Source organism: Gastrolobium bilobum, unplaced genomic scaffold (genome assembly GCF_033153095.1).
Source record: "Gastrolobium bilobum isolate Gb01-03AN ecotype WA unplaced genomic scaffold, APGP_CSIRO_Gbil_v1 utg50999, whole genome shotgun sequence".
NCBI lineage: Eukaryota > Viridiplantae > Streptophyta > Magnoliopsida > Fabales > Fabaceae > Gastrolobium > Gastrolobium bilobum.
The window spans coordinates 12,541-84,629 of NW_026899911.1; the positions used below are offsets into that span (position 1 = coordinate 12,541).

The 72,089-nt window shown below is 33.1% G+C and overlaps 4 protein-coding genes across 5 annotated transcripts; 2 read left to right on the forward strand and 2 right to left on the reverse strand.

Moving 5' to 3' along the window:
- The first annotated feature begins 7,656 nt into the window (after positions 1-7,656).
- LOC133294162 (uncharacterized RNA-binding protein C1827.05c) lies at positions 7,657-11,012 on the forward strand. Its single transcript, XM_061492810.1, has 10 exons — positions 7,657-7,826; positions 7,970-8,068; positions 8,194-8,308; positions 8,392-8,447; positions 9,072-9,119; positions 9,220-9,317; positions 10,041-10,110; positions 10,209-10,319; positions 10,427-10,478; positions 10,681-11,012. The coding sequence occupies exons 2-9, from the start codon at positions 7,985-7,987 to the stop codon at positions 10,472-10,474; spliced, it is 630 nt and encodes a 209-aa protein (XP_061348794.1). The 5' UTR covers positions 7,657-7,826; positions 7,970-7,984; the 3' UTR covers positions 10,475-10,478; positions 10,681-11,012.
- Positions 11,013-21,818: 10,806 nt separating this feature from the next.
- On the forward strand, positions 21,819-24,013 carry LOC133294168 (uncharacterized). 2 transcript variants are annotated; one of them, XM_061492816.1, is made up of 2 exons: positions 21,819-22,201; positions 23,748-24,013. In XM_061492816.1, exons 1-2 carry the CDS (start codon positions 21,912-21,914, stop codon positions 23,809-23,811), a joined length of 354 nt encoding a protein of 117 aa, XP_061348800.1. In that variant the 5' UTR covers positions 21,819-21,911; the 3' UTR covers positions 23,812-24,013. The 2 variants fall into 2 exon arrangements, with proteins under 2 accessions (XP_061348800.1, XP_061348801.1); XM_061492817.1 differs by having other exon boundaries at positions 23,754-24,009.
- Positions 24,014-29,242: 5,229 nt separating this feature from the next.
- LOC133294163 (organic cation/carnitine transporter 4-like) lies at positions 29,243-32,586 on the reverse strand. The gene is made up of 2 exons (XM_061492811.1): positions 32,190-32,586; positions 29,243-30,402 (listed from the first exon to the last, which is right to left on the reverse strand). The coding sequence occupies exons 1-2, from the start codon at positions 32,584-32,586 to the stop codon at positions 29,243-29,245; spliced, it is 1,557 nt and encodes a 518-aa protein (XP_061348795.1).
- A 29,495-nt stretch (positions 32,587-62,081) lies between these two features.
- Positions 62,082-63,155, reverse strand: LOC133294164 (uncharacterized). The gene has a single exon (XM_061492812.1). The coding sequence runs from the start codon at positions 63,153-63,155 to the stop codon at positions 62,082-62,084; it is 1,074 nt and encodes a 357-aa protein (XP_061348796.1).
- Positions 63,156-72,089: the final 8,934 nt, after the last annotated feature.

Consider the following 72,089-nt stretch of genomic DNA (forward strand, 5'->3'; position numbering starts at 1 on the left):
ACCTTATACATCACACTAAACACGCCTAATCGAAGTAAGATGTGAACTAAACGATGGCTGATAGGACACGAAACGAAAGTCACACAGATGATTGATAGAATTAAAACTTGATGGTAACTCTTGTTTAGCTATATCCGTGTGAGAGAGAAAGACGTACGTGGGTGTATATATATATATATATATATATATGAAGTAAGATCCTTTGATACCAGTGTCAAATTTGAAATTTGACACCACATCTGAGAGTAATTATATTAAAAAACACCCACGACTCTGATTTGTAAACATGTAGCACCATTGATCTTTTTTGATCTAATGACTCTCATATGAGGTGTCAAATTTCAAATTTGACACTAATGTCAAATGATCCTATCTATATATATATATATGAGGCAGGATCCTTTGACACCGGTGTCAAAGGAAAAGTTTGACACCTCATCTGAGAGCCGTTAGATTAAAAAAAATCATTGGTGTCACATGCTTACAAATCAGAATCGTTGATTTTTTTTAATCTAACGGCTCTCAGATGAGGTGTCAAACTTTTTCTTTGACCCCGGTGTCAAAGGATCCTCTATATATATATATATATATATATATATATATATATATATATATATATATATATTCTTAATTAAATTTTAGACAGATATTTTATAATATTCATTCCAAGTGATGAGCGGTACTGGTCATATATCGAACGCCATAAGGTACTATTTGAAATTATGAATGTATGATAATTGATAACGGTACCTAACGTAATACTATAATTATTTAATGAAGCACAATAACAAATCCCCAAGTTTCGAGTTAATTCTTACAACTCTTTACATTACATCCTTGTGAACGTACATCTCTAAAGCAATATATTCAATGCAAAAGGCCTCGCCATCTTTGAAGTTAAATTAATGAAATCTAAATTATTTCTGTATGATTAAATTAAACAAGCCTAATAACAAAGTAAAGCTAAATTTTGAAGTACTCTAATTATAATAAAGTAATATCTTATATACTTTAAATACCAGTACTAAGCAACAATAAAAATAATTGTAACATTAAAACATAAATAAAGTGCACATTATGGTAGACCTTATACTTGGTGGAGGGGGTTTGATCTGCCCCAGATACACTCTGCCACTTTCTTTCTCCCCTCGTCCATTTCTCTCTTCACACATTTACCGATCATATGACTTAATGCCACACTTATTTTGTATGAGTTTTACATGATTACTTTGACTCAATCACAATTGGGAATGGCTTGAGTTTTTGGATAGGATGTTGTGACATGCTAGTTATGAAAAACAAAATTTGTTTGTTTTAACACATTTTGTTTAATGGTGAAAAAAAAATAAAAAATCTTAGGCTCTTTTGTTTTTTTGAAGGGGTGGAGGCATGCAGTTTTATATAATCAATGCTGTGTCATGTTTCAGCACAACATTGCACCAGTTCCAAAGAGTAACTTAATATTATTGGTTATTCTTTTTCATATTTTCCCCTGCCGACCAAAACATTTATACATATATGTCAGCATTGTGCCATTTTTTCATCAGCGCAATACACCACCATATCATTGTCAGCATTGAGCATGCTTTCCCAACTATAAAAATATCAGTAGTAGCAATAGTTTTTATTATCCTCTTCACAGATTTATAGAAAGGAATTTGTGCCTAATATTTTCCTCACATGAAGCAACTAGACAAGACTGTTTCCATTGCACTGAAAGCTACAGAAATCTAACAACAAATATAATAAACTAGCTATTTTTTAGGAACCAATAAGACATTGATTTTCACAATCGAATATACAAAGCGTAAGCATATGTTTATAGGTGAATAAGACAAAACCACCACTACCCATCACTTATGAGCCTCATATTACTCCCTTTGTCTCCTATATTTCAGGACCACTAGGCAACTGAAACAGAACATTTTCAAAAAGTATCATCTCGTTGCTTGTAACAAGTAACAACTAATATAACTTGTTTTATAGAACTTGCGGTTTGACAGTTACTTGAACTAATCCCTAGGGACCATATAGTGATAATGATTTTGCATTAAAAGGAGAGACTGTTCAAATAAAAGGCTATGGCATAATGTTTATGATTTCTTCCATAGTGCTTATGTTCCTGTGAATGCAGGTTATTGTGATTAATGACAACAGCAGAAGCAGTATGAAGCATAATCGCTGAGTTTGAGGCAACCTTCTATTCTATTGCAACCTTTGAGGTTCCACCTACTCTACCTAACCCCAGATTTATATTTGTTAAGGACCAAAGAGAAATCAAAAGAATAAAGCATGACACCAATAACAATTGCCCAGTGTCACCACCTTGCTTCATCTGAAATGGTAGCTTTTAGGACCAATAAACTCAAAAGGGTTCTTAAATATTTAAAAGGCTTAAAGCTACTATTAATCCCATAATCTCATTTGGTCACGGTTACTTGTCCATTGATTACCTTGACTTTTGTGTCACCCTAGAATACCACCAAGTGATAATATATATAATCAATCCAAGAGGATGGTGAATGTACGAGCGAAGGTCAAATATCGAAATGGGCAAAAAATCTACTATATTACGGGCGCAGGTAGATTGTGCCAATTGAAGTGTGTCACGTCAATGTATATTGTATTGGAGAGAGAAAAATAAAAGTAATTAACTTTTATATTTTACCTTTATGTCTTAATGTAAGACATAATATGATATATTGGATTTCAGTGCATCCGGTGCACCGTAAATGCTCTCTCATATAGAATCTATATGCTCGCGGTCGCGGTGGTATATGAAAGAGACGATACAAACTACAAAGGATGGCAGATTATTGTGGGATGTGCATACGGTGAATGTTAAGAGACTACGAGTTAGAAGATGCGTACATATTAAACTTAACCTATTATTTATAAATGAAATTACTTGTAGGTGTAAAGTCTTTAATAGTAGTCAAATTGTTGGGGATGGGATGTAGGCCTTATTCCTTGGTATTTGAGTTGCTTCCTTATCCTGGTCTCTTACTAGGTTGTTATTAGATGATGACGTGCGATTCATGGGTTGGGTCGAGAACAATCTCCAATCTTGTATATGCTATTGTTTTACTATTTAGTTTGCATTTTTTTTTTTTTAAATTTAAGAACGTAGGCACATAGCATTCTTTCTATATATTATTTTTCTTCTCATTGCTTCTCCAGTTCTATAGTCAAATTATAATAGAGTAGACCAGATACATTCTTACACATGCATTAATTGAAAATAGGCAGTCAGTGGGTGACGCAGATTTATGTTCCTTCCTCCCATTGGGTTTCATTAAAATTGTTTGTTTTTAAAGATTATAGTGCTTTCAATGCTTCATACTCATCAATGGAGCAACTTGGTCCTGGTCGACCTAACTGCATTTAAAATAATGATTTTTAAAAACTAGTTTATGAACCTAATTGATTTTTAAAGAACCAATTCATGAACTGAACTGATTTTTAAAACGAGTTCAAGAACTGAATTGTTTTCGAACAAAATCAAATCATTTTTGAACCGAACCGAATTAGTTTTTATTACTTTATTTTTTTAATTTTTTTTCAGAATAAGATCGACCCAAACTGGTTCCAAATCAAACCAAACCGTTTTCAACCAAGCCAAACCGTTTTCGAACCGAATCAAACCATTTAAATCAATTTCGTTCGGTTCTTTAAAAAATTCAGTTCAATTCGATCCATCCACACCCTATGTAAAGCTTTTGTTATTCACATGGTTATTAGGTTCATATTAGACGGTATTACCTTGCATTCACAAGAGGCTAATTAAATGATTCGGGCACTGTGTTAGGGCTCTCTTACATCGTGATATTGCAGAAAATTTATGATTCAATTTATGCTAGTCATGGAGGCATGTTCTGTAGACACGAACGTAAACCCTCTTAAATATATATTAGATTAGATCATTGGATTATTAAGCTAAATTGCATTTGAAATTTAAGATTTCATTTAATATGTAAATATAATGATGCTTATAAATTATAATTGTTCTAATTGATAGAACGTTTCTTTCAAAGTCCTCTAGACAACTGAAACTGGAAAATATTGTCAAGCAACCGAATTTCTCTCCTCCACGCTAATAGTTCCGTCTTCAAAAGGACAAGACACATGAAGAATAACTACCAGATACATTGATGCTTAGGATAAAGTATCTTATATATGAAAACTTCTTACAAAATTTTGTCAACTGAGACATAAAAATCTTTCATCACGTACCTAACAGAACCCTCAGGAATATTCAGGACGCCTTATAATATTTTTCTTAATTCCCTACCACAATCATCCAAATGTTTTTCTAGCAGGACATACTGAACTGGTTGGATTATGGAGACATAGTTGATTAGCTCAATAAATTTTCCCAGTATCTTGCCTTCTGTCTGAAAAGCATTTAGGCCTAGGGGTGTACATGAAGCCGTTCATAGTTGGTTTTGACAAAAATCGAATCGAACTGATTTTAAACGATTTGGTTTTAAAACCGAACCATTTTTTTTTTCAAAACCGGTTTTTATTTATCTAAACCAGTTTAAAACCAGTTCTAAAACCGGTTTATGATTAAAAACCGGTTTTGATTTAAAATCAATCAAAACCGGTTTTAATTGTAACGATTCAAAAAGAAAAACGATAAAATGTAATGGGAGGAGATAGGAATGTTTACTCCTTTTTAAATTCAAAACGAAAAATCGGTTTTGATTGTAATGATTCAAAACCAAAACCGGTTTTAAAATCAATCACCACGTTACTGCATCGAAACAAAGCAAGTAAATTTTTACTTTTCCAGCATCAGATTCAGATTTTTCTTTCCTGTTCCAAATCAAAAAACATGATCTATGCTCTTTTTCCATTCAAGAGTTACTGCAAATCCATTAAAATTGGGAATTTGAGAGTTAGGATTCATAGGCTCAAAAAGAGATTCTGAATATTGAAGATAGAGTTAAAAAGTAAAAATAAAAAATTACTAAAAAAATATATATAGTTTAGTTATGTTGGATATCCAAACTGTTGTGGAAATGGATAATCGAACCTAAATCAAAATTAAAAAACTGGATTGATTTTTTAAACTGTTTTATAAAAAACAGTTTTTGGAACGGGTTTGGTTCAGTTTATGTATTGGTTTGGATCATTTGGTTTTTTTCAACACCCCTATTTAGGCTTATTTGTTCTCTTACCCACCTTTCACTGCATCAAATTAAGCAAGTCTTATTTGGTGATGATGACTATATTGATTGTATAATGTAGTTATGGTGTACACGGCACTTTGCACATTTGGGTTTTTGGAATACAAACAAGAAGTTAAATTAGAGGAAAATACAGTCATTTAAATATTTCCTATTATATAAATTGTATGCATTTATCTATGACTCAAAAGACCGGTAAATATATGGGCCTTACATGCCTAGGACTTGTGAATGAATACTTTTTCTTTGTGTATAGCCTGTTATTGATGAAAAAAATAAATAAAGGTTTCTATGAAATGGTAAATATAGGAAAATTGACAATTTGACATGATTTATCATATCAAATTTATAATATGATGATAAAATTTTATTTTACAATATGACGAGTTACAATAGGTGTTGCTGAGATCGGGGAATTGGGCTACATATGAAGAAAATACTATTTGCGGGCCTCTAAATAGTCATATTAGCCCATTGCCATAGACCCTCAAATGGTGCCTTTGGGAAGCTTTCAAGATGAAGGACGAAAAGTTGCTTCCTGAAAAGCCCCACTATGTCCACACAGAAATAGAATGGCATGAATAATGATTTGACTGGTTTCTTTGATTTTATAATGATATTTTTCTGTCTCATTGGGGACTTAGATTAGATGTGTGCGAAGGAGAGATAGAAAGAGAGTTGAAAACACATTAACTTGGTAAGGGTTAAGGGAACAAGGATGGTAGAATGAGAATAGAGTAACCACCATTTACATTCTATTTTTTTTTTTTTTTTGGTGGAGACATTCTATTCTTTGTGAATATTTCATTCCAAATTTAGCTGAAGAATGCAACATTAACATCTCTCTCTCTCTCTCTCTCTCTCTTTCTCAATACATCTTTCTATATTTTGATTAAATTCCACAAGGACTGCATCGATGCCATTTTATTTGTCAGGAAGTTCTGCTTAACTTATGTTTAAAATTATTGGGCCATTTTCTAAAATAAAATAAAATTATTGGGCCAAAATATGTGCAAACTTATTCTGTAGAAGTGTTTCATATGGCCTGGGTAAACCCACCAAAAGCCCAAATTTTGAGTGCATTTTTTTTTATTAGAAGAAAATTTTAGAGTGCTTGAATTTTGTTTTTCATAATTTTTTTGCACAGTTCAACTTCATATCAGAGAAAGACGAGGAGAGAAACCCTACACACTTAAAAATTGGTACGCTTTTTTTTTTTTTTTTGGTGATTGAAAATTGGTACGCTTAAATTATGAGAAATAATTGTTAAAAATTAAACCTCTCTTACAAAACTATTAAAAATAAATTAATTCAACCATATAAGAAATATAATTAAAATAAATTAAACTATAATTAAAATATACCTATTTTTTTTGTTAAACAATAAATCTAATTCTTTTATTATTTTGAATAATATATTATTATACATATTAATCACTATTTAATATTACAATACATGCTTGTCACTTGTCAGCAACGTTTAACACAACTAGTAAAAATAAACTGATCAACAAAGTTAGTCACGGTTTCGAATCCCGTCAAGTTTTGCTGTTTGTGAGTTATTTTGTTAGTATCTTTAAGCAAAAATAAAATAAAATCAAACTAGGTAATGTTTGGTTGAAAGTTTATTTTGAGATTGATAGAAAAGTGTAAGTGGATATTGGAAAATATCATGTTTGGTTCAGGTTTTTTCAAGAAATATCAGGCAAATAGGATAGATGGGAAAATGACTTTTGTGTTGATTTTTGGATGAAATTCACTGTTACAGAATACCACTTGAGATGTGGTATTTTGAGATAACTTGGGAAGTGAAAAAACAGGTGCAAAGTTTCTCCCGAACATAGATTTTGCATATTTAAATAAATTTCTCTGGTAATATTTGAGTCAATCAAACAACTTTTTTTTACATTTTCCTACTAAACTCACTTTCCAACTATTTTTCCCTATCAATTATATTTTCCTAGTAAAAATTTTTTTCTCACAAACCAAACACTACCTAGAAGTTTGAATCACGAAGTCGGTTCTTAAAAATTAATAAAATAACTTAATTGTTATCCTTGGTCCGAAAATTACATAAATAATTGCTTTCAAAGGGAATAAAAATTAAGTTTCTATAATATTACTAATTTTTCAAAACAAAAATATTTTTGCTGCAGAAATTTCTTCTGTGCTACACTATTATAAAAATGAGTGAATCTTATTATAAAAAAAAAAAATCAATGGAACTTACTCATTTATACATGAGAACGTTAAACTCTTTTTTAAATATGTTTTAATAATTTAAAATTTTAAACAGATTTTTTATATTATAAAAAATCTTACTTGTCAATATTTTTAGAAGATTTTGAATAAAAAGGTTTCATTTTCCGAAAAAATTAAATAAAAAGGTTTCATTAAATTATATTTTGGAAAGCTTGTTAGGGTTTAGACGGAACGATGCGTTTAAACTCGACTGAGGCCAAAAGTTGTTATCTTGCACAGTTGCACCTCCATAGTGCTAGGGTTTTTCAGACTTAGCAGCTTAACCAATTTCTTCACTCTCACAACTCCCAACGGAGCGATCCATCACAATATCACTATCCCTCAATTGCTTTGTCTCGCCATCTCGCGAAATCGAAAGCGTGACACCGTAAGGTACGATATCTCGCTTGTCGTTCAGATTATTCCCATTCTCGCTTCTTTTGTATATTTCTGCACAGAGGAAGTTGAAGAATATGGTTAAGTTTCTATTTGGTTCGGTAATTTTTACCAACAGTGTCGAAACATTTTATTCTTAGGGTTTACTTAGTGAGATGGGGACCAAGGCAAAGAAAGCTTTGAAGAAGAATTTGAAAAGGGCTCATGCTAATAAGCCATCTGCGGGTGCTGATTTTTTGGTATGTGGATGTTGATAAACTGTGCTCTTAATTTTCAATTTTTCCTTTTTTATTTTATTTTATTTTTGGTTTGATATTATCAATAGTGTGTTTATTTGCTTAATTTTCTTTCTCAATTGGTGAAGCCCTTGGAAGGTGGTCCTGGTCGCAAAATTCCCGAACAGAAACTGCCGGAGAATACTTCCTCGGTTTTGTATGTTGGCCGGATTCCCCATGGATTCTATGAGAAGGAGATGGAAGGTGCACCTGGGTTTTTGTTATTTTTCAAATTTTAGATTATTTACCTGGAATATGTGTTTATAAATTATAATTTCTTATTGTAGGTTATTTTGGACAATTTGGAACCATCAAGAGATTGAGAATTGCAAGGAATAAAAGGGTTTGAGTCCTAAACTTGTTATCGCATATATATCTTTGTTTTTTTTTTTTTCTACACTTGTTTCAACTTGATCATAATTTGTGGCATGCTTTGTTTATACTGATCAATTTACTCTTGTTTGATTGATTTTAGTTATAAATTGGTTGATTGCTTTTGTTGAATGTTTTGTTTGGTATCTATGATTGTATATTTTCTTAATTTAAACAACTTTTGGTATTAAGTGACCCAGAGGTCACTGGTTTGATTTGTGCATTCAACCTCTTGCAAATGCAAGGTAAGGCTGCCTTCTATATAGACCGTTCTTTGAACCTGTGCATATCGGAAGCTTTATAGCACTAGGTTGCCCACTTTTTAAATGTAAAATCAAAATGCTAACTTAGTTCCTCACCTTTAGAACTCATTGCCTGGAAGATAAAGCTGGCATGTATCAATATTTCAATCATTTTTCTTTTGGTTGGTTCTTGTCTTTTTGAAGGACGTATGGCTTTTGAGCCATCAAATTACTTGTTTCATTAAATACACGGATTCAACAATATTTGTTGTTTAATTACCTTTTTTTAGTGATAATTGATATTGGCTTTAGTTGATTGATATTTACCATATCTGTTTCTTTATGTTTATCAGACAGGAAAATCAAGACATTTTGGGTTCATGGAATTTGAATCTCCCGAGGTAGTTGTTTTTTCATCTGACCGATTTCTGCGTTGTGACTTTTGGCAATTATCTTTGCTATAAACTCCTTTTTCTCTGATAATATTTCCTTGCTCTGTAGGTTGCAAAAATTGTAGCTGATACTATGCACAATTATCTGCTATTTGAACACCTTCTCCAGGTTTATTTGGTACCTCCAGAGCATGTTCATCCAAAATTGTAAGTTATTAATTAATTCTTTCTCAATATCTATTATCTTTTAAGGTTTTATAAGGTTTCTTAGTGTTAGACTGTTAATGTATATATTTATTTATTTGTGTAGAGAAGAAATAATTTAGTAAGAGAAAAGAAGGAAATAGTGTAGGAGGATCACCCCCTATAATGAGAGAGAGAGAGAGAGAGAGAGAGAAGGAAGGGGGGGGGGGGGAGGGGGGGAATTGACAAGAATTGAAGAAAAAGAAAGATAAGTCAGAGTACAATACCTTTCCAGTCCCTCTGGATATCAGATAAATAGGTTTATTATTACTTCTGTTCTATATAAAGATTGGACTATCAAGGTGAAGGATTGCAGGCCCACTTATGTACAAGATGTTATGCTGTGCCCCCTAAAAAAATGAGACTTCTTGAAAAGATACCATGAACAGAAATCGAAATAGGAGCTAGGAAAACTACCATATTCCAAAATGTACTGTAATCAATGGCTGAATGAAAAGTCTGGCGTCGCACTTCAAACAAATACCCCACATGCCTGAAAAAAAAGCAGCATAACTTCCAGTCATCTTTCTCTCCTTTCTTAAACCAAAGCCTGTACAATAGTGTACCTGGTCACATTAGGCTGAACTAATGTCGTATTATATGTCATGACTTAGGTAAAATAATTAGTTCCTTATCCTGAATTTCATCAGAGGATTATATGAAGACGTGTTATTTTTCATTATATAGGTGGAGAGGATTCAATTACCGTTTCAAGCCACTGGACTCAGTTCAAATTGAACGGGAGCGACATGACAAGGTATCCAATTCAAAGAAGAAAGTATATCTTTTGGTTTTTCAGTCTGATACCCAGTATAAAATAAAATCTGTTATGTTCGTTGGTGGTTGTCATTTCAGGAACGAACATTGGAAGAGCACAAGAAGTTGGTGGAAAATATTATGAAGCGTGACAAGAGTCGCCGTAAAAGGATAGAGGCTGCTGGCATTGATTATGAATGCCCTGAGATTGTGAGCATTTTGCCTTTATCAATCTGTGGTTGCTTAGTTGTTTTTATTAAAATTGAAAGTCAACGCCTTGAATTTTGCATTCGTGTTATGTGTAATTGCTGTTGCAGGTGGGTAACATCCAGCCTGCTTCAAAGAAAATAAAGTTTGAAGACTGAATAGGTAACCTGTCTTGTCTTCTTTAAAAGTAGGGGAATACACCTCGGTATATGTTGGCCTTGTACCAGATATATGCCTGCTATTATCTGATGTTCGTCTGGATGTATTTTTGATATACTACTTATCATGAAAATAGATGATTTTGCTGAATATCTCAGTTAATAGAGAGCACATTGAACTGAGGTGGTTTTGTTTCTTCCCTTAGATGTGTTAAGAAGAAGACTGCTGATCTAATATGTCATGCGGGTTGACAAAGAGAGATTGCTGTTTTAGGATTTAAAGTATTAGTACTGAACTATCATCTTTGCAAGGGCAAATACCTCAATTTTGAAACTTCCTTAACCTTGTATTCTCAACAATATTTGTAGAAGCATTATCCATTTCATATATTCACGAGCTTTTGTTGCCCTTGATCGTCTTAAACCCTAGCTGTTATACACATGTATATTTGTTATCCCAATCTCAGTAGTTAATTTTTCAATTTTCAGTCATCTGTTATAACTTTCTATTTATCTTTTCAATGGGATACTCTTTACTTTACAGGGCGGGATTTTCACTTTTTTTAACCGCAATGTGTGGCTAACGAACTCACAATCATGTATGTAGACTTGTAATGTATGATTTCAAAATCCATCAAAAGTATATTGTGAGGTCTAGTTGACGTACTGGGAATAGTCACGCACTCAAGGGTGAAGGGAAGTCTAGTGATCATGTTTCTTTCAGTGTGGGGGGAGAAAAAACAACGAAGTGAAGTGAGAATTTCTTTCGTTGCTGTACTCGAAATTTTCAAAATACCAATGGTTTAAGTAGTCAAACATAAGCAAGATATAGTCTTAATTTGACAAAAGAGACGTTACGACCACAAAATGGTTTTGGTTCGATATTTTGAAGCTAACGCTAGTTCGTTTTAACCATCAATTTTAAATTTATGCTATAATTCTTAATAGATGTTATAAAAAATTTATCCGTAATTAATTTAAAGAGTTTGTAATTGGATCCTGTAAATTTGATTTTAAAAACATTATCATGATTGCATTGGTAAAATTAATGTGGATACTCTAAACCAATGCGACTTTAAGGTTGCTCCTAGTCTGGACTCAATTCGAGTTGGGTGTATTTTCTCTGGGTCAAAGACACACCTTAAAAATTAACTTCATTAATCCTTTGTTGATTCGGTACATTATAGTATGCAGGCCATTGCAATCAGTTTATTATTTTGAACTTGGAAAACAAATATATTTGCCTAATAAAGCACTTAGTAGATACTGTTTGCTAGTATGTAACATTGCTACATTCCTTTGAAAACGATAGGTAATTGTAACCAAAAAAAAAGAAAAAAAAAAGATAGGTAATAATTACAACACCTTGAATATTTTTAAAAATAAAGAATTGGAGTGAAAATTTTAATAAGGACAAAAAATTAAATATTGAAAAGATGTTGGGCTAAAACTAAATAAAATAAGGGACTGTAATTTAATATCACAAAACTTAATACACTAGGTATTTTTAGGTCGTGCACCAGTGAACCACTTCATTGGTGGTCTACTTTATGCAACTGCAACATATGTACAATGTTGTGGTAGAAAATCTTTAAATAATTGAATTAACATAACGTTTCTAAAAGTTATTTTTATTAATATTATTAATGGATTAATTTAATCTAATTCTTATGTTGCATGATTAATGTTTTGCTATCTAAGGTGATGACACTTACAGAGTTAACTTTCAAGAAGACGTAAAGGGTTAGTCTTTAAGAAATATCATGTTAATTTAATGACTTAAATAGCTAGGACAGAAGTTAATTAAAGAACGGAATTGAAAATAAAAAAGAAAAAGAAATTAAGGACACACACACACACACATATATGATTAAGGACACACACATATACATATATATAACACACACATATACATATATATATATATATATATATATATATATATATATATATATATATATATTTGCTAAAATAATTTTATTCAAAACTTTAATAGAAAAATACTCAAAGTAACTAAGATTGAGTCAGAAAATTATATTTAAAAAGACAATAAATATTTTTTTAAATATTTTTATGTTTTTTATTTTTTTGTTTTTTAAATATTAGCTTAACATGTCAAAATAAATATAATAATTTTTACGTATAAAATTTCAAAAGTAGATCTAAATATTATTACAAATATATATACAAAATGGGAAAGGTTATACTTACAATCTTTTTTATTTACAACCATATATCTTAACCGTTGATTTTCATCAATCAAAGGTTAAGATTTTTGCAAATTAAATTTATTAAATAATTATTAAATCACAATAAATGATAACCGTTGATTGGCGGAAATCAACGGTTAAGATATATGGTTGTAAGAGGTTGTAAAGAAAATAGGTTGTAAGTATAACCTTCCCCACACAAAATTGTCATATAATTATTAAACTTTAAATTTGAATTTTTCTATTGTATTTTATAAGATTGTAAATATATTTTTAGGAGAGGTTATAGTTACAACTTTTTTTTTACAACCTCTTACAACCATATATCATAACCATTGATTTCTGCCAATCAACGGTTATGATTTTCACAAATTAAACTTATTAATTAATTATTTAATTCATAATAAATGACAACCGTTGATTGGCGGAAATCAACGGTTATGATATATGGTTGTAAGAGGTTGTAGAAAAAAAAAGGTTGTAAGTATAATCTTCCTTATATTTTTATTGATTTATTTTGAATAAAAATTTTAAACTATTTTTTTTTTGAAAATTTTGATTATAATTTTTTAAAACTAGCAATATAAGTATGTATTAAACATTTATTTTCTGAATAAAAAATTTATTATTGTAAATAAAATTAGAAAACCCTGTTATCAAAAAAAAAATAAAAAAATTAGAAAACCCGTGCATTAACTTGATTGGTTTAAGCTAAATGAACTTTCGTATCTCTAATCATGATTTTTTATATGCATTAATTCGATATTCTAGATTCATTTATGCTTTAAAGAATGAGAGACAAATATTTCTTAGTGAGTTTAAAACGACGTCGTTTTGGGATTATGAGATTAAAAAATTATAATGATAAAGACTAATATAATCCTGCAATATATTAAAATTATAAAAACACCTTGATTTTCGCTCCAAAACAATGTCGTTTTGTGCTCACCGGAGATCACTTATCTCTATTGACTGGAGAAATCATTTGCCCTTAAAAAATTTAGTAATTATCGTTAAATTGTTATATGAATAATTGCTTATATTTCCTTCTCAAAAACCTTCTAGTAGTGGCTTGAGTTGTTCAAAAATTTATTTGAAGTTAGAGATACCTTAATATTAATAACTTGATTTAGAGATATAAACTTTGAAAATTAGATTAGAAAAGCCATACACAAGAAATACAGCACTCCGATCATATAGTTTCCAAACTCCAATGATTCAAAAAAGAGGTAAAATTAATAAAACTTATCTTAATCCATATTTAAAACCGTTTAACCTCTGATACTCAACCTTCTATTATCCTTTAAATACCGAAAGAGCTTGACATTAATATTTTACTAACGCAGGTACTCAAGGTTGCTTCATCTTGATGAACTAAAGGACCGATTTGTGGTCCTTCAAAGGCTTTAATGCCCAACTAAAACTATGTTTGCTGACAGGTGGAAGTCTCTCTCCATATGTAAATTAAGCTGAATGATTTGATATTCAATCTCCGGATGTAACGATAATTATTTAATTGCGCATTTTATGAAGACGACAAAATACGGGAACCTGGTTGACAATGTAAACTCACATAAGATGGAAAATAAAGGCACTCCACTTAGTTTAAATAAAAGACACTTCACTATATATATATATATATATATATATATATATATATATATATAACACCTAAAGCAATCTCTATGCCCATATTCAATCAAATGTCACAACCCATACACTCCAATATATTAATATAGCATCCATGATTTGTGATGTGAGAAACCCTATAAATGCTTGCGTTTCCTTTAACTACATTAAAAGTAAAAAAAAAAAAATGACAAAAAAAACAAAAACAAAAAGCAACTCAGGCCAATTGGGCATTGTTGTTAAAATCTTAATTTATCACTACAATTTTATGTTTTTTTTTTTTTTTTCATCAAAACGATTTTACTAATATTCCAAATGCTTTTACGTTTTTACGAATTTTTTACATTACAATTTTATGTTTTATGATGTTTTAATCCTCTTCCGATTGTATTTAAGATCTCGATTTTAACAACATTGCAATTGTGCTGCTGGCCTCCTAATTAAGTCTGCTTTAGATTTAGTGCATATCTACTAGCAACTTATTTTTAAAACATAATTTTTTAAGATACTTTTACTTTTTTTTTTCTTTTTTTTTTTACAAAGTAAGTTACTAAAAATGTGCAGGTCTGATATTTGAAATAAGTTTTTTTTTTTTTTTTTTATAATTGTAAACTGAGACAGCTTTCTACATAATAATGATTTTTCAAAACATATCAACATATTAATACATTAATTAGAAATACTTAAAAGGATCAAAGGATCTGCGAGGAAGACCTCTGATCTGATGGGCGAGTTACGACAAAGCGTTTTGCATAATTAAATGCTTGGATGATACCAAAACAACCCACCTTATATGGAGATTGATTTGATTGCACAATTTTCCAACTTTAAATTCCACTTGGAGATATTGTTATTAAGTAGCATGCGCCATAAACGGGTAATTTTTTTTAATTAGAGAATGGAAGGAGGAGAGTTAAACCCACTTTTTTCATAGCTTTCAATCATGCCATTTTTTTTTATTGATGTGCACTTTTAATTACTTAATTATATGACTATGATTTTTTAATAAATTATTGTACGCTACGTATGTATTTAAGGTTTTCAATATCGAATGATGGACATGTTTTAATTTTAATCAATAAATTAAAGAATAAATAATATAAATGGTTGGACGCCTATACGCATGTAGTTAAAGTAGCACATTTTTTCTTTTTATACATAAAATATGGGAAAAATGTTTCTGCAGTTAATGCAGATAAATTATCTGCATTTATTTTTAAAACGACGTCGTTTTGGTATTGAAATCTTAAAAAATTATGAATATAAAAACTATTATAACCTTGAAATAAATTAAAATTACAAATATACCATGATTTCTGCCCCAAAACGACGTCGTATTGACTTGCTGCAGATAAGTGAAAAAACGAACCCATAAAATATTTAGATTAGGAGAAGGTTCTACCAAATGTGCAAAAACATCAATTTCCATTCCCATGCACCTACATGTTCTTCCACTGCTGTGACAGGGTGAACTTTGGCACATCATAAACTCCTCCACCATAGATAGCATATATATATATATATATATATATATATATATATATATATATATATAGATAGATATATATATATATATAGGTAGGATCATTTGACATCGTGTCAAATTTAAAATTTGACACCTTATAAATCAAAAAAGATCAATGATATCACACGTTTACAAATCAGAGTTGTTGATCTTTTTTAATCTAACGGCTCTAAGATAAGGTGTCAAACTTTAAATTTAACACCAGTGTCAAAGAATTCTACTTATATATATATATATATATATATATATATATATATATAGTGCAAGTTTTTTTACATCAGTGTAGACTAGGGATGTGCAAAATGTCCAATTGATCCAAACCAAACCAAACCAAATTAAAAAACCAATTAAAAAATATATCCACTTTTTAATTTTAAATATGGTTTGGTTATCCATTTATCAAATGATTTGGATATATTGGATAACCAAATCATATCCATTTCTTTTTTTTAATCATTTTACGTTTTAACCCTATTCAATATTCTGATTTCTAATCCAAGCTCCTAAATTCTCAAATCTCACCTCTTCAACACTTCGATGTGGATCTGACCCAAATTTTCCAAATTTTGTCATTCACTCTCTCTAACCCTAGTTCTATTCTTTTTGTCAATTTCAATCAATCAAGAAAATTGTTTGCATTCTGTGCATGTTTTCTTGCTTTTTTGGTGAATAGAGCTCTGATTACATAATTTCTTCATCTTGATTTGAAGTTTTGCAAATCAATTTTAGAAAATGTTGAGTTTTGGCTTCTTTTTTTGTGTACTGTATTTTTAGATTTTGCAATGCGATCTTCTGATTTTCATGTCCTGAACAATGATTCAAAATCTTCAGCCAACTAACTTTGGTGACTGGCTGTAAATAAGATAGCATTTAGTCTATACACTTTATATCTAGCTGCTTCTGATTGTATTTTTGTTGTATTTGAAATAGTTTTGCAGCTAATTACTGTATTAATTGTTGTATTAATGCTTCAAAAGGGTTCAACCCAGGAGTAATTGTTCTCCTGGTTATTGTTGGGTTGCTATTGGTATTCCTCGTTGGAAATTATGTACTCAACACATATGCACAGAAGACCCTCCCTCCTAGAAAAAAGAAGCCAATCTCAAAGAAGATGATGAAAAAGGATAGACTGAAGCAAGACATCTCTGCACCTGGAGAGTAGAAACTTTTTACTCTCTCTATATTCTGTGGTGTTAAATTATAATGATAGGAAAATATTTCTCAGTTCTTTGGTCTCTGGAGTTTTGTTAAATTTAATCTTTCTATCTAATATGCTACTTAGGGGTGTAAATGGGTCACGCTGGCCCAGCCCAGCCTACGGCTCGGCCTACATTGAGCCCAGCTCAGGCCTAGCCTTTCAGGAAAGTAGAGTAGGCTTAGGCTTATAAAAAAGCTTTTCTAATAAATAGGCCATAAGCCAATTTTGTCAAGCCCGGCCTACAGCCTTGTAGGCTGGCCTATTTAATTTATTAAAATAAAATATATATTTTTATTATTTTATGTGGCAAAGACACAAAGTATCAAATACCAAAATCTCTTACTTTTTGTGCTATTTTATTTTGTGAAAGAAAAACTTGTATAATGTCTCCAAATTTTACATGTTGTTGCAGCTTAATACCATGGAACAATGGGTACCTTGCTGTATTATGATGTTACTGATGAAGATCTTTCAATAATAATCTTCTTTCCCTTGTCTTGATGGTGGTTTAAAGATTTTTAGATGAATGACATTCTCATGTAGACTTTATTTCAGCATCCAGTAATTGTATTTTTCTTATTTTTCCCATTTCTTCGACTCTATTCCTCTATGATATACATTCTAGAGCTAAGGTATTATGTTGACTCTTTCTTGTTTGTCATTTTTTTCTTATGAGAAGTACTAGTGTATGCATGAATGGAACTTTCTTTGCTCTATACATTTATTTTTTTTGTTTAGTATATATAGTGGGAGGTCTATAAGGCCTGTAGGCCATGTCAGGCTTTCTTACTTTTGAAAATGGGCCGGGCTTGGCCTACAAATAAAGCCTTTAATAGGCCAATATGCCAGATAGGCTGACTTTTTTTTGACGTAGGCTTGGACCAGAATGGCCAAAGCCCAGCCCAGCCCAGCCCATTTACACCCCTAATGCTACTGATTAAAATCTTTGCCGCATAAGTTAGTACTTCAGCAATATACTTGGGACAAAGTATTTCACTGTTAACTCACTTTGCATGCCCACTGTCTATTCTCCTTGTTTTATTTAGTAATTAGTTTATTTTAATTTTTTTTAAAAAACTGTAACTCATCAAAAACCAGTTTTAAATTTGTTATAAAATCGATTTTAATTTGATAACCGGTTTTTGATTCAAAAACGGTTTTGATTTAAAATCGGTTTTGAGTTAAAACCGGGCTAAAGCACCATTTTAAAGTTTTTGGACAAAAGAATTGCCCGGTTAAAGCTGATTGCATAAGTTTTTCCAAAGTAATGCAGTCAAACATGTCACCTATGCTGACGGGACTAGTCCCGTCACTGATACTGACGGGACTCGTGCCATGTCAGCGCCACGTAAGCAGTCCAATTACCGTAAATTTTCGGAAGACCATAACTTGTGACTCGGGTATCCAAATCAGATGATTTTTTTTTGATTTCACATAACTTTTCAAGATCTACGCAATGACACCTCATTTGATATATTTTATCTCCCACAAACATAGCTTATGGATAAACACTCTTGTGATTGTGATACAATTGTTACAAATTCAAACTATATTTGTGGGATATAAAATATGTCAAACGAGGTATCATTGCGTAGATCTCGAAAAGTTATTTGAAATAAAAAAAAAATCATCTGATTTGGATACCCGAGTCACAAGTTATGGTCTTCCGAAGATTTACGGTAATTGGATTGCCTACGTGGCGCTGACGTGGCACGAGTCCCGTCAGTATCAGTGACGGGACTAGTCCCGTCAGCACATGTGACATGTTTGACTGCATTACTTTGGAAAAACTTATCCAATCAGCTTTAACCGGGCAATTCTTTTGTCCAAAAACTTCAAAATGGTGCTTTTCCCGTTAAAACCGGTTCAAAACCGGTTTGGAAAAATTAAAACCGGTTTTTAAAATATAAAACCGGTTCGGTTTGATTTTTGAAAAAAACCAAACCGAACCGCTCCATGCACATCCCTAGTGTAGACTAATAAGTTTTACATCACATCTCAACCGTTGATGGACGAAAATTATCGGTTGGTGTTTGTAGTGTAATTAATGATTAATTATTAATTAATTCATATGACTTCCTAAATTATAATCGTTGGATATACTGAAATCAATGGTTGAGATGTGATATAAGACTTATTAATTTTACACAAGTGGAAAATGATCCTGATTATATATATATATATATATTTGGAGAATAAAAAATTTAAATGGAGTTGGACACCAGTATCTCACCAAGGTCAGGGAAGACCTCCCAAATTTTGAATTATATATCATTCACTAACAAAGTTCTCATATAGGCCAATGAGGTTTGAACCCAGACTCTTATAGAATATGAACTAAACTCTTAATTAACTATGCCGACTTTTGTTAGCTAGATAGCAAATATGTTGTGATCAATATGTTTGAGATATAATCTTCAGGAGTATCCAACTTGAAGGAAATGCGTTTATAAGATAATATAACCAATACAACTTTATACAGTTGCACCAAAAAATTAAACCTCTTTGACAAAAAAATAGATAAATTAAAACTCAATCCTTATCCACATCTGTATTATGTAGTACACTATTGGATTGTCTTATTTTTAAGCTAGAAGCTACTTATAAGTTAAATATAAGAAAAAGAGCTTAAAAAAGAAACTAAAAATTGTTTGAAAATTACATAAAAAATTTAGCTTAAAAATTACTTAAAAACACATATTTCAAGAAAATTATTTCTCTCTATCTTTATCACTTTTCCTAAAAAAAAAGCACACAATTCAAGAAAAACACATAAGAGTTTAAAAAAAGCTCCTCCTAAGAGCTTTTAATTTTCAGTTTTTTTCTTCATTATAAAAAAAAGAGCTTTTCGTTATAAGAGCTTTTTTTAAAACCTGTTTGACTTAGCTTATGCTTATAAATAGCTTCTAGTTTAAAAAAGAGAGGATCCAAACAAGCACTTAAGAGAGATTCCACATTCAATTATTAATATTTCCACGTTATAAAAAATACCACCATCTATTTTTTTTTTATTAGGTCTCACTAGATATAAGAAAATTCCCACATTCGATCATTGACTTTTTTCAACATTATAAAAAATTTCGGTCATTCATTTTTTTTTTTTTTTAACATTAAGTATAATTAGTTCTAAGGAAGATCCTATCCTAAGGTAGGACCTACGAGTGTTCCACCTAGCCCAATAAGAGTTAGAAAGAAATGAAAAAAAAAAGGCGAGGGAGGTTAAGGGAATTGAAATTGACCATCTTTCTCTCCGGTACACAGATGTCCAAAACCACAAAACAGAAGACTATAAAGCACATATATATCCAATTCCACTTACTTATTTACCCATCCAATTTATCTTCATTGAAGTATATGTACTATATGAATGTCTATTTGCATAAAAGTATTTCAACTGAACCCAATGCTTGTTAGTATTTTCAAACATACTTTACATGCAATTCTGTATTTGAGGAGTAATTTTCATTTGAAAATGATGTAGCAGCAAATCACTCATCACGGGGACTGCGTGGCCTACCAAACCCTCCTTATTAAACACCGTGGAGCCGGCGTGGTACCACTTCAACACTCACAAAACTCGCTAACAAACAACGAACCCACACAATGAGTGAGAAAGTGTCCGCACTCTGAAATATTATTATAATTTATAATTATAACCATACAGCACCACTTGTCACGTTAAAATTAAAAATATATCATTAAACTAATTTATCTTTAAAAATATATAAGTACCTCTAATCAGGTGTATCAACGGGTAAAGAATTTGGTAAAGAGTTATTTTAGCTTAACCAATTATCAACGGATCCAAACATAATTATAAAACCCGGCCCGAACCGGATGAAACGGTCATCGGACTAGTTTGGATCAAGCATTAGATCGGTCATGTTTCGACCCAATCAAACCTAGTCAAAATCTGGACAAAATCGGTCAAATCCGGTGACCTGGCAATCCAGTGACCCTGTAGAGTCACGCATTTTTAAAAAATAAAAATCAAAAAATAAAAAAACCAAAATTGTTTCATCTTGTTAAAAAAAAATGTAGAACTCATCTTAAAAACTTTTTGTAATTTTATTTGTTAGTATACTCTTCTACGATGACCTCAAATTTCAGTTTCTAATACTGAAACAATTTGAGGAATAATAAATTAAGAGAATGTGACATATGTCATTTTTAATGTAGTTGAATTGAAAAGTATGAGTTCAAAGAGGTATGTTTATGAGAATTCTGAGTTGCAATTTAAATTGACATAGTAATAGCATGCATTTTTATTTATTTATGGTTTTTGTTTTTGAGTTTATTTAAAAAATCTTATTTAATTCATTTTAGATATGGAAAATATATTTGAATTTATATATTCATATTTTTATATATTTTTATATGTCTATATATATCTGGGGCAACCAATCCGACCAGTGATCCATCGGTCTGATCAGTGACCCAATAACTCAGTATCCCGACCGAATCGATGCTCGGTCATGTTAATAACACTGGATACAAATATTTTATTGTGTTAAAATTTAATACAGAGAGTTTTGTCAATTCAAAGAGTTTTGTCAATTCACGTAATACTACTGGTTTAAATTGGACTACTGAAGTAATTTATGAATATGGATAATATTAAAAAAAAATGTGTAAGTATTTTGTTATTAAAGTAATGGCACGAAATGTAAATAAAAGTGGAATGGGAGGGCAAAGTATTACCGGGTAACGGATAACGACGAGTCTCTGGGTCCGCACTCTATTCATTAGGTCTCTCATAAAGTCGTCGCAGATGAAACAACACAACACAATATGTGATATTCATTCGGTAGCATCTTTAGGACGATGGAAACCTTGATCTTGTAGGATAGAAAACCTTAAACTAATTCCTTGTTAATGAGGTTCTTCTTAGACTTTGTTTCTTGTTGCGGCTGCGCCGTAGACCCCACGAACAACCTCGTTCCTCCGCCGCCTTCTCAGGCTCTCCGCAGCAAGAAGCGGGACGCGCCTCATTGGAGGCCCTCGCTCGGATCCATTTCCGAGGATAACGCGCCGCCCCAGAGAGAGAGGGGCACGGTGGCGTCCGGCGGTGACCTCAAGAGGAGGAGCAGTACCCGCGCCGTGGCTGCTGCAACTGCTAAGGCTCATCACCGTTATTATAGCGTCGATTACGATTACAGTTACGGGTGAGTAAAAATTAAAAGCCCTTTGACCTACTTAGTTAATTATTCTCATCTATTTGCAATTCAAGGCTTCAGGTAGAATAGACGATAAAACGATGTGGAGAGAAAAAAAAATTTTGTATTATTAAGCCGATTTAGATTAATGGCGAGGGATTTACCTGTTCAATTTCCATCCATATATATATATATATATATATATATATATTTAAATAGTTCATTTTTTTTTACAGTCAACGTAAATAATGTATTTATATTGAACTTAAAACAATGTCATCTTTAGACAGAAATCAAGATATTTTTGTAATTATAATTTGTTTTAAAATTATAATAATCTTTTTATTATAATTTTTTAAATTTTTAATCCAAAACGACTTCGTTTTGAGAATGAATGTAGATAATTTATCTACATTCACTATAGAAACGTTAAAGCCATATATAAATTTGTAAGTTTTTTTGTTTAAACTCTTACAAATTACATTATGTCTAAGCGATAATACACTCTTGAATCGAGTATTACCGGTAAGACATAATATAATTTGTACGTTTATAAAAAAAGAAATTATCAATATAATCAAACTCATAAAATATTTACTTAACGATCGTTTAAACTAAAAATGGGTTTTTTGTTTTTTTTTTAACGTGATTTTTTGTCTGATCCTGTAGAGATTAGATTAGATTGCTTCTAAGATTATCATTGCGGAATTTCATGTCGGATGGAACATCATTGGATAAGTAGCTCTTATCCATATGTAAAGCGCAATCGATGGATATGACCATTCATTCATATGATTGGTTTGCTTTTACATCGTACTTTACAAGTAGTATTATTTAGTCAATACCAACTAGTTAATTTCTTATGTAATTTTTTTTTTTAATTATACGGATTATTTTATTTTATTTTTTTCCGCATAAAGTTTAGAGTGTGAACATCCTTTAACTGTTGTAACTTGTAAGACTAAGGTTTTACCTTTCAAGTAGGCAGAGCACGTATCTCAAATTAAAAAGATAAATATTTAATAAAAAAATAGAAGATAAATATATGGGGTAAAAAAAGGAATGATTCTGTTGAGATATATAAAATTATTAATGTAGCTTTATATGGATGTATCAGGTAGATGAATTTGTGCATTGTTCATCCTTTAAGCTCAGTGAACTCTCGTGTGAAGAGACGTATTGAGATATATAAAATCATTAATATAACCTTATCCAACAACTTAAGCTTTTGGATTGAATTGATTTTTTTTACAAATTCCTTCAAATCATTTATAAGAAAATTGGATCTGCGTGATTTGACAGAAAATTTGATAAATTTGTGAAGTATCTAGTTCATTCAATTCATAAGACCGATTCAATAAAAATTTAACCAAAAAATAGCTGAATCGATTCAAAATTGATGGATAATTTACTGAACTGATTTGGAGTAATTTTTTTTAAGGGATTAGACAATATAATTTTAAATACTGTATCATGCTTTGGCTCATTTTTAAATAATTTTTAATGTTACTATTGTTTTTTTGGTGGTCTAATGTTATGATCTTATTTGTGTAAGTTGCAGGCGAGTCGCCATGTCCACGATTGTGCCTACATTTTCTCCGACGCCATTCATGTTCTGAATATTACAGTTGCATTTATTGAAAAAGACGTATCGATACATGGTTTGGGATAAAATAAACAAATTATAAAGGTTTATTATGGGGTGGCTGTTGTGAATGAAAGTAGCCTTCTATGACAATATTGTTCTTTATATATTATTTATTCTCTTCCTTTTATACAAATGTAATTAAAAGTGCCAAGCCCCGATTTTTCCTGACCTTGATTTTTGTTTCCACGATGAGACAATTTCGGTATTTTTTTTTTGGAAATAATTCGGTATTTGTTGTGCAAACAAAGCTGGCCAAATCTTGCTTCACCTAAACAAAGTAAAATTAAATTCTTATTCGCAACATACCGGCCAGTAAAATAAAACCGTTTTTGAGTGAAAAGTTTTTATATAGCTCGTATTTTTTCTCTTTTTGTGAGGCTCTCAAACTTGTAAATTTAATTTTAACTTTACAAAAAAACTTCTTCAATAAGATGAACATATTCATTCTCTGTTCTTAATGCAATAGTTTTCATAATCAATGGCTTGAATTGCTTGGTGCAGCAGTGGACCACTTTTGAGAGGACCACCTTAAAAAGAAACAGTCCAAATTTATATTAACTACAATCTATGAAGTGATAGGCGTTTGAAAATTGCACGTTGAATATATTAAGAAAGTTGTAGCTTATGCCATGACTTCGTTAATGTAACAAAATAAATCCTAATGTCAATAGCGGCTGGTTAGGACTACAGGATACGTTCTAGTCTTCATATAAGGCTTGAGTGATATAGTTAAATAAAATTATACTAAGTCGCTTAGGAATCAAACGACTTCAAAAAATAATATTAAAAAAATTAAACCTACATATACTTTGTGTTTAGTGTCTACGGATTAAAAAAAAAAAAAAAACTCAATTACCTAAAAAAAACCCAATAATTAGTTACAATTTATACCACTTTGAAAGATAAATTTAAAGTTAGTCCAACTTCATAAAAAGTAATTCAAGTTGCACCACACGTACGGGTAAAATGTTCATTTGCATGTTTAACGTCCATCAAGCCCAAAACTTAAATCGAACATCAATATGTCTTCTTGTACTTTGAGGAACTTCTTTCTCTCAAATCAAGTTTTTGAGGTAAAACAAAAAAACAAAAAAAACTCCACCTTTTCCATAAAATTAGTGTAGATTTATAATTGTTGTGAAATACAGCACTCCACAAAATATGGGAAGCAATTTACGGGACATTGATCCATTTGCCCAATATTACAAACTATTTATCAGAATGCCATGTTGTAGTCTAATTTTTCGAACACGCCCTGTTACAACAAAATGCAACAATTGTTTGGACATGTGGCCGTTTCTTGGAGGCCAAAAAATTCGGGGAAGAGTACAACAAGTTTGGCCCGTCAAAATGGCAGACTATGTAGTTTGGAAAAGCTGTCCACGTGGCATAACTCGTTGGGCTGCTCCACGACTTTTGGTACAATTTTTCAACGTGGCTGACGCTGACATAACTTGCTGAATATTATGCACATCGTACAATCAGTCCATATATGTGTGACACGTGTCATTACCTCTCCTAATTCGCTGCATAGTCTACCAAATTGTATGCAACACATTTCTTATAAAAACAGCCAACATCCCCCCCCCCCCCCCTCAACATTTTTTTCTCTCTCTAAAAATTTCACTCTAAGTTTTGTCTCTCTAAATTTTTCACTCAAGGTTTTCTCTCTCACAACATAAGGTTAGTATTTATAAATTTTTATATTGACATTTTTTTTTAGTTTTTCCACCGATTCATCCTTTGAACTACATCCGATTCGAGCACTTGTTGGACCCTATTAAAGAGGCAGCTCTCCCAAATTCTTTTTTTCATTCCCAAGTCTTAAACTTGAGATCGCTGGTTAATTAAGGAGCCCAGATTCCTTACCATCTGTACCAAGGGTGTTTGGTTATACTAACATTATTAGCATATACTAGTATAATAAACCCTAAGATAGACGACATGTTTAAAATTTATAATATAAATTAGTATAGGTAAATTGTATGATATTTGATTTTTTTTTAATTTATATTTTAAATTAAAATCATGAATAGGGTTTTAACATTGGTTTAAATTTTATTTATTTATATATTTTATTTTAATGTAATTTATTTTAGGACTTGAAACCATAGGATAGATGATATTTTATTATTTTATTATTTTTGTTAGTGTAGGAATTAAACCCTACGATAGATTGTTAAATGAATTAGTATAGGTAAATATAGCAAGATTTATTTTTTTAATTTATTATTTTAAAATTAAAATAATAAAAAGGCTTTTAACATTGGTTTGAATTTTGTATTTTATATATTTTATTTTAATGTAATTTAATTTAGGACTTGAAATCACAGGAGAAATGATATTTTATTATTATTATTATTATTATTTTTATTTAGTGTAAGGATTAAACCCTAGGATAGATGACATGTTTTATGTTTGTTAAATGAATTAGTATAGGTAAACTATAGGATATTTGCTATTTTAAATTTATTTTTTAATTAAAATATTAAAAAGGATTTTAACATTGGTTTGAATTTTTTTTCAATATTTTATTTTAATATAAATATTAACAGTTGAGAAATTAATTTTATCGTTATACTAATATTTATAAATAACATGATTAATTTATTTTAATTTTTTCTTGAAATAGATTCATGGATTTTTCTACTGGTTCATTGCCACGTGAGGACCATGACCTTACACCTCGATCCTACCTCCCTGAGATCTCATCGTAGCGTGATTACATCAGGCCTCATTGATCGCTCTCTCCTGATATTACAAGAAAAGCACATATCCAAATACGTGTGGAATGGTGCAGAGGATAGGCGACTTAATGTCAGGATGGCGGCCACACATGAACCTATGAACGTACCTGAGGATATACATCCGTACTTTAGGCAGGTTGGTTTCTTTCATGTTGTGCGGCTACGCAACCACGACGTTAGTGTATAGTTATTGGTTAATTTGGTTTATATGATTTAATTGTAATAATTCAAAAACTTTACCCATTTTTATTGCTTCAGATTGACCATGCTCTTATTTATGCGTTTGTCGAGCATTGTCATCTTGAGACGCATACTTTTCATACGACGCATGGTGAGATGACGATCATTTTGGAGGATGTACATCATCTGTTGGATTTTCCCACATATGGTGAAGTTGTCTATGGTCGGACTGGATAAAATGATTGGCGGTAGTTAATATTGGAATACTAGGGACTTGTGCTAGCCACCGATCGAGATTTAAATGGAGGTTGGTTGAATCTATGATATTTGCACCAGGCATATGGTTCCTATGCTCGACATGCTATGACTAAGGCACATCGCATGATGTACACGCGCGTATTAATCATACACATCTTGGGTGGGATGTTTTTCGTAGACACACGACTGTGGATGGACACACGGTGAAGGAATCAGATGACACACAGCTGTGGAAAGACATGAATCAAAATCGCCCTCCACGTCAGTGTCCGATAAGTCACTGTCTGGATCAACACTTTCATTAACGTCACCATCCTCTTCGTCAGAGCTGTCGATACTGCACGTTGGAACATACTCATCTCGGGTAAGAAGTATTTCAACTGACATTGTTGGCGGTAGGGGTGACATTTACTTATCTTTAAGATTCACCAATTGTTCTCTGTTAATGTCGATGGGCTGAATGAAAGGGAGAGAATGTTGACTGCTAGACTGTCTACCGAAGTCTACTTACGCATATAGTTCAATAAATATGGAGTCTGGATGATCTTGAAATGCATCCACTACTAACGCGACATCCTCATCCTCAACAATCTCCACAAGATCTCAACTTTCCTTACCCGAGGCGCATTCAGCAGTCAACCAAGACAAATATTGACACCGTTGTAATCTCAACTTCTTGTATATTGTATTCTTCAGTTCATTAAAACTACACCGCGATCATGTGAAATGTTTTTGTATCTCCTTCAAAAAGTTGTTCATTAGGACCAAAATATTTCCTCCCATTGTAGTATACTAAGGCAACTACCGAATCATTGCCATTACTCATTTTGAAAAAAATTAGATGAAAAATACAGAAGAAAGACACAATGCAAAATTTAGAGAATTCAGACAAAATGTTGCAACTGACAGATTCATGAAATGGGGGATTCATGTGAGTATATATTGAGTTATAATCGCTGCACTGTTGGGCGAGATTTCATGTGGCAAAAGTTGCTTTATATTCGCGTAATAGTTGAGCGAGTTATGCAAACGTGAGGCCAAATGTGCATTATATTCGACTGATTGTTTCGCGAGTTATGCCACGTCGGACCACGTGTCAAAAGGCTGCACCAAACTCGGTAAACAGTGTAGCGACTTATGCCAAGTGGACATCTTTTTCAGATTGCACAGTCTGCAACTTTAACTTCCCACAGTTCCGAATTTGACTCGCTTTGTATTATAGCGGGTTCGTTAACGTGGCATTTTGAAAAAAAAATAAATCGAAGGTGGCATTTCGGACAATAGTTTTGAATATAGTGGCAAATGATTAGTCAATGTCCCGCAATTATACATATAGGCCAGATGAATAGAACACTAACGTTCCAATGTTAACAATCAAATTTTGATTATCTAGTATTCCCGGGTACGTTGCACATATTTACAAATGATACCTATGTTCAAATTTAAGATTGGGATATCTTATCATTACCATCTCTTACAACCAAAAATCAAATTAACTGCTTAATTTGATTTTAGTTAAAGGAAATGAAGTTGTAAGTATAACTTTCCTTTTAAGTTTTGCAAATCTATTGAGAATTATGTTTTTTATTTTATTACTTATTTTACAAAAGGGTTTATCCCAAAATGACGTAATTTTGGTTTCGGAGAAAAAATAATAGTAATAAAAATTAATATAACCACGTAATAAATTAGAATTACAAAAATATCTTACTCCTCAACCCAAAATATATGTTGTCGTTTTGGAGTAACTATGAGATAAACATTAAACCTTTTACAAAATTATCAATTAAGAGGACAAATCGTTTCAATGTTTCATTATCCACAAAATGGAAAAAAAGAAGAAGAAAAAATTAGTGAGCTAAGCCAAGCTTCACAGGTTCATGACTAATATTAATATATTATACAATGGAGAAGTATTTGTATATTTATGGAAAAATTATTTGTCCTTTTAATAACTTGTGTCAATTTATTCTCACAAAGAGGTGAGACCTATACTTTTATTTTTTTTGTCTTCTCTCTTCCCCATAATCTATTTCTTTCTCTCACTTAAAATGATACAATTTTATATCTTAAACACACTTTTTCCATTGTATAACAAAAACGAAGTTTACTAAAAGTAATAACGATTTATATTATTTTTCAACATGATAAATTCACCAGAATGATACTTTGTGGGAAGGAATCTAATAAGCGCTATTAAGTCCTTGGTTTAAAATCCTAGGATTGTGCAATTCCAGCTTCCAATCCATTGAATGTATCGTAGAGTGGCTGGTTCAGAGTCTCAGGCAGATAAAACACAAACACACCACCCAAAATCCCGCACACTGCAAACACCGCAAACGGCAACCAACCACCCAAAACCACCACAAACGGCGCCAGTATGGCCCCCATTTGCGCCGCCTGCGTGGCACACCCAAGCGCGGCGTTCCTCACCACCGTAGGGAACAACTCCGCCGTGTAAATAAAAAGCAAATTATAAGTCCCCGCCATCCCAAATATCCCTAAAACACCACACACCATTCTCACCACTTTCCACACACCAACGTTACTCATCAAACTTCCCATCAAACAAAAGAACCCACTGAACCACATCGTTCCAACGGTCAACGGCTTTCTCCCAAACCTGTCTAACAACACCGCGGTTATTATAAACGCCGGCATTTCCCCCACCGAATTCAGCAACACATTCAAGTAAAGGTTGATTTTCAAGTTCACAACGTTTAGGCTTAGACCATAGTACACCAAAGAGCCCAAGAAGTTAACAGCCACAGCTAGTAATAACCTTACACGTGTGATTGGTGTGCGAACCACGTCCAAGATGGATCCAACAACTGCATCTTTGTTTTCCAAGTGTTCATTATTATCATTTGCTGATGCTGAAGCTTCTTCGTCAAGTGCGAGAAGAACACCATTGGGAAGTTGTTTTCCATTGGAAGAAGCGATGGTGGACATGAGCTTCATGGCCTCTCTTATTTTGCCACGAACGAGGTACCATCTTGGGGACTCGGATATGAAGGGAAGGACAAGGATGATGTAGAGGAAGGAGGGAATGGAGGAAGCTATGTAGAGATGGCGCCATGTTTGGAAGATGTAGGCAATGCCTGAGAGAAGTGCAATGCCACCTGAGAAGAAGTAGAAGGTGGACATGCCGGCGAACCCTCGTTTTTTGGGACCAATTGGCTCGGTGGCGAGGACGAAGGCGCAGAGGCCGATGCCACCGGAGCTGAAGCCGGTGAGGAGGCGGAGCAGGGCATAGGTCAAGTAGTTAGGAGAGAGTGCTGTTAAGCAGCCAAAGATGGCGTTTAGGGCACAAACCACAGCTAGAGAGCCTTTCCTTCCGAGAAATGAGTCTGAGAGGTGACCAAATATTCCCGCACCTGAAATTACAACATCAATATTATGTTATGTGAAAATTATGTGTGATTTTTACATGATTATGTCATACGTTGAATTTTAGTTATTTTTGATAAATTAACTAATTATTAATTTTAATGATTAAACCCGCAAAATAAAAAAATTTAAATTAATTAACTTAATTTAATTACTCGCTATTGATTTCTTAATAATGACTGAGATTTAACGCATCACATGATAATGTTAAAAGAATACAAGAAATAATTTATTCCAGTTGTTATGTCCTTTTATAGAAATTTATTATTATTTAGCAAATGAATAAACGAGCTAATTTCTCACACATCAATATTATTTGGTAACAAAGTTTTATGCAAAAATTATTATTAATGTTTCATGTGAAAATTTACTATCATTTTAACTTTACTACTCTTACTATCTGACTCGTTATCGTTTATTATTTGATAAATTTAAATTCAATGGCAGTTAATTTTTTCTATTTTTGAATCGTTGATTTTAAATTGATTCAATGATAGCCAATCAGGTAATAAGAGTAGTAAAACTAAAATATTAGTAAGTAATTTACAAAAAAAATAAAATTAATAAGTATATAACCGCCCCATATTTCATAATTAATTAATAAAATATAATAATTTTTTATTTATTTTTATATAAATTGTGTTATAATAAATACTGTTGTATCCTTTTAATTCAGCCAATCATATTGTGTGGGACTAATAATAAAGTGCGGCCAATTATTTAAAAAGCGAATGAGTACAGAATGAAATTTCAGATTGTGGGGCTAATAAGCAATCAGAATTGGTTTACTGTAAAGTGCACAGCACACAAAAGAGAGAAATAAGTGAAAGGTGAGGCTGACACGCAATAACCAGATCATGAGGCTGACTTGCAATAACCAGATCATGAGGCTGACATGCAGAATGGCCATGCTTCATCTCCCACATACGACGGCACATGCTGATCTATTTATATGTATTTCTTCACCTTTTATATTAAATAACAGAGATAAAAAGAGACGAAACTGAAAGCAATCCTGAAAAGTAGATTTCGTGGGATTGTAACGGTACACCAAAAGAAAGAAAGAGTCTGCCTTTGATACCTGAATTCTACTTGAAATCTTGCCTTTTTCCAGTTATATATGCAAATAGTTGCCCAGTCATTCTAGTAGTACATGATCGATATTATTGATCTTTATAGTATATTGTACCCATATACGTTAAACGATATTCTGCAATTGTCTGGTAAAATTTGGATAACAACTTTTTCCCTGTGATTGTACGTCCAAATTTGATTGATAACTATTAATAGAGTTATGATATACAATTGTTCAAATTTACTCTCACATAAATAACTTATTCACAAACCTCAAATAATTTGTGCGAAGTAATTTTTTCCTAAAAGTAAAAGAGTAAAGTCCCTTTTGATTCTTTACAAAAAAAAAAAAAAAAAAATTAATCTCGTGATTCTTATGAAATTCAAAGTGGACCTATTTTAGTCCATTTAAGAAACTAATGTGAATTTTTTTTTAATTTATAAAGGACTACAATTTCAACAAAATGAATTCACCTTAAATTCAAAATAACTTTTTTTTTTTTTTGCAAGTGCCGAACGTGGAACATTATTTTTTTGATAAGGACTTTACTGAAAGTAAAAACTATTCTTCTCATTTTTATTTATTTATTCATTTTTTCTAATTATGCATACTATAACGATGGCCAAGAAGACGATGAATCTAGCTAGGAATACTATTGAAAAAACATCAAGAAACGAAGATAAGAGAAAATGAACTAACCGATCATACTGCCGACGAAGAACAAAGCATGGACCAACCCAACCTTAAATTTGTCTCCACAAATCAAACCCCACTCGGACACGGTGGTGCCGCGGCGGCCTCCAGCCCATTCCCACGAACCCTGTGGGAGGCCACAGACACTCGGGGAACCGGTGTGGCAGTGCGAACCGGCGGCGCCAGGGTGGCACCTCCATTGTGGTTCACGGTCAGCAAATATCATAACCATGGAGTGGAAGGCCCCGAGTGTCCAAGCGAGGCTTGTGAGGACGAATTGCTTCAGCTGCCACCGCCCGAATTCCCCACAATGCTTTTTCAGCATGTCATCGATGCACATCTTCGTCGGTAACCGGAGGTCCTCACCACCGTAACTGGATTCTAAGGACAACGTGGTGGCCATTTCAGCACTTGATTTTTTTTGTCTACTGTTTTCTCTATCGCTGTTTTCTGCTGCTACTACTTCAGTTTCCTTAAATATATTCAGTGATCGATGGACGTTCCCCTACCCTACGAAGCGCTGCAGATGCTTTTTTTGTGGAGAATATCATTAAAATAATTTAAACATTACTGTTGCTTGTATTATAAACCTACGTGGAATTAGATATAAATCATTTATGAAACTTTATGGAATAGCTTAAGCTTTAAAATTCGAACATTGTGTTTCTATTTTTTTTAAATAATTAAATATCAATACAAAATTAGATGGACATATGCTGATATGCATTATTTATTTTTTAAATTTAACTGACATAAGTTGTTTTAACTTAATTAATAATTTTGAGTTTGAGTATTTAATAAACCCGATCTGTATGACTTAAACTAAATTAGTTGAATAATTAATGAATAGTGGAGAAATAAAAAAATAAAAAAGTATTCTTGTGATGGACGTACCTGAGTATTATTAAGTTTTCGAATATATCACTTTTCCTTCTTCTTTTTTCGGTTGGATTAAGTTTTCGAATATATCAGGTGTTTGGTTGAGGAGAAATTTTTTGAATACTAGGGAAATGTAATTGATAGGGAAATGGTTGGAAAGTGAGTTTGGTAAGAAAATGTAAAAAAAGTTGTTTGGTTGGAAAAATATTTACTAAGAAAATTGAGAGAAATTCTTGAATGTGTGTTTGGTTGAAGATAAAATATTGATAGAAAAACTTAATCAAATTACAAAATTATCCTTTTAAAAATAACCATGTAGGACCAATTGTAAAAGGTAATTGTGTCACTTTATAAACCGCTTTATTAACTTCTCTGATTTTTCACACAAATACCACCTTCAACCTTGCTTTCTCGAACAGTACTGGTTTTTTGCTTTTTAACATGCAAATTCAAAAGCTGGGCAACTGATACTGATGGGTAAATTTAATAAGATTAGCTAACCAAACATGGATAACTTATTATGTAGGAATCACTTTGATGGAAACAAACCAAAACTCTTGAAACAACCCCATAAATATATTCAGTGATGGACGTTCCCTTACACAAAGAAGCGCCACATGCTTTTGTTGCGGAGAATATTCTTAAATTAATTTAAGCATTAATGACAATTAAGGTTATTTGCAGTGAATTGTGCTACTGTTGCTTGTATTATATATACGTGGGATTAGATATAAATCGTTCTCTCCTGGTGATAAGAATTATATATCGATTAGTAATTTCAACACACACGTCACTATTTATGTTACAGAAATTCCAGAAAAAAAAATGTACTACAGATAATATATAATTATAAGAGGTATGAAAAAAATCTTAATATCATAATTATGTATTATTCATAATATATAATTATTATTTTTCAATAATTTATATTATATACTATTTGTAGTATATAATTATTTTTTTATTGTAGGAATTTCTGCAAAAACTGATTTCCCTCACTATATACATAAGTTTGTAACGTTTTTTAATGGCCAGAAAATGAAGCCATTTGTGATTATCATAAAGGGTCCCTCTTTTCTCATGTTGCAGGAGAATACTTTCTCCTACTATAGACACAAGATGTGATGGGTCTCACCTCCTATTAAAAACAAAAATAAAAAATATTATTGCACACATTTCGATGTATCACTAGTAGGAGAAAGAAATCTCCTATAACATGATAATTCTTTTCCCCTATCATAAATGGCCAAAAATGGGAAACACATTGTGACGGCAATAAAATGACAAAAACAGTAATAAATTATGGCGGCCAAATTGATTTATGCAAGCGGTTACATATAAAACGCTGGAAAGCATATTGTGACATATTGTTAGGTCTTAGAAGATCGTATTGCTATACCGAATGGTACGCGCTCAGAGATATCCTAGAGATAGGTATCTTGGTTGGCTTATAGCCAGTATCCCAATCACTGCACACAAGCAATAGGCCTTTAGCCAAGATGTGGGTGTGTGCAGTGTTGGCAGTAATAGTAATTAGGTCAAAAAGTGTCTACCTAGGATCTTTAGCCTATTATTTATAAGGGTTACCTCTAGGGTTTGTGTAGATCTCCCAGTAGCAGTAGGATTCAGCTTCTTTGCTGTTGGGATAAGGATTCTATCCCAAGTATCTTGCTGTTTAATATTGTTAGGATAATTAGGCATTTATCCTTTGATGACTTCTTAGGTAGGTAGTTAGGATATGATATATATCCATAACAGTTGCCCCCCAGCCTGGTATTACGAAGCTCGGAATGCCAGGGTGTTGAGGTATCATCTCGGCTTCAATATTATCGAGTTCATGCATTTGGTGTTTTGAATTGATTGCGTTGAAGACTGGGTCACGGGTCCGACATTCGATATGTCGATGAAATGTGATTATGATTTAAAGAATTTCTTTCCTTTTTTGCCGAGGTTTTAATTTGTCATTTTTGGTCGTGGTGTGAGCTTCGACTACGATATCGTGGATGAGGTCAAATTTAGTTCTTATCACATCAGCTTGACCTTTCGCTTCGTGCCTGCAATGAAGGTTACAATTTTCCACGTGTTGTACCCTTATTGGTAGTTCATGCATCATGGAACGAGCGCCATTTTGAGCTTATGCAGGTCATGAGTGCATTTATTTAATGCGTGCAGTGGTGAATTTACTACTTAGCCCTTGGTTACTTAACTGTTTAAGGCCTCTTCGTCTTTGCTCTTGGGATGCTCTTCCTTCTTATAAATATCCATTTTCAAAACGTTGTATGACTTTCACTCTATTCTAGATCTTGCTTCTTCGTTTCTAGCATTATCTTCCCTGAGTATTTCTTCATCTTTGGAGTATTTCACATTTGTTGTTTGTGAAGGTTCTCATAGGGTTTACAGTTGCTTTGCCCGTTCCTTTCTCTGTTATTAATCAGGTACTTCTTCTTTCCCCCTTTTGTTTTGCTGTTAATTTGAATATACAATCTTAGAATTTTAGAGTATTGCATTCTTTCCCCCTTGTGTGATCATTGTAGGTTGCATCCCTCGAATTTGAACTTGGAACCGTGAGCTTGGTGGGTTCCCTTTGGTCCCAGACCAAAGGGATTTTGGTGAGTGGTCTTGAAACTATGCATGAATTCTTTATAATCATGTATATGCATTGGTGAATGGAAATTGAATTGGGAAATGTCCTATGTGTAGACATTTCTGTTTGTACCAAGCTCGAGAACGTATTGAATTGGGCTGGAAGAAGTAGATTATTCAGGTAATCCCTTGGTATTGGGGTTTGATCCCCGTGTGTGCTCCACCATGTCCGTTGAGGGTAGTGGTTGGAGGTGTATGTGAGTAATATAGTATAATATGTTCATGCATTATTGTATGTTTAGTGGTACATAGGATGTACCGAGTCTTTGGCCAGTAGACATTTTGCCTTCGGGCGTTATGGACTTCCACTGGATAGGTCTCCATGAGGGAGTTCCAGTTGACCTGGGGTCGTGGTGTGTCATCTGTAAAGGAGCACACTAGGAAGTCTCGGGTGTATATGGATGGAGGGTGCCTTGGTTGATGTTCTGGGAACACTCCTTGGTTTGAAACTCGTAGGCTATGTGCCGAGGACAATAGGCCGGACGTTGCGTGGCTTTGGCATTGACCATTCCAGCTTTGTCGTATTTTGATCCCTATGCTTCCCTACTTCACTAAATCCCTTGCTTTATCTCGTTTTAAATGTTGTATTATGTTATTGATATCCATCGAAGTGAGCCATTGAGCGGAGTATTCTCCAGAACCTCTGGGTTACTGAGATATATTCGTATATCTCACCCCGCTTTGGGGACTTTATTTCAGGTAGTGCCAGTGGTGTTGGAGCGACGGGCAAGAGGCCCGTAGGATGAGCTTGGACATAAAGCCATTTTGCATTTTGTGGCCATTGGGCCTAGGCTAGACTTAGGGCATGAACACTGTATGTAGAGTTAGTATTATGTATTGTATCATCGATGTTCATGCCATATTTTGTCTAAATTTAGCTTATGTTTACCATATTTCATTTGGAGGATTTATGTTGTATATTGATGTTGTTCTTTAAGGTTGTGTAATATTTGTAAAGAAGTTGTAATTTATTATGGAGACTTGATGTAATATGGAAGCATATGTATATGATGAAAGGACAATAGGCCTATTCTAGGATTTATTTATGTTTTATCTTCAAGATGCATGCAAATGACTATTGTGATTGAAATTAGTTTAACTTGGAGAAAGTAAGCATGGATCATGATTATGGATCAAATTTGATATAAATTGTGAAGGGTTGTAAGAGAACCAAAGCATTGCTGGTCATTGTGTGCCACCCATGATTATTAGGTACAAAATTAAGGTTTGATAACACACCTTCAAAGGTGGGATTCATTGGAAAAACAAAGGAAACTCTGACGAAATTTCTAGAAATTGGCAGAATTTTGGTGAACTTTGGGAGAGCATATCTCCCTCCACAAAGGTCCAATAGGGGTGTGCCATACTCCATTTTTAATCTTGATATGTCAACTAACTTGTGTCAAGATTTGAGAACCAAAGGATAACCACACAGCCCTGTAGGAGGCAGAGAACACAGACTGTGCAGAACGCCCCTGCACATGGGGCTGTTTCTGGAAGTTTTTGGGAATTTTTTCCCGCTTCGTTTCTTGGTAAAATTAGGTGTATGATATGTAAAATTGGATATTTAGGTGTCTAGTTTACTATATAAAATCTTGAGATCAATTGAGTGTATTTTCCAGAATCGTTAATAGAGTGAGGGCTGTTTGGAGCCTGTTTGAGGTTGGCTAGCAGATTTGTTTGTCTAACTTCAAACGGTGATAACATGAGAAAACGAGAACTTTATGACTCGTGTGATAGTTTGTTAGAAAGGTAATTAAGTGTAGAATAATATACTAAAAGATGAAAGGTTCGCGGCATGCGGTTTATCCGCAGTAATTAAAATACCGAACCATGTTCGGATAGGTAGAAAACGTAAAAGTGAGATTTTAGCTAAGTGGGTTTATGGGAATCTCTTAGTGACTTGAGAGGAGTGTTATATGATATTTATGCAGTTTGAATAATTATTCCACAAAGATTTTATAGTTACGGTCACAGCTTTTATTTATTACACTTTATTATTATTTTAAATGCTCGCGTAATAAAAAGGAAAAAGTTTACTCATATTTTTATAAATGAATTGTTTTGATTGTAACTGTGCTTAATATCATAATCAATATTAAAAATACCGGTGTACAACGGGCTGTTACACCATTTGTTGATCTTGTCAATAGTTCTGATAACTCCATCTTTTTTTCTTGGATTCCATGTTCATTGCCATCCGAACCTGGTAGTCCGAGGTCAGATTTGGTTGAATTTTATACCGACTCGCGTCCTTCGTGTTCGAGGACTGTAGTTATGGAAGAGTCTGACGTCCATAATTAGGTTCTTCCTGAAATTCTCAACATGCGATCTACGATGCCTCCTGCCGAGGTAACCCAACTTTCTGTTGGAGACCCCAATGAGGTTGACATTCTCCCAGCAGGTGACAACCTGGTATGTGCAGGTCCTGATGAGGACGAACCTCATTTCTTTTATTTTTATCAAGATTTAATTGCCAAGGTGAGACTCTGGTTCCCATTTTCTGAATTTCAAGTTGCTGTGATCCGCCGTCTTCGGATTGCTCCCTCGCAGCTTCATCCTAATTCATGGGCTTTCATCCGAGGTTTTGAACAAGTGTGTGCATATCTCTGTCTTCCTTGCACAATTTGTCTATTTTTCTTTTTATTCGATGTATATACAGCCCGGACTGGGACCGAGGCTAAAGAAAGGAAGGGTTGGGTTACCCTTTGAGGTGCTATAAATCGGGGTATTTTTATTCTCTACTCCCAATCCTTCAAAGGTTTCAAGGATGCCTATTTTAAAGTGGCATCCCTTTCTGACTTTCTCCCTTGGTTCGCTGAGAAATTGCTGGACACTGGGGATTTGTCCTGTCAATTTAAGGTTTACCGGACGCAAAGGCAGTACCAAAAGCGTCTTAGAGATTATGCCACTCAAGAGGTCGGTCTTTCCGATTCGGAAAGGTTGGCAGCTTCCGTCTTGATCGGTTATGCCAAATAATTTGGCATTATCGACTTAAGTCGAATTGTAGATAAGTTCGGAGATGATCTCTTTCATGAGCTCGGTATGTGATTTCCCTTCGAAACTTATTTTAATTTGAGCTATAACTTGCCTTTTAACTTGACTTCCTTTTGCAGTTAGTATGACGAGCTCGGATTACAAGAAATTCTGACGCCCAAAAAGACTTCTTCTAAGGGGAAGGCTAAAGATGACTCCTCCCTCGAGGTCGAGGTCTCGAAGAAATGATGACTTGACGTCGTAGCTGGTGGCAGTTCTGCTATGGGCGAGGGGGTGATTTCAGCCGAGGTTTATTTTCCTCATTTCACTCCTCCAGCATCTCCACCTCCACCTCCTCCTAATGTTCCTCAAGGGGACATAGTTGTCTTGGAACCTGGGGAGCTGTGAAAAGTTGGAGTTTTAGATCGACTTAGAGTTGCTTTGAAGTCCCCTCAACAACTCATGGGTGGTTTGCCATTGACTTCTGACCTGAGGTCTATGCTAGCTCGTTTGGAGGAAGATGCTTTGAAGACAGCTTCCTTGCTCCAATCCTTTCAAGACCTTCATCAAATGCATTGTTGGACCTAACATTGGCTTTTAACCACGTGATCGTGGGTTCGATTCGCACAGACGGTGCCAATATTAGGTCCTAGAAGACCGTATTACTATACCGAATGGTATACGCTCAGAGATACCCTAGAGATAGGTACCTTGGTTGGCTTATAACATGTATCCCAATCACAACGCACAAGCAATAGGTCTTTAGCCAAGATGTGGGTGTGTGCATAGTGTTGTCAGTAATAGTAATTAGGTCAAAAAGTGTGTACCTGAGGTCTTTAGCCTCTTATTTATAAGGGTTACCTCTAGGGTTTGTGTAGATCTCTCTGTTACAGTAGGATTCAGCTTCTTTGCTGTTGGGATAATGATTCTATCCTAAGTATCTTGTTGTTTAATATTGTTAGGATAATTAGACATTTATTCTTTGATGACTTCTTAAGTAGGCAATTAGGATATGATATATATCCATAACACATATGTTATACTAACCGCCAGAAAAACCTTTGATGGAGGTTTTTGACTGCTACAATTTGCATTTATAACCTCCACTAAATGCATCTATTTTTGTAGTGAGAGAAAGGAGAAGAAGGGAAATATAATTAGATTATGGATTATCATGAATTGGGAAAATATTATAAAATGATATTGACAAAGTCTTCCATTTTTATCTTATTTTTTTAATAATTTATTATTATTAATATTCAACAAGATTTTACGTGGATTTCATTAATATTAAATAACTTGTGTGATTTTTTACTAATGGCTTAAGTATGAAAATCCTGTAACTCCAAATTGAATCAATAGACGTGTTTTTGTTGGGAGAGGGATTGTCTTTGGACCATACATTTGACCAAACCTAACAACTTAAAAAGTAGAAAAATAACTTACTTTAACTGACAAATCATCAAACACATTTTCATATTTAAAAAATATCTGTCGTTTTATTTTTTTTTCTTTTGTGAAATAAAAAACTAAAACAAAGAGGAATAAAAATAACTGACCGAATTTTATTTTGTATAAAATAAAACATGGGAAATATATTTTCATATAAACATTACTAATAAATTTCATAAAAAAATCTTACTACAACTTATATTACAGGGATATAAAAAATGGATGGTTTTATGAAAATATAAAATAACATTGAAATCCCAGAATTTTTATAAAACTTCATAAAAGGTACTTGAAAACTAAATAAATTTAAGAATAACAAATTTATAATAAATAAAAAAAGCTAAGTATTTTTTATATAACACTATAAAATGTTTTCATAAAAAAAGTATATATCTAGTATTTGAAATATTTTCTAAACTTTTAGTTCCAAGCCTGATAATCTTCAATAAAATTAACACCCTTAAAAATATCACATACCCTAAGTGACAGACGAGCATCCAAAGCATATAGATTAAGGTGGTGTTAAAAACAGGAATCTGCGAATAACAGGTAACAATTTAAAAGCAGACATGGGTAATCGGTTATCAAAAGAACAACATGTGAACAATAAAAAGGGAAAAGAGAGGAAACATAACTACTTGAAATTTGAAGGAAATCATAAAAGTGAAGGTTTTCATCCAATCGTACTGTAGCTGAATTATATATAGCTAGAGCTTTATCATCTCAAATAACAATTCTATCAAGTAAAATAAATCCATCTTAAAATTCCGCAATTCATAATAGTCTCAATTGATGCATCCATCACTTATTTTGATATTAATTCTAATTACAAAACTAAAAATTTGGCAAAAATGAGAGTCCTAAAATCCAAGTTAAAAGTGATTACTATCTAATGAAAAGCTTCCATGCGGTGTTGGGATACCTTCTTCACTCCCACGAACCTTGCGAAAGACATTACACCATTTTAGCATGCTTAAAAGAATAAGACTTAATTTCGTTTAAGAAGTAGTAACTAAGTTCAATATTAAAAATAAGCATATGAAATCATTACCATTGGAATGGAAGCAATACCCAACAAAGCATCCAACTTTGGAGGAATTTGTCCTTCTTTCATTTGTATATATACAAGCATTTTTGTTTGTAATGTCTTGACATTCTACTCAGAAGCTTCTAGCTTGGTCTTCAAAGTAGTAACTTCATTTCTCAATTGAGAATCTTCAGCTGAATTCATATTGGAGAAAATAGAGCCTCAATGATTAAATCGTCCTGTGGTGGGTCCAAAAGCAATACTAGGAAGGCCACCTAAGCCAAAACCACGAACTTGACAAGAGTGCTCTGGTCCCAACACTTTGGCAACCATATCATTTGTTGAAATTTTAGTAAAATTAATGTTCTGATTTAATTCTTCATGAATTTTGTCCTGTACATGTAAGAAAAATTCATAAATCTGATATAAACAGAAAAATAAGAAACAATATGGTCACAATCTTGCTGGAAGAACCAATGACCATGCAATGTCATCAAACACTCACGTACATGATCAACAAGAACATTGAAGAATGGGAATTAATCTTAGATTGACAAAGAACACCCTAGGTCAAGTTTGACATTGTCCATCCCTACACCACATGTCCCATTTCTGTAACTTCTCTGAGAGGGATTAGGTAACTGTAAAGGATAATATCCAAATTTACAAAAAAAAAAAAAGGATATTATCCAAGCACAGTAGGTATACGCATTTACATTATGTTCAATGCAACAATTAATTGAAGTTAAGAAAGGAAAGATCGTGTAAAATATGTGATATGATTGATATTAAAAGCTAATGAATGTTATGGTCAGAACCCAGAACAAGAAATGCAATAAGTATTGGTGGATTTTAATTTAATGCAAATCATATAGATAAAATAATAACTAGTCAAGAGTTGAAGAATAAGTAAGGATTTAAGGTAGTGTAGCTAACATACATATAAAAAATCAGTGATGGTATTAGATCCTCCATATAGGAATTAGACAAGACAAATACCTCGTTTGTATGCATCCATTCTAATAAACACTCAAATTCAGCCAGGGGTTATTATTTTCTAGTGGTTGTGCGTAACTAGCTACATGATAAAAAGTCATCACTCCACAAAATGACGTCTTAGACAAATCAATAAATATATATATACAGTTGTATTAAAACTTTTCCATGTTGCATCCCTGAAGTGGACACGAATTATTTGCAATTCAATGAAATAAATTATTCAATCTTGAAAGATTTGATTTGATTTACAAGTAAAATGTTTATACAATCATATAATTTTATTAGGAAATATTAAAGTGTTTGATTATAATAACAATTTAAAAGCTTAAAATAGTACTGGACAAAAAACTAATTTGTTTCCCTTTTTCTTTGTTCTATTATGTTATTAGTATGACTTTCCACTATAGTTTTTGCCTCTTCATTAACATATGACTCATCTTTTCTCTTATGCGTTGCAATATAAAGTTCACCTCGACTAACAGCATGTCTGATCTCTTCCTCCTATAAAGTATTTACTGTTATAGGATGAAATGTGAATTACATAAGACCTAACAAGAGAACACTAGTAACTTACCATCTCATGTCTTTTCCGATACAAAAGTTTGGATCCCCTGATGTGTGGAATTGTTTGTTTATTCCTAACCAAAGCATTCTTCCGACAGAACTCCTATGATAAGAACATGATATTAATAAAGATTGCCAACTTTAAAAAACAAATACAAGCAACCAATATCTAATAAAATTATCTTATAACTTGGTTTTAAATGATAGTCAACAAATAATGACCATTGATCTTTCGTAACATCATTGGGGACATTAGATATTAGTTTTTCTCTAGAATCTAGTGGTCATAATTTTTATACCATATTTTTAACTTGCAATTCTTGAATCTTCTTCCCATGGTAAGTAGACAATAATGCTTTGCAATTGCTTTTGGAGTCTGAAAATGAAATAGATTGTTTTAAAAAAAAAGTATATCAGTAAATATTTGTCAACACTATCAATAATTTGGGTTATGTTCAGTTTTTTAAAAGCTGCACCAAATCTTGGCCATCAAAATTCTATCATATCATTGTAAATTAAAATAAAAAACTTGAAAATTGTATAACTCCCTTATTTATAAGATACACTGAGTGGAGCAAATACCGATGTGCATTTTCATTCCAAAAGAAAAAAATTGATAAGCTTTGGAGTGTATAAAACTTTCAAATTTTTATAGCAGTTTTTCTTGTATGGTTCAAGTACCGATGACAATTTTTCATTGTTAATAGGAACATTGTTGCAATCATTGACAATACGTCCACACACTCCTGAAAGAAGTACCATCACATTTCCATACGCTCGTATTTGTGAATCAAATGGCATTATTATGCGTTGATCTCGATTCATCTCAAACACCTTTGATACTTTCAATTGAATTTTCTCTTAATTTCCTTCTTCATCTATTAGAAGAGATTTAAGTTAGCTTATATAACAATATAATAATAATAATAACAATCTAAAAAATATTACCTATAGCTTGTACTGTCCATTTTCATCTGGACTCATGTGCTGCACTTGAAGGCATGGCTAAGATAATGATGACCAAATCAATAACTTTATGAATCAATAACATAATATACATAATTAATTTTATTTTCCAATATGTATAATTAAGACAGCCACGGATGTGGCTGTTGGGAACTAAACAAAAACACTTGGCCACATTCCCATGGTTTCTGCATATAAAAAATGTTACGTGGAAGCACAAAAATAAGCATTCAAGCAAACACAACCACCTACCTCTTTTCTCTTCCACATACTTACTAACATGCAAGACCTTGATTCTTCCATAAATTCCCCACAAGACCAAACTTCAAGTTACAGCACACTCGTAATATTGCACTAAAATGATGAGGTTCATGATTCTAGTTAATTTCAGTATATTGATCATAGATCTGACTATACTATATTATTAGAAAGTGTAATATATATTTCCAATATGTATAGTCAGCTTATCTCCTTTTTCCTTACCCTTTGTCTTCCATATAGAAGTTTTACAATGATTCCATATCTTCGATTTTTCATCTTCAACCCAATACAACATACAATTACTCAAACAAGCATCTATCTTGGTATAATTAAGACCAAGTTTGTAGATGATCTTTTTTGCCTCATAGAATGAATAAGGAATTTTTGCATATTTGAATGCCTCTTTTACCAATTCCAATCTTAATGTCATTTCCTTGTCACTTACACCACATAGGCACTTTAAGTGGTACAATCTTAACAAAAAAGATAATTTTGAATATTTTTGACACCCTTCTTCATACAATTCTGGCTACCATATCTAATCAAGTCAGTAACATCTTTGCGTTCTTCATCATACATGTTATGTACTGTAAGAACCCGCACTGTTAATTAAGGTATTTAATTAATTAATTATGTGAAAATAGGAAATGATTCCATAATTGACCCTAATAATTATTAAGAGGCTTTAATAATTATGGTAAGTGATTAAGAATGTTGAAAGTCTCTTTTCGGAAGAAAAGTGCAGATACCGGTTCTGCTAGTCGGTATAAATGCGTACCGAAAAAGTATCCCAGAAAATTAATGTAAGTGCATGATAATTACTAGAATAATATGTAGGACTGGTAAAACGAGTTTCAAGTCAAAATAATAAGAACTGGTGCCAGAAACTGGTATTGGCTATGAAAAGCGCGTACCGAAAATGTGCTCAGAAAAAAATAATAAAAATATGACAATTCTTGTAACATTGAGTAGGTTAAGAATCCAAATTTTGGGATTAAAATGCTAAGCGTAGCAATTAAAGCTAATACTGCGTGTTTAAGTGTGAGTTGGCTATTTATACACTTACTAAGGGCACATTGCCCTATATACCAGATTTTCCTTCGTGAGAGAGGCTGACCAGCTGCTTGAGCACTGTTCCATTGGTCTCCTTCACCTTCTCTTGAGCCAAGTTGGGACCTTTGGCATTGATCCTCTCTTTTCTTCTTGTAAACACTTGGGAATCATCTTTGTGAGGGTGTGAGGGTGCTTTGCTTGGGGTTTTAGTCACTGTTTCTGGTCAGGGAGTGTGCTGAGTTGGGGTGTGGGTTGAGAGCCACCTTCTTCTTGGTTTGTGAAGCTTCAAGAAGCTACCTTTGTGAAGAAAGGAACCATCTTGTGCTAGCATTTTCATCCAAGGGCCTCTTGGTTCTGAGTTTTGAGCCTTGGTATGTTGTACCACCCTTTGATAATGAGTTTTATGTTTAAAAATGGAATCTTGATGCATGTTAAGGCTAAAAGATGATAACTTAATGTTAGGTAATGTCAAACACACCTAGAAATACATGTTTAAGTGTTTAAAATCGGTAAAAACCCAACCTTTGAAGGATATCTTCACGAAATGCAGTTTCTGCATTCTGTCGTGAAATATCTGGATATCTGCCCGTGGAATATCCGGATATTGGATATCCAGATATGTTATCCGGATATGTGATATCCGGATATGGGGATCTGGATATCCGGATATTGAATATCCGGATATGGTCCCGAGGAATATCCGGATATTCTGGGATTTCGAAGAACAGTAGCTGTGCTGTGAGGACAGTAGGCTATTGGGGGTTTGTGGATCCTAGATTGATGAAGTTGAACTTATGTAATTAATGAACTAAGTCAGAATCATGTGATTAAGGGCTTGTGGCTTTGTTGGAAGCCTTAAGACGTAAATCGTTTAAGGAGAACGTAGTCTTTATGTTAAGCTTTTGAGTTATGTATGTTGATACACTTGCTGGTCCTGAATCAGATTGTGATCTACTGTGTGTTGGACTTGAGCTGTGAGGACTCTTGGCATTTGATAGTGAGCTTGCAAGGTAAGCTTTCGTGTCCTCGGTTTAGCCATGTTGTGGTTCCACCATGTCCCTTGGGGGTATGGTTATATTCATGCTGTGTTACATGCTTTTGCTGTTTTGGAAATGTTGTTGAGTTGTTATATGCTAGTGCCTTTATGATATGCATGTGGTGTTCCACCTATACGGTAAGCCTGATTATGTAGTACATACAATATGGTGAGGCTGTGGGTGAGGTGCAAGCGGTGTTCCTTGTATTACATGTGAGTGATAGACGTATTCCTGTATTTCTCTGGCCAGTAGAATAGTTTAAACACACATGGCATAAATATCTGTTGCACTACATAGTTTTGAGAACTTATATTGATAAAATGCTTTTAGAACTTATATTGCACATGTAAGTGAGCTTGGGGTGGAAGATCCTTGAGGACCCCTTTTCTTACTGAGATTTCTGGTTTAGAGATCTCACCCCACGTTTGGGGAATGCTTATTTCAGGGTCAGGTAATGTTGAGACCTCAGGCGGCAGGAGGCCGGAGCTGAGTTAGATATTGATGATATTGCTGACTTGTTGGATGATGGATATGCATGTTGTTTTATGCTTTGAGCTTCATTCTATGATCATGATTATCTTGTTGAGACGCTGTTGATTTGGTGAGCATGAGGATTGTCCATGCCACGTAGACTTGTTATGTATTGCTTTTATTAGAGTTGTATTAATGTATCAGGATGTTGTCCGGATTACGTGATGTAATGCCGTGACTTAGATACTCACTTTATATGTTTTTCTGAAGTATTTCGGTAGATGTCTTATTGCAATCTACATTCAGGCGATATTTTATGAAATTGATTAAGTAATTAACTTGGTAATTGATAATGACGTCATAATTGAATAGAAAAAGAATATTCCGCATTTTTAATTAAGCGTAGCTTAATACGATGTAATGATAACACATACCGGATATATACGGGGTGTTACATGTATGGACACCAACGATTCAGGTAAAGTGGTGAGTTCATATGCATGTTGTTTGTTGACCCAAAATGCTTCATTTATCATGTCTAGTACCATGTTTCCATTTTCCAATGACTCTGTTGAACTATAGGTTTCCAAGCTTATATATTTGAAGTTTTGATGATTACAAAGCACCAACAAGCTCAACATGGATGCATAAGTTAGAAGGCAATGCAACAAGTCCCCAATGGCACTAGAAGATCAAGGCAACATGCAAAAGTGAAGAATTAATTCAAATGTGCAAAGTTAACACCAAAGTCAAAGTATCAAGTGGAGAAATGACCTAGAAGACTCAAATCATGAAGATACTAGAAGATAATTGAAGACTTAAATTTGTATTATGTGTCATGTACTTTTTGAGTCTTAGGTTGTTTGAAGTTGAGTTTATTGAGCTATATCTCTCTAGATTTCATTTAAAGGCATAAACTCATACATACAAGTCTCACACACGTGGAACACTATTATGTTGATGCTAGAAACATGCATTCATGTGTGAGAAGTGAGAAAGAATCAATTAGAAATAATTTGGATCAAATTCGGATTAGTTTTGGGTTTCTATCATCAAATATCTGGATATGGATATTGTATATCCAGATATGTTATTCGATATGGCATATCCGGATATCAAAACCCAGAATATCTGAGTACAGAGACACACATATCCAAATATTTGTTGGGAATCACGTAATTGTTTTTTAAATCTGAATCAAATCTTTTTATATCTTTTCTAAACCGACTTGGGTTATTATATAATCATGCTTTAAGGTTCTGAAACATAAGAGAGAGTATTATTACATGCTTTAGAGTCAGAATTACCTAAGATCAAGAATTATGCTTAAATTAGATTTCTATAGAGAGAATGCTCGTTAATCTTCTTCTTATGAGTTTTTGTATAATTCTAGACGGAGGGAGGTACTCTACAGGTTTTAATACAGATTAAGTGATTGAGTGATTGGTTTGTATTCAATTGGAGTGATCTTAGGGTTTATGTTAAGAGTGATCAAGGTGTTGGTCACAGTCTTGTAAAATTCTAATTTTGAATTGGTTTCTGGTATAAGTGAAGTGATCCTAGGGTTTAGGGTAAGAGTGATCAAGGGGTCGATCATGGTCTTGTAAAATTCCTCTTGTAAAACGTTTTCTTTAAACACCGATTGGAAGCTTGATGATAGTGGAATGATCGATGGCAATCTGGATGTAGCTCTCAAGTGTTAGAGAGTGAACTAGGATAAATCCTAGTGTTATCTTCTCTTCCTTTACCTTTTTATTTTCGCTGCATATAACTCTCTTTGATTCAGTGTTCTTGACGATTTGAATTTGTTTATAGGGTTTGGGAATTTTTGTCAATAGTTTAAATCTCTCTTGCATTCTTTCTTGAAAAAGATATTTTTGATATTCTTTGTTATTAGCGAAAAAGTTGAAAACATAATTCACCCCCTCTTTGTGTTGTTATTTAGTCATTATTTCTTTACAGACTCTTCTATTACTTGAGTGGCGCTTAACTTCACCGTTTCATAAGTTTCACTATGCCATATCCAAACTTCATAATTTTTTTGAAAATTGCTTGCAAATCTAGTGATCACACACAGTACCTCTTGTTCCCCATTTATTGAAACTGTTTTTAGGGCATGGACACTTGATTGCGCCATTGATAGACCCTTTATTAAATGCAAAATCTAGGAACTTATCTAAGCCATGTAGATATTGAATTGAATTTCGCGGCATATAAATCCATGATTTGTCCATTTTTATAACCTAAAATCCTCAAATATGTCACATAATGATTTGACAATCATCGACCAAACAAATTCGTCATAAGTAATATATTATATGTAATAGAAATTTCTTCTTCTACTGGTGTTGCTTGATGTTTATTAGATCCACAAGCAGTTCCAAAGTGTAATCTTTCAACAGTTCATCATTTGTGTATTTATCCTCAAAGTTCTCATATGAAAACTCAGATAAACGTTCCACATTAAGAATATAATCGAACACGAGCTTTGGGATGTGATCATGCTTGGGGCACTCTTCATTTATAACCATCCATAAATCATCACTACAAGAAAAGTTGTATTATGCGATGGACGTTTCACGATAGTTATGCTAAAATCGTCGTCTTATCATATTCTATGGCAGTTACCACGTCGATTAAGTTAAATGCCGGCTTATATGAGATTCAGCGACGATATCCAACAGTGGTTTTGACAAATCGCCTTGGAACAAAGGTATTACACGACGATTATATTTAACCGTTGCAAAACATAATATTCCACGACGATTTATATTTTCTTTAAGGGAAAAACATTTGTTTTTTTAAAGGATATAACTTTGTGTCATTTTAAATTCTAACAGTTGATTTTCGTCAATCAACAATTATAATTTATAGCGAATTACTAATTAATTAATAAGTTTGTCCCAATAAATTATAGTTGTTGATTGACGAAAATCAACGGTTAAGATCTAAAATGACACAAAATTATATCCTTTAAAAGGATAAATATTTTTCCATTTGTTTAAAGGTGGTTTTATGACGTTATGTGATTGTTGATTATTAATTAGTTGGTTATAATTAATGAGATATATTTTCCACTAAGTTTATCTAAAAGGTAATATTTTTTTTGAATTTTTTAACTAGTTATAAGGAATCTCTTGATATTTTAATCTTATTACCTCATTAACTTCCCCAAAATTCCTTTATGCAAGCATGCACACTTATATATATAACTTATCATGGTAATGTAAATGCATGTAACTAAGTAACTAGAGATTATTTCCTATTAGAAACCTTATGGGTATATATGTATTGGGGGTTGCATCTTAGCCCTTGCTCCATGAATAAACCAGACAAAGAATGTCCTTATATATCTTTGTCTATCGATTTATAGTTGTGGATTCTCCAGAAGAGGAATATCGTAATATATACCATTTTTAAGATTGAATAAATTGCAAATAGTGATATAAATAAAGTAAGTATCGTGGTGTTTGACATTGTGAAGTTGAGACAATTGAAATATAAAAAATATCTTCTTTGATGCGACACGTGCCAGGTGCCTTTGGCTTTTGCACAAGTCAGTATCACTTGCACGACTTAAACACGTACACTCCTATGTGCATCTCACGATATTATTTTGGTAATATGTTTCCCTTTTGAATTAAGGGGGGGGGGGGGGATATTTCTCTTTTTGCATTATTACAATCAAAATACTTGTTTAAGTTGTGCATGAGAGTAATACTATTGGGTATGACCTATAATTCGCATTCAGATAACGACTCTTGTTGGTAGGGCATAGAGAAAGCAAACGCAGAGGCCTAATACTGTTATTTGGACTTGAGCTCATGAATATATTTAAAAATGCTTAAAGAAATAACTTCTAATTATTATTTTATAAAGGGTTTAATGTTTCTGCTTTTGCTGCAGAAAAAATTCTCTACCACACTCACATAAAAGTCAGTGAGTTCCACCACACTCACATAAAAGTCAGTGAGTTCCACCACACTCACATAAAAGTAAGTGAGTTCCATTAATCTTTTGTCTCTCTTTTCTTTACAATGGGATGTACTCATTTTTATGCGAGAATGATAGAAAAATTTTCTTACAATAAAAGCAGAAATATTTTTTCCTTTTATAAATAATATATTTATATTAATATTATGAATAAAAATTTTAAATCTGAAATGTTATAAAATAACATAACTAAAGACTCCAACCTTGTTCACTCAAGGGGGTTGTATTAGAATGAGATTTAAAAGGATTTGATGGATCATTTTTGGGCAAAAAAAATCCATTGGTATTCAATTAGGATTGTTAAAGGATTGAAAAAAAGTCACTTGGTATTCAATTAGGATTTTAAAATATTATTTTAAAGTCCATCCAAATCCGTTGGTATTCAATCAGGATTTTAAACAAAGGAAAAACAATCTTGTAGTATTCAAAATTCTGATGATTTTAATAAATTTTCTATTGGTGTGAGTTTCGTGACTTTTTAGAGAAAAACATAAATAGGATGCCTTTTTCACAATCTCACCCTAATTGCTAGGATTTCTTGAGTTTTCTTTATTGCATTGTCTTCTTGACCCGTTCGAAACAGGGTTCGCCATGAGAGCTTCGTCAAAGCTAAAAAATAACAGATTTTTGAGCGATTTTCATCACAAAACAACCTAGAAACAACAAACCAACAAGATTCTAGTATAATGCATATAAAAAAAAACATATTTTTTAGCGATTTTTGAGAGCTTTTGGAAGTTTAAAAAATAATTTTTTAAGTTATGAGTCGTGATTTTTCTTAGCACAAAAGTGTGATTTTTGTGTTATCAAAAAAAAAAAGGTGTGATTTTTGTATCAAAATAACATAAAACAGTGGGAAAACAAAAGAGAATTAAAACTTTCAAACCAATTTTTGTTTTAAATCAATGAAACAGTATCAATTTAAAGAAAGATTGAAACTTTCATAATATGAACCCTATATTTCGTAACAATGCATTCAGGAACGAAATTCCTTCGATATAGAAAATGATTTCAAATAATTTTTGTGCCAATAGACAACTAAAAACTTAATTTTCAATATTCCTAAAGCAATTTAAGGTTTCAATGTGTCAATTAAAAATAATTAGAGAATTTTTCTTAACTTTCATATAATAAAACCCATAAATTTAGATTCAAATTTTTCTTAGAATACTCATTGAAAACATGCGTACAATATACTGTTAGAAAACTCTCATCGCGTAGAACATAAACCCCAAAGTTTCCAAGATCAATTGCGAAAAATTCCTAACAAAATTTTATCTTGAACTTTAGGTTCTATATTCAAATTTAGAATATTTTAATAAATAAAAAAAATTGGGTCTTATAATCATATATGTAGAGCTTTGATACCAAATGTAGAATATTAATTTTCAACCAATTGGTCAAACCCAAAAGTAGGAGCGAGAAAATGCTAAGCGTGGAGGACTAGTATAACTTTAGATTTGTGGTGAACTGTTGTTTAGTAATTTTGAATATTTATTAAGAATTATATTATATTTTACTTATTGAGAAAATTATATTAGGTTTTACTTTTTTTATTAATATCATTGCTTTTCTTTGTTATATTTATATTGACTCTTATAATTTTAAATATTTGTTAAAAATTCATATATTTTTTAAAATTTTATAAATTCATATTGTCATTTCAAATTTTATAAATTCTATTAAAATATTTTAAAATCCAATTTTATGAAATTTTGATTGTAAAAAAAAATCTTTTAATTTGTTTTTTAAAATTCCTCCAATTCTATATAATCTCTTAAAATCTATAAAAATTTTTATCTAAAAAAAAAATCTTTAAAAATCCTAATTCAATATACCGCTATATTCTCCAAAGTCCAAACTCATCTTAACCATTGCAGAAGTTATATTGTTCTGAACGAATTTATATTTAAACACTTAACAAGTTTTGTTTTATCCCTCCATTAATTTCCTTTTCCAAGTCGATTTTAATTCAATATTATTACCGCCTTTTCACTCTAAAAACCTAAATCACTTTTCCTTCTTGACATTAACTCTGAGGCCCGTTTGGTAGCTGTTTTTTTTTTTGTTTTTTCGGGATTTTTTGGTTGAGTAAAAATGCATTGTTTGATACAAAATTTTTAAATTTTTTTCGGGAATCTGATTTTCGCGGGATTTTTTTTTGTGTGTAAATTTTCTTAAAAAAGAGGCAGGTTATATTTATAAATTTTTTTGTTTACAAACTCTTACAAACTACACTCTGTTCTTCCGGGAGAACACTCGTTCCACTATGTTCTCCAGAGAGAAGATAATGTAATTTGTAAAAAAAATTCAAAAAAGTTTGTAAATGAATCATTCCCTCTGAAAAAATCATCCAGAAATAGCATCCAGAAGGTGATATTTTAAGATTTCTATGACAAGGAAAAATTTAAAACAACTAAATACAATATCAACAAAATTAACGTAATATTCCCAAAAATATGTTAATCTACCAAACCACTTTTTAATAATATTCTCGTAAAACTCATTTTCGCGTCAGGAGATCGTGGTTCAGTTAAAAAATAATTTCTCTTGTAACAAACGCCGGCTGAAAACCTAAATCACTTTTCATTCTTCACGTTCACTTTTCACTTTCACCGTTCACAGTCTCTGTTAGTCGGAAAGCCTAAGATTTTCAAGTCCCCGCCACTGGCAATTGCTCACTATGTTTCAAGGAATGAGGTGAGTCCCTTCCCCTAAATCACCCTTTGGTGCTTCCCGAAGCGAGGTATTTCAGCGTTTAGTTTAGTTTGTGATTGTGTTACTCTTGTTTTTTTTTTTGTCTGTAATGGGTGAATGATGAAATTTTCTTCATGATTTGCTATCACGTGGTTAGTAAGTATAAAGAACCTGGGATACACCACTCCAAAATTAGTTTGGTTTGTGTTAATTCCACTTGAAAACGAACCTTCCACCCTAAAACCTAGCTCAAAGGGTGAAAGTGTCAAGACCTTATGGAGGTCACATTAGTTGCCCACATAATTAATGTGAAACTATATATCTCAACAGTAATGCTTAGAGCTTGTTTCTGGAATGTAAAGCTTTCCCTCTCTTCCGCTCTTACACTTTCACATTTTTACTTCATTTCCAGTTTTTATCTTCTAAGTCGATAACTCTATTTGATTTGGTTTTGTTTTTTTGCGATTGTGGGGTGTGGCTTCCGATGGGGAACATATTTTGTGATGTCCTCGTGTTGTTCGATGAAATAATCCAATGAGGTATTGATTTTAATATTGTTAACCACAAGAAAATAATTTCAAGAAACTACCAATTTTTTCATTTATAAAAAACAAAAAAGTGCTAAAATAATGGTTTTATAAACACCTTTAATTGAGTCAAAGCTGGAGTCTTTTTTTTTTGCATCAAAAGGCTACTTTTTAAACTTCTCAAACTAAAATCCACGTCTAATTTCTTTATGTGATATTGGATTCATCGTGCAACTGTAGGGCCGCTGGCTGATAATTTAGATGCATATTTTGTTAACTGTGTGCTAGTATCAGCTGAAAAACTTTCTTGACGTTTGTGTTATATATTGTTTTTTAATTAACATTGTCATTTAGTTTGATAAGTTAGGACATGAATTCTAATTCTGATGTGGCTATCTTAATTTGTGATCTCTTCATGTTTATAAAGAATGCTATCAACTGTATTAGTGCCTGTTGGATCTTAAATAATTAACATGCTCTAATATTCTGTATTTCTTTCTTAGGTTTGGTTCACTTGGTTAATAAAACACTACCAGGCAATAAATGCTTTGCGTGCACCTTACCTTTGGACAAAGACACACGAGAACCATGGTTTGTGGGGAGTGCAAAGCCAAGCTGTAACCGTTTAATTTCAGGGTACTCTCTCTTTATGTTTATACTACAAAAGTTCTTTCTTTTTTTTGGTGTGTTGTTGATCTTTCTCTGTTTGTGTTTTAATTTGTGCTTTGCACGAATTCTGACATGGGAAGAGTTAAAAGTGCATTTCTGAAAAAATAAAAAAAGAATACTTTTGGTGTTGGTGTAATTGGAAGCCTCCACTATCAATGGCTTGCGTGAGAAGCCTAGGAAGGATAGTAAGTTAAAGAGTCTATTTTAAACTTTATTCTCCTAGTACAAGTCCCGATTTTGGTTCTGTCTTGTTCTGTATGAATTATGCATTATGCTTTTCTCTGTTTTATTGTGCATCCGTAACTAGTTGGGATAAAGTGAAAGTAAATGCTGGAACACTTCGTTGATGTGAACTTATGTTACTAATGTATTGTTACATAGCATGATGGGCTAATTATGGATTATTGATCTTCGATTCTTCGCATTATTAAGCAAGAAAGTGAATTGTTTTGATTATGTTTGACAGTCAAACACGGTTGTGATTATTTTATTTTAAATGGCATTTCGGTTCTTTGAATTGTATCGGGGGTTTAAGAATTTCATTCTTTCTAATCTTTTCTGAGAATGACATGTTTTATACCAGCATAGGAGTTAAATTTACTACTGTTCATAATAGAAAGGGTGATGTTTGAGAATTTTGTATCTATGCTTTTCTAAGTGAGTGGGACTTCTGCGTGAGACTCACTCATGAGTCATGCTTGTGGAGAGACACAGACAGAGACCATTATTGGAATATTTGACGCTTGTTAGGGTGACACAAATGGGTGACATATATTGTAAATAAAAAAAGTGTCCTCAAGGACAGCTTCCCCAAAAAATAGAGGTTTATAGGAATTGCAATCTATTATCCTCAGGTGTTCCTTTTTTGCAAAGGAGTTGAGTGCGTTGGTAGGTAGGTGTTAAGCACCCTCATGGGTATCATCATCTTTGAAGAACAGCATAGATTCTTGCTCATCGAGGTATCACTAATCAAATCAGTGTCACCAAGAACATGAGCCCAGTCCCTACGGCCCCTCACCATCAATTCTAGAATCTCATGAAGCTATGTCTTTGCCAATTATTATATAAAATATCTCTGTTGTAATGGGCCTGTATCTGGGCTTTCCACCTTCCCAATACTTCTTTATTGTTTACTATTTATGGCAAGGACCCAAGTTCTGGTGTAAAGGTTAAAATATAGATAGATATCTAAAAGTTTTTTTTTTTTAATTACACTATAAGGTGGTAATTGGAACACAACATTTCGATTAATTCATCTTTCAAAATTAGTCAAAGGGAATCTACCCACACCCGAATTCGAGATTATTAAAAATATTGAAACATGACCTCAAAAAATTGTCAAAACTGTTAGTGGCATATATATTAAGCCCTCCACAGTTGATTCCATCCCTCGGGTTAAAGTATATACTAACCCTGTCTTCATGTTTTATTGAGTTATACTCTTCACGCTGACCATACACAGTAATTGAGTTCAGTTCTTTCTCTCCTTTCAATTTCTCCACCTGGATACAAACCCAAATTGTCAATAAATGTAAAATCCAAGCACAGACATAATTCATAAAGGCAGAATCTTAATACCAACTAATTTAGTTGCTCAATTCTAGTCGCTTGCCCTACAAACATTCTCGAGCTCCTTCTCTTGCATGATGCCTTTTTCTATTACATTTTCGAAATGCTTTAGTTTGGCGCTGAAGGCTTACTTTTAGTAATATATAGAGTGTTGATTTCATTGTTTTCTTGTGGGGATAAATATATTTTTAATAAAACGGAAATTATCTTGGTCACCTGAAAGGTTTTTTTAATAAAAAAGTTGGTGGGCTGAAATACTAATATTCAAAAAATTTGTATGTCGAAGACCCATAAGGCTGCGGAACTTACCATAGTTTGGCGCACCCAAATGCCGTGGACGCTATTGTAAGCTTCTTCCATTCCTTATAATAAAGTTTATGTCTTTAATAGACTTTTCTTTACTATTATAGAGTAATTGCATGTCTGTCAATTTAGTTTTTTTTTTTAATGATATATTTAAAGTTCCATACAATAGGGTACCTAATCTGCGGAGTTTCTCTCTCGCTTTTTTTTTTTGGTACACTATATCTCTTTCTATTTTATCTTCTTCTAAGATTGTACTAGTCCACGTGTATAGACCCCTAATGCACTGTTCCAAAGAAACAAAGCTGGCCCAACGGTTGAAGCATTCTTAAACTTTTATATAATTGGGTAATGTTCCACGTGCCTACCCAATTCATTTTCCACCTTTTTACTTAGGGTTATTGTTAGTAGTAATTTTCACAAGAAAGAGTTATCGTTACCAGAGAACATGTTGAATTATTATTATATTTTTTTTTTGAATTAAGGATTCTTGAATTGAAACTCAATTAATTTTTTTATAGTATTTATCAATTATTAAAAACTGAGCTAAAAGTAAAGAAATGATTTATCAAGATTAAGGCTTCTGAGTATATCTCAAATCATGGGTAACAGAAAATATTTGCATTCTTGCAAAATCGTACATTGTTATAGCATCTTTATCTCAATTTCTGAGTTACTACAGCAAGTTTAGCTGGAGCTTTCCAAATTCAACAATAAGATTCAAGAAGAACTTTTTCCAAAGCTTATTGAATCTTTATAGAAATTTATATTAGAAAACAACTTTGATTATTTCTAATCAAAAGGGTTCATTTAACACTTAACAAAAATTCATTTTCCAATTTTTTGTTGTTGAAATACTCAAGTCTCATTCCCATGAATTTCTTGAGTTAAAAAGATGAAAGTATCAAACGAATTAGATAACAGAAACAATAACAATGCACATCAAAAATTTCACCCAATTATTTTGACAAACCCAGAAAAAGAAAAGAATTAGAAACCCATTTTCAGAAACAACAAATCAGATATTAAAGAAAAAGAAAACATGCATTCAGAATTAAAATCAGAGTAAATCGTACAAACCAAAGTATCGTTTCCTAAACTAGAGCTAGGATCTTTAACCTTCACTTGCATGCACCCTTGATTCTTTTTTCCGGCGAAGATGCTTCGTCACTGCACTTCGAGTTCAAGAAGAAAAGAAAGGCACATTCAACTTTCAACAACAATCTCTCAACACTCAGAGTCTTCTAAAAACAAAACAGTAACGAACATTGAAAATCTGGATCTTAAAATATGATCTATGTTTTACAACCCACAAAAATTAACAAAAGCAGAAATCTCCTTTCTTTTTGTAGCCGTCCATCTCCTGACCTGTCCAATGGTTCTGAATTGTTCCCTCAATTTGATCCACGTGCCTTCTGTATTCTTTTACCTAAGCTGAAAGTAAAAATAAAATAAAACGTGTAAGAAAACAAGCCAATTACTTCTCTTCTTTTTTACCTTCTTTTTTTTACTTGGGCCATTTCAATTCCTTTTAGGCCTATTTACCTGAAACATCAATTATTCATAGCCCAAAGAGATTTAAATAACATAAAATAATACAATAAATATATATATAATTTAGTGGTAACAAAATACCCGAAACTTAAGCAATTGCTTGCCCTCAAGCAATCAGACAAACATTCACTCAGAAAATAGTCTGTTAGCTCAGGCTTAATGTTAACCAATTCCTACATCAAATTAATCATCCAACTCCAGTCAATCAACAATCATAGAAGCATTCAATCAAAAATTCATGCACATTCAAACAGTTGCAACCCTTAACTTAAACTGATTCAATTGACATTCCACTGAATTCCTTTCCAGACATATTCAATCACTTACACTCTTTTTTTTATAAGGAAGTTCACTCATTATCCTCATGCATGAATGCTTCCAACCTACACCATCATTTAGAAACTTGAAGTCCAATATGCTACCTCCATCAAAGGGTGTTTAAGGCTTGTAATGAGGCAGGGCTAGGATCTTTGTTTTTCTGCTCACTTGGCTAATTAAGCTAACCCTTAGTGTCTAATTAATCTTCATTACTTTTTTCTGATTTTTGCCTAAACAAGACAAACGGAACTACTGACTCTCTCCTCCCTTTTGTACAACTCCCTTCTCTTTTTTTATTGATCACCTTCACAATTTTTACTTTTGCCTCTTTTCTTTTACTTCAGCAAGCTGAGAGATCTTTTTTTTTTTTTTTTTAAAGAGAGAACTCTTCTTTATAACATCACTTGTTCCTTTTTTTTTTACCTCCTGATCCTCTTTTCTTTTCTTTTTTCTTTCATTTTTTTTTAAACAACTGACTTCCCTTTGCCTTATTTAGCTTACTGTATTTCTGAGCTAATGAGAATTAGCCAAACACTAAGCTAGCCATATAGGGTGGACATGGAATTTGGCTTATAATTTCAGGGTACATGATCAGAAAAGAAAGGTTTCAAGCTCAAATATGGGGACCAAGGGATATAATTAAAGTGTGAGACTTTTGGCTCTAGGCTACACATTCAGAAATAATGCCCTAATCACACAGAAATAGCATATTAGTCATCCAAACAGAGTGCAGTATTCAAAACACCAATACACAATAACCACTCATAAAGGAATAAAGTGTTTAGGTTCAAATACCTCACATGGGTTGTTAATCCAGTGGTTTATCAGTGAATCAGCAAATTAGGGATCACAAAATTTTTTTATGGCATGTAAATTGATTTTAAGCTTATATAAATACTGATCAACTAAGTTAGATCCCTAATTGATTAGGAATTAATTTAATCAAATCTGATTATACTTAAGTAGTGATAATGTTAAACACATCAGGTTATAAATTATTTCCAGGTTACCACTCAGCTAATCAAGCATTCAAAATCTTTAAATTTTTATCATTTTTAAGCTCAATCAGCAAATAATCAGCAAATTGTTGGTAACAACATATAATCACCCCAAACTTAAAATCAAGCTGGGTCCTCACAGCAGAACATAAATATATATAAAAAAAATAAATTGAAAAAAATAAAAAAATAAAATTAAGAACCTGGGTACCAACAAGAGATTGAGCTGCATGTTGTACTGAAATATGAATCAGTGAGCAAATCAAAAGAAAATGGGTCTGTTAATAAATAAAGGCAACTCAGAAATATCAAAAGGAATCAGCAATAAAATAAATAAAATAAAGCAAATAAATTATTTTCCACAAATTTTAGTATAAAAAATTACAGAATATAAGAAGCAATTTACAACTTAGAATTTTTATAATCATCAACCGAGGAACAAACACCTATAAATGACAGTAATTTAACAAAAATATCATATTCAAAAAATTAGACATACCACTCATGTAAGCTAAAAAATATATAGTTTGAGATGAAACATTTCACAGGCACATGCAAAATTGCAAAATGAGGGAGTACCTACATTTCTTGGCAATATTGTTGTTTTTATTTCTCACAACATGTCAGGTAAAGCTAAGATAAAGTTGAGAGTATACAGCACAAGGAAAAGAAAAATACGATATAGCTCAAAGAAAAAATGCAAAAGTGGTTTAAGTGAAAGGAAAAGAAAAGAAAATAAATAAAAATAAAAATATAAAAATTAAAATTAAAATTCCTCACATGAAATCAAACCCAAACAATAAAAAATTATTACAATTCAGAAAAGAAAAAAATTAACTAAAAAATTACGTTTGAATCAAAAAATAAAAATAAATAAATAAATAAAAATTTAGAGCTCAAACGATCATAATGAGGGCTTGTTTAACAAAAGGGAATAATGGTAACAGGGTCAAAATAATAAAATTAGAAGCAAAATCGAGTTAAGTTTTTGTTTTTAATTTGAACATACCTGAGTTCGCACAGTGGTGAGGAGAATTTGAGAGAAACAAACCGAGACCAGTATGTAATGAAACCCAAAAGTTCTCGCTTGAGCTTGAACGAAAATGGAATCCAACTCAAAATCCAAACCCTATGCAGCTAAATCGACAACAAGCAAGGCAGTGAAGAGCTACTAAAAAATAATGGGTATTCTCGGCTGAACTTGAAGAAAGAGAGATATGGGTGGTGACGAGGGTTTGGTAAAGTAGAGAAAAAAATATCTGGTGATTATGGAGAGAGAAGAAAAGAAATGTCACTTTCCTTGGGTGTAATTGAAATGAGATTAGAGCAGAGAGTGGTCACATCAAACGGTGCTTTCCCTAATAGTAGTGTACTAGAGAGCAGCTTAAAAGCATTTATTGGGTGCAGACCACCGTCTGAAACAACTATGTAAGAGTTGTTACTTCACTATGAATTACCATGTTTGTATTTGTGCCAATTAGGTGACGCTGAAGTGGCAAAATGAATTGAAACAAAGAGGAAATAGAGGATTAGAAAAGATGAATCTGAGCGTTGTCAGAAAAAATAAATAAAATAAATAAAAATCAGGGGGTTAAAGTATAAAATAGGCTAGAAACAACTAGGCCTATAACTAAAAATAATAAACAAACATATGACCCATTTAGCCTTATGCAAATTTGATTTTTAATTGATTTTTATTGGGCCCAATCTAATTTGGAAAAGCCAACGACACAATCTCCTAACCTTATTTTCTTGGGTTAAATTTTTTTTATAACACTTTCGACATTTTAATTTCTACCCAATTCAATATATCTCTAAATTTACAACATTGGGTCATAGAATTAAAATGGACCAAACAGAGCCATGAAAAACTTGGATCCAAGACACTCCCCTCTCTTTTTATACTCCTTTTGCAAAAGTAAACACTTAGTGCACACAATTTTTTTTATCAAGGTACGTGCAACTTAATGGGCCAAGAAATTGAATTGTGCTTAGCATAGGTAGCTCACACTTACTCCAAACTTAGTGATTTGCACTCTCTCATAATGCTCACTCAGCACAACAGATCCACTTTAACTCCTCAATCAACTCTTTCTTTTTATTTCATAGAACAAATTTTCCATTGATTTTAAGAAGACAGCACTAACATATGATAGTAAAAAAAATTAATAGGATTCCTACGTAGCATCTATACTACAACAAGTTGAAAACTACTCAAAAATTTAAAACTAAACATATCAACAGTTACACACACTAAACTAACCTAAGCTACAACAGCCACAAGTACACTAACTAACTAATCAACTACACTTTTTGTGTTTGTGTTTCATCCAACATCTAATAAAGAAATGAAAATCTTCTCTTTATTCACATGTGTACTCCAGTAATGGTTCATCCATCTAAACTTGATTGGAAATAATTTGATTCTTATCTTCAAATTTAGAACAATTTGTCCTGTATCCAACCATTTGATTATTTTTTTTTGACCACTTCTTTTATGGTTAGATTGAGCTTTCTTTGAGGCTCAATAGAATTGTTATTTTCAGCAATTAGCCTTATCCTGTGCATACAGAAAGAATGACTAATGCCTCTAATATTAGTCATGGTCCAACCAATGGCTCTCTTATGATTTTTAAGCACATTTAGCTGCTGATTTTCCTCATTGCTTTTGAGGGCAGATGCAACAATTATTGGGAGGGTGCTATCTGTTCCTAGAAAAGCATGTTTAAGGTGGGTTGGGAGTTCTTTCAACTCCACTTCAAGTGGTTCCATAATGGATGGTTTAAGAGGTTTAACGATTCTTTCATTAAGTCCAAGGGACTCAAAATGTTTATCACCAAAGAACTTAGTAGGATAAGATGTTAATGCACATGCATGATCATGATCAGATGCAGTATTCTCATTAATTTCTAAAATGGTAGATTCACATGCAGATTCATTAATTAAAATTTTTCTTGAACATGGGTAGCAACCAAGTGATCAATGACAGTTATAGCAGAACAATCATCAACATCATCATCCACATATTTCATGGCTTTAAAAACACTAAAGGTCATAGTGTCATGATTTATCCTCATTGTTAACTCCCCTTTTTTAACATCTATCATTGCACCCCCTGGAGCTAAAAATGGTCTTCCTACTATAATAGGAATGTTTTCATCCATTTCACAATCAAGGATTATGAAGTCAGCTGGAAAAATAAATTTGTCCACCTTTACCAAAATATTTTCCACTTTTCCTTCAGGGTATACAATAGAGCTATCAGCTAGTTGGAGAGTTAATATGGTGGGGGAAGATTTTATTCCTAGTTGCTTAAAAATAGAAGCAGGCATCAAATTAATGCTAGAGCCTAAATCACATAAAGCTCTATCAATATACCTATCTCCAAGAACATATGAAATAGTAAAAGAACCTGGATCCTCCATTTTAGGAGGTACTTTTGTAGAGACGATGTTGCTGCATTCTTTGGTAAGTGCCAGTGTCTCAAACTCCTCTATTCTCCTCTTCCTTGATAGGATGTCCTTCATGAATTTGATGTAGCTTGGCATGTGTTGAAGGGCCTCCACAAATGGAATGTTGATCTGGAGTTGCTTGAGGATGTCTAAGAACCCCTTGAAGTGCTGCTTCTGATTTTGTTTTTGGAGCCTTTGTGGAAATGGAACTTGCCTTGCCCTTGATATTGGTTGAATGCCTTCATTTTTCTGCATAGATTTGGCTGACTCCTTTGATTTAGGTGCTGATTTTTCTGTTTTGCTAGAATCACCTTGCTCTTTGATGTTTTCTGAATCTTGCACTTCAATTACAGTAGGCTCTTCCTCTTCAATTGGTTGCACATTTTTTTCTGCCAACTTCCTCAAGGTAGAAGGTCTAATAACATGCTCTGGTTGTTCAACCTCTCTTCTATTTCTCAAATGGAGAGCTTTACAAAACTCCTTCCCATCTCTCCTTGGTGCTTCAGTATCACTAGGAAGAGTCCCCACTGGTCTATTGCTAAGGGAAGATGCAATCTGCCCCATTTGTGTCTCTAAGCTCTTTAAAATTGCTCAATGACTTTGAAGCATGGTCTCATGATTTCGCAACATTCGATTTGACCACTAGTTATTTAGAAGAGGCTGAGTTTCTGCATTAGATTGCCTTTGTTGATCTTGAGGATTTTGTGAGTTAAAACCAGGTGGAAAAGGAACTTTTGGCTGATAAGGTTGCTGCCTTCCTTGGAAGGACTGATTCTGATTTCTATTTCCAACATTTTGATGGTAATTTTGGCCCTGATTCTGGCCAAAATTTCCACCTTGTTGCTGCCATCTGCCTTGGTTATAATTCCCTCTATTATTGTAGTTTCTGTTGTAGTCACCAATATAGAAGGCTGAAGAGGGGTTGCTTGGGCACTCTTCAAACAGATGGGCACCATAGCAAAGTGAGCAGATTTGTGTGGCTGCAGCTACTTGGGCAGGTGGTTGCTGTTTGGTTTCAGCCATTTGCTTAACTAAAACCTTGACAGTGTTATGCAGTGCTGCCATCTCAGCTGCCATGGAAGTGATTTCACTCACCTCATAAAGTCCAGTTGCCTTCTTTGGAGCTTCATCTCTCTATTCAGGCCATTGGCAACTGTTTTGGCTTAATCTCTCAAATGTCTCAAAAGCCTCTGGATACCTTTGCAACAAAAACATTCCATTGGCAGTAGCATCCAAATGAGTTTTGCCTTGGTGACTCAATCCTCTATAGAAAATTTGAATGGTGGCCCACTTAGGAAGACCATGTGTAGGACACCTTTTTATCAACCCCTTGAACCTAATCCAGCTCTCATGGATTGACTCATCAACATACTGTCTAAACCCTGTGATGTCATCCCTCAAATCACACACCTTTGTGGGTGGGAAAAATCGCATAAGGAAGGCTTCCCCAAGCTCTTTCCACGTGGTGATCGACTGTGTAGGAAAATCTTCGATCCACTCTTCTGCTGCCCCAGCTAGAGAAAAAGGAAATAGCCTCATCCTCATAGCGTCTGTGGATACTCCATGAACAACAAAAGTATCGGAGATTTTCATGAATTTTGTGATGTGCTTGTGGGGGTCTTCCTTGGGTAACCCATGATATTGAGTCGTGGATTGCAGCAGCTGTATCATTCCTGGTTTGAGATCAAAATTCCCTTCCACTCCTGGCTGGACTATGCCAGGAATCACTCCATCAAGTGATGGAATAGCATATTCAGCAATGGGAAGCTCTTCATCCACCATAACTAGAGCATGGTTGCCATTCCCATTGCCATTGTTGTTTTCTCCATTAACAGATTCATTGTTAGATTCTGCCATCTTCAAGAATTCAGCAACAAATGTGTGTAATACTGCTGGTTGCTGGTTACTGGTTACTGTAATCAGAATTGAATTCTGCAAGAATCTATCAAGAACTTGAAATTGGAGTTAGCAGATAACAAGAAAAATATGTGAAAAAGAAAAAGAAAAGAAAAGAAAAAAATTTAAGAATTCTAAAACAGAATCACAAAAAGAAAATAAAATCAAACACCGTTCCCCGACAATGACGCCATTTTGTTGGTAGTAATTTTCACAAGAAAGAGTTATCGTTCTCAGGGAACAGGTTGAATTATTTTTCTTTTTATTTTTCTGAATTAAGGATTCTTGAATTGAAACTCAATTAATTCTTTTATAGTATTTATCAATTATTAAAAACTGAGCTAAAAGTAAAGAAATGATGTATCAAGATTAAGGCTTCTAAGTATATCTTAAATCATGGGTAACAGAAAATATTTGCATTCCTGCAAAATCGTACATTGCTATAGCATCTTTATCTCAGTTTCTGAGTTACTACGACAAGTTTAGCTGAAGCTTTCCAAATTCAACAATAAGGTTCAAGAAGAACTTTTCCCAAAGCTTCTTGAATATTTATAGAAATTTATATCAGAAAACACCTTCGATTATTCCTAATCAAAATGGTTCATTTAACACTTAACAAAAATCTATTTTCCAATTTCTTTTTGTTGAAATACTCAAGTCCCATTCCCATGGATTTCTTGAGTTAAAAAGATGAAAGTATCAAACGAATGAGATAACAGAAACAATAACAATGCACATCAAAAATTTCACCCAATCATTTTGACAAACCCAGAAAAAGAAAAGAATTAGAAACCCATTTTCAGAAACAACGAATTAGATATTAAAGAAAAAGAAAACATGCATTCAGAATTAAAATCAGAGTAAATCGTACAAACCAAAGTATCGTTTCCTAAACTAGAGCTAGGATCTTTAACCTTCACTTGCATTCACCCTTGATTCTTCCTTTCGGCGAAGATGCTTCGTCACTGCACTTCGAGTTCAAGAAGAAAAGAAAGGCACATTCAACTTTCAACAACAATCTCTCAACACTCAGAGTCTTCTAAAAACAAAACAGTAACGAACATTGAAAATCTGGATCTAAATATCTGATATATGTTTTACAACCCACAAAAATTAACTAAAACATAAATCTCCTTTCTTTTTTTAGCCGTCCATCTTCTGACCTATCTAATGGTTCTGAATTGTTCCCTCAATTTGATCCACGTGCCTTCTGTATTCTTTTACCCGAGCTGAAAGTAAAAATAAAATAAAATATGTAAGAAAACAAGCCAATTACTTCTCTTCTTTTTTTACCTTCTTTTTTTTACTTGGGCCATTTTAATTCCTTTTAGGCCCATTTACCTACGACATCAATTATTCACAGCCCAAAGAGATTTAAATAACATAAAATAATACAATAAATATATATATAATTTAGTGCTAATAGTTATACATGTATAATGTTACATGAAAAACACTATTTGGTCCTACACAAACATAAAAGAAGAGAGAGAAAATGAGTTGAGAAAAGAGAAAATAAAAAATTGTGGACCCCACGTCTGTTTGTTTGTGTAGAAAAAGAAGCTTTCATCATGTTATTTGGTCCTTAAACGATTAGCTCCAATTTGTTCAAAAGTAAGCCTTTCAACCAATGTCTCAATATGAGAGATTGGTTCATAGGATCACTACATGATCTCATAGCATTTTTATGCACCGAGATAACATTTTTTCCAACATGACGTAAAAAGGCACAATTTTCTCCATCATTGACCTTTTTCCAATTTTTGAAACCCTCAACAATAAATGTACTAAGTCAAAACGTCCATTGCCACTTGGTTTATTAAATAAATTACAAGGCAAACAAAATGCAGCATCTTTTGTTGGAGAATACTCTAGCCAAGATGGAAACAAATCAAACCCAGATGAGCAAAAACGACGTTGATTCTTCTCTGGCCCAGAAAAAGGATAATTTTGAAGCTTGCATTGATATGGACCACGTTTAAGATAAGCACGACGAATTTTATCTTGTTGATTGATATGATATTTCCATATTGGAAGACGTAGTGCAGGATCTCTTTCAACAAAGCAAGATCAACTTCTTTAACTACCTCTTTTATTTTCAATTCTCGGAGACTTTGAAGGAGGAGTCTCAATATTTGATAATCCAGCATTAGGAGTAGATGAGGACGAAAACTCAACATTCTTTCTCTTAAATTAAGTATCAATTGTAGCATTCTTCCCCATAATAATCACCTACAAATAGCATAAATTATTCTATCTCTTCCCCATAATAATCACCTATATTATTTTAATATTTAAAACGTTTAAATTAGTTGTAGGTATTGAAATCTATATTTTTCTAAAGCCTTACAATTTGTGGGAAGTGCACATATACATAATTTGAACTATAATAGAATGATAAATTTTCCTAAAATTCATCTCTTCAAATATTTTTTTTTAAAACAAAGCATAAATTATAAAAACATAGTAACAAAGAGATATAAATTAAATAATAAAAAATTTGGATAATTTTTTTTTTAACCTTACCACTAGTTGCCGGCTTGCCAGTAGCCCACTACATAAAAGATTGAACACAGCAACGAGAAAAGGAATTTTTGTCTACTAATGCCCTGTTGAAATCGCTATTATCAAATTCAAATTTAAGAAATTCATGTTAGAGAAAGAGAAAAAAAAAAAAAAAACTGCCTTACAAGTCAAGAAGAAGACGATGTGCACAATGCCCTGCAGCGGATGCACCACTAACGTAGGATCTAGCGGTGAAGATTAAAGAGTAGGTTTCGCTTTTTTAAAAAAAAAAGAGAGAGCAGAATTGGTACACATAAAAAGAGTGAATAAAAAAATACAAAGATTGTTGTTCTGAAATTTTAAATAAAGGTAGATTAAAACCAAGGAGTAGTGGACTAATAATTAATTCTATAAAAGAAACAGCCCACAATAAGAAGCCCATTACAATTTTATAGCCCAACATAAGATTTTAGTACAATTTTCCAACAACTGCCAGTGCAGATCGTGCTTCACGGATGTACTTCCAGTCTACAATCAGTTAAAGGCTTAAAGTTGAGGAATTGGGACGACGGAGGACAGGGGCAGTAGAGCTGATGAAGATGATGAAAATTATATATATATATATATATATATATATATATATATATATATATATATTAAATAAAAAATCTAAAAACCAGAGAGGGGCGGTGGCCAACCCTAGCCCCTCCCTTGGGTCCGCCTTTGAATTGTTACATAATAGATACATTTCCCTTTTAGTTATTATCCTTCCATTCTCTTTGTAAACATATCTAATCTCTCTCCCTCCATTTTTTACCTTTTTTTTTGTTTTTGTAAGATGCCTATCCACCTGAATGCTAAAAGCTCAACTGGGTAAAAGCCCAAGTACCGTAACCCTTACTGAACCAAATTCTCAACCAAGTACACATGAGAGGACCAAACAAAGCTGGCCTAATCTTGCTTCACCTAAAAAAAGTAATATTAAATTCTTATTCGCAACATATCAGTAAAATAACTGTTTCTGAGTGAAAAGTTTTTAGCTCGTAATTGCTTGGTGGATCAGTGGACCTTTCTTGAGAGGACCACCTTAAAAAGAAACAATCCAAATTTAAATTAACTACAATCTATGAAGTGCTAGGCGTTTGAAAATTGCACGTTGAACATATTAAGAAGGTTTTAGCTTATTCCATGACTTCGTTAATGTAACAAAATAAATCCTAACGTTAATAGCGGCTGGTTAGGACTATAGGATACGTTCTAGTCTTCATATAAGACTTGAGTGATATAGTTAAATAAAATTATACTAAGTCGCTTAGGAATCAAACGACTTAATAAAATTAATATTAAAAAAAAGTAAACATACATATAATTTGTTTTGTGTCTATGGATTAATTTCTTTTTTAAAAAACTCAATTACCTAAAAAAACCCAATAATTTCTTACAATTTATACCATTTTGAAAAATAAATTTATAGTTACTCCAACTTCATAAAAAGTAGTTCAAGTTGCACCACACGGGTCAAAAATTCATTTGTTTAACGTCCATCAAGCCCAAAACTTAAATCGAACGTTAGTATGTCTTCTTGTATGTTAGCATCAAGTGACATCAGAGAAAGAGAGAAAAGACAAGCACGAAATAAATCTCTCATTGTATTATTAGTAACTGAATCGTATTTACACCGTAAGTGTCTTATATATATATACAAGTCTTGTGACCTAAAGTTAGTTAGAGTTTGTTACATTATATGGGCCTTAAGCTACTGGGCTTTCATCCCCCCTCAAGCGTAGTGGGCTGGAATCGCAGGACACGAAGCTTGGATTGAAAGTCGACAAATTTGGCATGAGAGACTGCCTTTGTAAAGCCATCAGCTATTTGTCGAATGGCTGGAATATGGTGCACTGTTATGAGCTTAGTGAGGACTTGTTCTCTTACAAAGTGAAGATCTAGTACAAAGTGCTTTGTCCGTGAGTGGAAGATCGGATTAGCTGTGAGCATCACAGCTGACTGGTTGTCACAGTAAACAGTGGGTGGTCGAGGAAGAGGTATTTGAAGTTCAGACAGCAGAGATCGAAGCCATGTGAGCTCAGCAATTGTAGCAGCAAGGCAACAGTACTCTGCCTCCGTGCTAGAACGACTTACAACATGCTGCTTTTTGGAAGACCAGGTGATGAGGTTGGCACCAAAGAAGATACAAAAGCCACTGGTGGAGCGAAGATCATCTAAGTCAGATCCCTAGTCAGAGTCACAGTAGGCAGAGAGGTGAAAGTGAGTTGAGGGATTGATTGTCAAACCATGTTGGATCGTTCCACTGAGATAATGGAGGATACGTTTCACTGCTTTCCAATGGGAGTCTAGAGGTGTTTGCATGTACTGACATGCCTTGTTGACCGAGTATGCTATATCAGGACGAGTGATAGTTGCATATTGTAGTGCACCAACCACCGATCTGTAGAGAGAAGGGTCAGCAAATGGGGAACCATCAGAAGAAGACAACTTTATACTCGAGATCATTGGTGTTGGCATCGGTTTACAGTTATGCATGTTGGCTTTGATGAGAAGATCAGTGATGTACTTTGACTGATGAACATGTAGACCCCCACTGAGTGTTGGTAGTGTCTCAATGCCCAGAAAATAATGGAGTGGACCAAGATCTTTGAGTGCAAATGCCTTGTTGAGGGACTGAATCAGTGAGCTGATAGCTGAAGAGGATAAGCCAGTCACAAGTATATCATCTACATAGACAAGGACAAATGTGGTATGAGTTGGTGTGAAGGAAACAAATAAGGAGTTGTCACACTTTGTGTTGGTGAATCCTAGATGATGCAGAGTGGAACTCAGTTTATCAAACCAGGCACGAGGAGCCTGTTTGAGGCCATAGAGTGCTTTTGTGAGCTTGCAAACTAATGATTTGTCAGAGGCCAAGAACCCAGGAGGTTGTTGCATGTAGACATCTTCATGAAGCTCACCATTGAGGAATGCATTGTTAATATCCAGTTGATGTATTGGCCAGCTTCTGGATAAGGCTATGGTGAGTATTATGCGAATGGTTACAGGTTTGACTACAGGACTGAATGTCTCCTGATAGTCAAAGCCTTCTTGTTGATGAAAATCTTTTGCTACTAACCTAGCTTTGTATTTGAGAATGGAGCCATCTGGTTTGTATTTGGTGCGAAAAACCCACTTGCATCCAATAGGTTTTCTGTCTGAGGGAAGAGAAACTAACTTCCATGTGTTATTTTTCTGTAGGGAAGTGTACTCTTCTTGCATAGCTTGCAACCAATTTGGTTGAGATAGTGCTTGTGCAACTGAGGTGGGCTCAAGAATAGTGATGTAAACTTTGGGCTTGTATATACCAGCTTTGCTACGGGTGATCATGGAGTGATGATTGATTGGAGAAACTGGTGATGGTTGAGGTGATGATGATGCTGGTATGCAGCAGGAAGTACCATTATTTGATGGAGGATGAGAAGATGCTAGTGAGGATTCTTCTGCTTCTGTTGGAGGAGTTGCTGTCCTGCAGTTAAAGTTAGGAGAAATAGAAGCAGGACAAGTAGAGTTAACAGAATTAATAAGAGAACCAGAAATATGTGTGTCACACTGATTGGAGGTTGTGGAAATAATAGGAATGACAGGTATGGTAGTGAGAGGTTGTGATGTAGTCGAGGATGATGAAGTGGGCAAGGAAATATTTTTGGTGTAAGGAAAAAGAAACTCATCAAAGATGACATGTCTGGCAATGATAATTCGACCAGAGGGTGTAAGACATTTGTAGCCCTTGTGTGTAGTAGTGTAGCCTAGAAAAGTGCACTGTTCAGATCTAAACTCAATTTTGTGTTTGTTATATGGACGCAAATATGGATAGTAAGCACAACCAAAGGGTTTAAGAAAATGGTAGTCTGGAGTTTGTGTAAAAAGAATTTCAAGTCGAGATTTATTTTGTAGAGTTGGAGTTGGTAGTCTGTTCATGACATAGGTAGCTGTAAGAAAAGCATTGTCCCAGAATTTTTGGTGGGAAGATGAGAGGCTGCTAGGAGGGCTAGGCCAGTTTCAACTATATGCCTATGCTTGCTTCAGGTTTGCCATTCTGCTGATGTGAATAGGGGCAGGTGAGCCTATGGAGAATGCCATGTTGTTGGAGAAATGGGGTGAGTTTGAGGTATTCTTTAGCATTGTCAGTTTGGAGAGCTTTGATTTTGGAGTGTAATTGTAGTTCAGCCATGGTTTTGAAGGTTGTAAAAATGTTGAAAACCTGAGATTTAGTGGTCATGAGATAAAGCCATGTATAGTTAGAAAAGGCATCAACAAAAATGATATAGTATCTGGCTCCAGTAGTACTGTCAACACTTGGTACCCTGACAGTACTACTGGAGCCAGATACTATATCATTTTATAATTGTTTCTCTCAAATCAAGTTTTTGAGGTGAAAAAAAAATCGATTAAAATTCGACGTTTTCCATAAAATTAGTGCAGATTTATAATTGCTGTGAAATACAGCACTCCACAAAATATGGTGAAGCAATTTATACATATAAGCCAGATGAACAGAGCACTGCCTTTCCGATTTTAACAATCAAATTTTGATTATCTGGTCTTCCCCAGTGAACGTTGCACATATTTACAAATGATAACTATGTTCAAATTTAAGATTGGGAAATGTGTTCCCTACCATGTCTTATAACCAAACTCTTGGCAAGATGCGGAGCAAGGTTCAAAAACTTTTTGCGTTAATGGATCTTAAATTTGTTTGTACTAAGAGCGCAGAATTTGAAGACTTTACAACACACCAACTAAATAGGAAGAATACCTTAGTAATCTTTCACAGTATATACGCGCAGCTACAAATTTTGAATATATTAGTTAGTGCTAAAATTCAACCAGTACTAATTGTAGATATATTTCAATTAAAACTATTGTGATCAGAGAACAATTAAAGTGCTATAGCACTTATTCAATGCAACAGATCAGAACAAGTAAACGTGCTACAACATAAATATATCTCCAAAAAATTGCTACAAGGTTTTCCAACTAGAGAACAATGTTGCTTTCAATCTCTATATAGAAAATTAAGAGGATAAGTCAAAGAGAAAGACACAGATA

What these genes read in the sequence shown, in the direction of transcription:
- LOC133294164 (XM_061492812.1), bottom strand. Translation starts at nt 63,155, where the DNA reads ATGGGGCAGATTGCATCTTCCCTTAGCAATAGACCAGTGGGGACTCTT.
- LOC133294162 (XM_061492810.1), top strand. Translation starts at nt 7,985, where the DNA reads ATGGGGACCAAGGCAAAGAAAGCTTTGAAGAAGAATTTGAAAAGGGCT. An exon ending in CTGCGGGTGCTGATTTTTTG is followed by an intron (nt 8,069 to 8,193) that starts GTATGTGGATGT and finishes CAATTGGTGAAG; the next exon opens with CCCTTGGAAGGTGGTCCTGG. An exon ending in ATTATGAATGCCCTGAGATT is followed by an intron (nt 10,320 to 10,426) that starts GTGAGCATTTTG and finishes TTGCTGTTGCAG; the next exon opens with GTGGGTAACATCCAGCCTGC.
- LOC133294168 (XM_061492816.1), top strand. Translation starts at nt 21,912, where the DNA reads ATGAGGTTCTTCTTAGACTTTGTTTCTTGTTGCGGCTGCGCCGTAGAC. An exon ending in GATTACGATTACAGTTACGG is followed by an intron (nt 22,202 to 23,747) that starts GTGAGTAAAAAT and finishes TATTTGTGTAAG; the next exon opens with TTGCAGGCGAGTCGCCATGT.
- LOC133294163 (XM_061492811.1), bottom strand. Translation starts at nt 32,586, where the DNA reads ATGGCCACCACGTTGTCCTTAGAATCCAGTTACGGTGGTGAGGACCTC. An exon ending in CTTCGTCGGCAGTATGATCG is followed by an intron (nt 30,403 to 32,189) that starts GTTAGTTCATTT and finishes TTGTAATTTCAG; the next exon opens with GTGCGGGAATATTTGGTCAC.